The following is a 72089-nucleotide window of genomic DNA, read 5'->3' as shown; positions in this document are numbered from 1 at the left end:
TCGTACATTAGAGCCCTACTATCATATCTTATTTGAGATGACCTAAGACCCTTCATAATGCTACTCTACCTAGACTTTTGACATTAAATCACGTGGCTCCTACCCTTGACCCACCAATAACGACTCAGCACGTGACACCTCAAGAGATGACTTGTTTATAAAGCTAAAAGGATAAGAGCCTAATATAAGAAACTTAAACCTCCTCTACCATCACTTCACTCCAAACTCCACCAATTATTGTTTTTAAATACATACTATCTATGTAATGAAAGTTATATTAGTAAATGCAATATATGTATTTTTTAAAATAAATTAAAAAAAACTTAATCAACGTTTAATTTCCAAAAAATTATATTCTGTTTTTTAATGTTCTAATATTTTTTTATATTAATGTGTATTTTTTTTCAAAGTTATATTAATAAATTAGTTTTTTTATATGTATTAATTAAACTATATTAAATATTTTTTTAAATTTTTTGTAAGATTTAAAAAATAATATGTTTACTATATATAAATTATATTTTATATTGAATCATGTATTGAATAATATGATATATGTTTATTAAAAATAAAGAAAAATATCTTTTTTAACAAAAATATCGATTAAGAAAATTTGTACACATAAATTAATATTTCATTTAAGTAAATTAGTTGTTTCATAAAGGAAAAAAAGTTAATTAATATTTCCTTGACATAAATTAATACTTGTATGTTATAAAACATTAATTGATAAGGAGAAAAGGATTTACTTTTTTTTTATTTGGTAGAATCATGGTATTCTATATGTCCATTTTATGTTCCATAGAGATTAATCTTTTTTGGATTTGTGGATGCACATAAAGTTCAAAATTTCAACTTCAATAATTGATTGATTTCATAAATTTAATTTTGAAAATAAAATTAAAGATTTTATAATTAACAATCATCCCAAAATACATTTGATTACTAGTTTTAAAGAAAAATTTTAAAGTATTACATTTTACTGAAATAATTGCAAGAATTTTGTGGTTAAAATGATAAATTCAAGAAGTATTGAAAATGAATACTGAATGCATATGTAAAAATAAATAAATTTTAATTTGAAACCATAAATATAATATATTTTTATTATGAATATTGGCCTAAAATCGTAATAGGAAAAAAATATTTTTTAAAATTATGAAACAAAATAACAAAAGAAAAAATATCTTTTAAAAAAATTATTAAGTTTTCGGCTTCAGTAATCACATTTGCATACCTTAATCCTTACTTGAAAAAATATATAATATAATCAAAAAAGTCAAATTGTCTCATAATTTTAGGTATAATCAAAAAAGGCTCCCAGTTGACAATGGTTATACGGTCACTAGTTGAAGTATAACATGGGCCCCCAGTTGGCACTGGTTATACGGTCATGGGTTCAAGTTTCATGATACTGGAAGAGGATACTTTATAAACCTCATACATAAGTTTGAGACTATAATCATAAGGAAAAACTAAGGGGCTTTCTAGTATAATCAAATTATTCTTTTTTCCACCTCCACCAAAAGTAGTATCCTTAACCTCATAGTCTAAAACCTATGATAGAGTTGGGGGCAAGAGAACTACCAGGGGGTGATTAAAACGATGGAGAAAAGCTGAAACTCGAGTCGTGCTAGCGGTTGTAGTTATTAATGAGTTCTTTAATCACAACAATCATTGCTAAGGTGCAAAAGTTGAGTTCTAAAAGCTAAAGGTATTAAATAGATATAGAACTTTAATGTAAGAGTCCTTGTGTGGTAATTATACCATTAATAAAGTTAGTGGAATTATATGGCTTGGTATTAGTGAAATTTTTAATGTTTTAAAATGTTATAAAGGTAATTTGGTAATTGATGATAAAAATAATAAAACAAAACCACCATATTTCTTTGTTCATCTTAAACCAAAAATTTAGCTTAAGATAGCCATGGGAAAAGCTTTAACATTCGATCATCTCTCCTAGCTTGCATGGTAAGATTTTTCGTCCCATTTTTAATGATTTCTATCTTTCCGGGATCGCTGTAGCTTAATTTAGCTAGTTTTGGGACTAATTTGTGAAACTATTAAACTATTAGGGTTTTACCATTGTTGAATATACATGATTTTTGAAGTTTGATGATAGAAAATGAATGGTTGTTGTTAGATAAACAACTTTTGTTAAGGGAGTTTTGATTAAATATTCAATTAAGGGTTAAATTGAAAAATATGATAAATTCATGGTATAATTTGTAAATTTATGAAATATGTGGGCTATTCTAAGCTTGTATAACAATCGTCTAGGCTTGGGTAGGGGTAAAATTGCATGAATTTCATTTTCCGAGCCTAGGGACTAAATTGTAAAGAAATTAAAAGTATAAGGGCAAAATGGTAATTTTTCCAAAAATTTGTTTTGGATTAAATTGAATGAATTATATGTTAATTTGAGTTAAATTTACTCGTAAAGATCCAGTTAGACCTCGTACGAAGTTTGATCGGGGCAAGGAGAAAGTCTCAGGTTAATTGCCTTCATATGTACGTATACTTGTCAAGGTAAGTTTGCATGATTAAATTGTGTTTATATGTTTTATATTGAATTATTTATGAATTGTGAATTTTTATGAATATACATGGTTGCATATCCAAGGAAGTTCGACAAATACTGAGTCTCGTTTCAACCATAGGAATCCGTAGGATACAAATGACATGTCATTAGGGTTACCGATTTGGCTAAGGTCCTGCATGTGTTACGGATACTCTATAGCTCGTGAGAGCATACCGATTTATAGCTCGTAAGAGCAAACCAATTTATAGCTTGTGAGAGCATATCGATTTACAACTCGAATGAACATATCGATTCACAGCTTGTATGAGCATACATGTACATGAATTGACAGATTATAGTTATATGAGCTTGCACACTATGTGTGAGCTATCCCAAGTATCCAACGGTATTCTAAACAGTTAAATGGGTAATGTTCTATTACGAAATGATATGAGTTCGATTCGAACTATTATAGGTATACACATGAAATACATAGAAATGATGTTACATGATATATAGATATATGAAATGGATAATACATGTATATGGAACTTGATTAATTGTTGAGCTCATCCATGATTATTAGTCCATATATGTATTTACATGGCTAATATGGTTGGTGAATATATGCTTAGGCATTTGGCCAAAATGTGTTGGGATATGCCTTATACTTACTTACTACTTAATTAAATAGTAAGTTAAATTCTAAGTTATATGAACTTTCTAAGCTTAAATGCTTATTATGTGTTATTTTCTGTGGTTTTTACAGAATCAAAAGCTCATTCGGGTTGGAAGCTTGTTAGAGCTATATCACACTATCCACCGGCTCTTTTGGTACTTTTGGATATTCAATTTTGGTTATAATGGCATGTATAGGTATTTTGGCTAATATTGGCCTATATGTTTAGTTGTTGAAATGGACATTTGTTTGGCTTGTGTTTTGGTACTTTGATGATGGTATGAGTTGGGTTTTGGCATGCAAATATTAGATTTAATATGGTTGAATGATGAAAGTTGAAATTATAGATGAATATACATATTTTATATGGTCTGTGACTTGTTGAGAATTGGTACTTTGTTTGAATAGCTTATATGACTATTGATGCAAATTATAGAATGACATTTTGGTACCAAATGGTTGTGATTTGGTAAGTAAATTATTTGGTATGTATTGGTGCAAACATGCAAGTTAGTTGAGTAATTGGCCATATTTAATACATAATTATACAAGTTTTTATATTGTCATTTGAGGTGCCTAAGGGCATATTGGTTGTATGTGATCATACCATTTATATAGGGCTAGAATATGTATGGATTTGGTGCTTTATTATGGCTTGTGTATATGTCCATTTGTGGTTGTAGGTACATGTCAATATGGGTGAGAAAAATGGCTTGTAAAATGGTCTACTTTTGTCTACACGGGCATGTGTCTCAGTCGTGTGTGACAAATGGTCAGGTGACACGACCGTGTGTCCCTTGTAGCTTTCAAAGGGTTTCAAGTCAGGCTGTTACATGGCCTAGCACATGGCCTAGCACACGGGCGTGTGGGGTTACTTCGAAGGGTAAACAGGCTGGCACACGGGCGTGTGGCTTGGCCGTGTGGCCCAAGTCAGTGAGTTATACTGGTATAGACACAGGGTGGGACACGGCCGTGTGTCCCCATTTCGAATGCCTACACGGCTTAGCCACACGGCCGTGTGACCCTTGTAGTATTGAAAATTTTTACTATTTTTTTAAAAATTCTTTGAGTTTCCAATTTAGTCCTGACTTGTTTCTAATGCATATTTTGGGCCTTGAAGGCTCGGATATGGGATATTATGAATGATTTCAATGGATTTTTTATATGAATATTGATATGCTTTGAAATGTTTGAAATTTTTGGTCGTGTGATTTGTAAACTTCGGTAATGCTCCGTAACCCTATTCTGGTGACAAATACGGGTTATGGGTGTTACATTATGAAATAGGTAATATTTAGGTGATAAATGTGGGATGAGATTATATAATAAATATGTAAACTCCATTGCTTAAAAGATATGTAATAAGTCAATAATGGGTTATCTTGAAATTCTTAGTCATGAAATGCTAAGTTAACCAAATACTATGTGATATAGAGATATTAATTGTCATGGAAGTGTTAATAAGTATGTTTTGATATGTAGGAATTATATTATTAAAGTAAAAATGTGAATAATTTTCATTTTGGCCATGAATGAGACTTATTGGTCAATTCCTACTTTTAGTCAATAGAGTCGAAATTATTTTAAGACATGAGATTTATTATACTAAAGATAAAGAATAAATGAAAATATGACTTCCCTCTAAATAAAAGTGAAAATATGTACGTAAATGTAAAACACCTATGATGCCTACATTTGAAAAATGAACATGCTCGTAGTGTGTTTGGAGCTCTATCAGAGGTTTTACACTTATGTGTGCCTTATATTGCCTTCGAGCTTTGCACTTATGTGCATCTTGGTTGTGTGTAGTTTATGCTCCCAAAAGCTCATTGGTGTGGTGAAGGAGTCTCGTGTATCTGAGTCGATTTTACTATGGATGAAAATGTTTTAAAATGTTGATAATAAACTTTAAATGTGAATATAGATGTTTTAAAGCAAAACCAAGTGTTGTGTACTAAAGGACTTATAACTAAATGAGATGAAAAAGAAAGTAAATGAATAGGTAAGCTAAAATAGAAGTTAATATGATAATGTGCTTTTAAAATGTGTGGCCTAGTGTGTTGGATCTGGTGACCTAAGTGTACACATTTGTAATTTTTTTCAAATAAATTGGTTAATAAAATTATTTATAAATTACATTAATACCCTTTGTATATTGTCCTCACGCAGTTTTTGTATGTAAAGTAAAATAGAAGCAAATATTAGCTCACTAGTTGTCTAATGTTTAACTAATACTAAGCGGTATTACGTGGTCGAATCGTAATATGCAAAGATAACTTATATTAGTAGACAAACCTAAATATGTTCTTAGTGTAATTGAATATGAACAAATCGATCAAAAGACTAATATGTTGTCTCTCAAGTCCAATTGGGGAGATGCCTTGTCTTTGACATTGGTGCGAATGACTCCCAAAAGATACAAACATAGATGTGACTAATTGGACTGATAGTGAATCGAACTGGACCCAAGAAGAATAGATCCTAAATTCGTTTATGAATTTATTCACTTGTAACGTTCATAGTGTGGCATACCTTAATCCTGAATGGGTGATAGATTATGTAATGTATGACTCGTATACTTTGAGGTAAGTAAAAGTGTGAGTTCAAATAGATAAGGAACCAAAATTTGGTGTGTTGGGTATACGACTTCTACAGTATGCCACGGCTTGTTCGTCTTTTTTGTAACACCTCTCACCCAACCCGATCGTCGGATCCGAGTTACGAGATGTTATACAGATTGCCAGAGCAACTACTGTCATTTTCACAATAAAGCCATCTTCTCACATCATCACTCATGCAATCAATAACAATACAACATTGAATACTACGAACATTCTTTCTTGGGTCTTATATGGGCATATAAATTCTTTAAAGTCAAGCCCGAGACCGAACAGGGACCTTTTTGCAACATTTATAAAATTTCAGATTAAGTATATCATAAATAAATCATTCAAAACATTCCAACATGCATTACCACACTCACGTTATGGTATACAATTAAAACCAAGCCTTAATCAAGCTTAAAAAAACTCTTTGATTGACCCGAGCACGAAATAGGACCAAATTACAATGTAACATGTATCGATACCCCATATTAGTACAGTACCATTTTGAGCTTTGATGTTTTAGAAAATTTTGATTAAAAATGAAGGTATTGATACCAAACATAAAGTATCGATACCCTTGTCAAGGTATTAATACCTTATCTTTGTATCGATACCATTTTTAAGTTCGATATTTGAAAATTAAAGAAAAACTATTGATGTACCGATACCCTTGTCAAGGTATCGATACTTCTGTGCCAAAAGTGTCAAAAACTTGCATTTTGGTACCTTTTTCATGCCAATCTAACTCTTTACCCAAATGGTGCATAAATGCACATACGAACCTGGACAAAACCAACCAAAACACATACCAAAACATCCATTCTATCATTTCTAAAATCAACCAACCCAAAAATGCCATAATTTGGCACCAATTCAACCTACTTCACATTCCTTTAAGCCATGTCATATTAATGTTTATCCATTCAATTTCATCACATTAACAATAACATTTCACTTTCAAGTTTGCTACTCATATACCATATTCATAGTTTACACACATATACACATATGAACCAAAATGTTTCCTAAATCAACCATTGATCAAGTCCAAAGCAAATATCATTCAAAATAAACACAAAAATTAACACCTATGTACATGCCATATAACCAAGATTAAAACAATTAAAAGTTTACTGAGTCGATGGTAGGATAGTGTGAACTTCAAGGTGATCCGATCAACACGTTCCGCAAGTTGACAACTACAAGGAAAAGAAACAGCATTATAAACTTATTGAATGCTTATTAAGTTCATATGAAATTTACTTAACTTACCTTGATAGTTCAACAATTTAAGCTATTAAAACATATTGGAAATAAGCATGACAATCCATTGGCATCCTATTGCTTTCATATATACATCAACAAGTACATTCAAGGTTAGATCATTTACATGATAAAAACTTATAACATGATTCCATACTTCTTTAACATTTATCATATAACATATTTTATCCTATTATGAACCATTTGCATACACATATAATTTCATCCAAACATAATTCATTTAATCTACTTGTCGTTTTAACTTCTGTATTTGCCTGGAGAACTATAGCAAATTGAACTTAGATACACGGGATTAATTTGCTCCAACGAGCTAACATATTCGGGCTACTAACACTAGCTTTAAACCAGGGTTACTTTCACGAGCTTAGTTCGATGTTGTTAAACCTAGATTCAAAGAATCCACAACATACGCTAGATCTGAAGCCATTGTATTAATCCTTGATCAAACAAACACCATTTTTCATTCTTATCGATTGAACCATTTTCTTTTTCTGTTTGAACGCTAATGGCATGTTATTCGTATCCTAATCGTTTACTAAGTTCACACAGGAACTGTTACCATTTCCACATCATTTCAAAATTTGTAACATCGTCATATACACATCATTCAATCATATAACAATTCGCATCCATTTAATACATTATATCTATTTAAAATAACTATATTTTTGTACTTTACGATTTAGTCCTATAGATGCCAACATTATCAAATTACAATTAACCTAAATTAATAGATATTATAATATAGTTCAAACATAACATAGATAACATAGTAAGTTTCATATGAACTTACCTAGCAAAAAGAAAAAAAATGAAACATTGAGGACTAATCCGTAATTTTGTCTTTTCCTCGATTATCCTTTGGTTGATTCAAATATCGATCAACTATACAATAATTCATTTCAATTACCTTATAACAGCCTATTATAAGCATATGTTGGTTCAATTTAACTTTCCAAATGTTCTTTAAAGTTTTTCATTTTATTCAGTTTAGTCCCTAAAACTGAAATTTTCATAACTTTCAAATTTGAGCCTCGGTTTCAAAATTGATCTCAATCATGTCCTTCTAAGGCTCTCTATTTTCCATAATTATATAAAATTCATACTAATTTTGAAATTTTTACATTTTAGTCCCTATGTTCAAAAACAAGTAATTAAACTTTACAAACTAGTCCTTTTTTCATTTTCAAGCTTAGAATCTAACAAACTAACATAAATTCATCAAGTATTCAACAGTGGAAACTTTTGAAAATTTTAAATTTTTTGAAAAATATCACACGGGCTAGCTAAATCGAGCTTTCATGATCACAAAAACATAAAATTTACGAGAAACGAACTTAAAATTACTCACCATGCAAGGATGAAAAGATTGAAGCTCAAGCTTTCTTCCTTCTCTAAGGTTCAGCCAAAAATATGAATGGGAAAATAAAAATGGCTTTCTTTTCTTTAAATTTTATGTTATAACCTATAATAATAATATAATTATAATAACATTATTTACAAATAAAACAACGCCTAATCGTCCACTACTTCTAAAGTGGAATGATTACCATTTTAAACCTTAGTTTAATTACTATATTAGTCCTTTAGCAATTAAAAATCTATAGCGGTTAACTTTTACCACTTTTACAATTTAGTTTTTATACCTTAGTTAACTATTCAAATGAAAAAATTTAATGGACCAAACTTTAATAATATTTATGATCTCAAATATCGAAAATGAGGTTCCAAAACTATCGTTTTTGACACCATTGAAAAAATAGGTTGTTACATTTGTGATAAATGAATTGATTAATATTTGATAGTAGTTGACTTTTCGTGAAGGAAGATGTAATGGTTACCATTAGATAAAATAGGATCATATTGGGAGAATGGATTTATCCCAAAAAGATTAAGGATACCTGATAAGGGTAACACACTTATGACAAGGTCATTGGACGAGAACTGATAGAGTGACTTTTGTAATGGTATATCATTAGGGAGAGATCAGTCATGATACTGTAGTGGATTGACTTCATGACTAAATGAGTTTATAACTAATAGGAGAAAAGTTGTAACTTAATTATAAATAATTTGGTATGTTGGTTAGATTTGTGTATCTGTTCGAGCCCGAGTTAGGTTATAGGGATAAAAAATGTAAAGCTTATAATGGTTTATCAATTGAACTGATATTTTGAAATAATGTTTAAGAAAATAGTTATAATATATGAATTTCAGTAGTATACAAGAGATTATGCAAACTAGATATTCAATTTTAGAGGACTGATATGGGAATGTGATGAATTAATTAATTCGACTCAAATAATTATATGAATTTGATATTGAATTGATTAAATGGAATTGAAATGTTGATTATAAGTGAATTGGAATGTTATATGTTTGAGCTACTATATGAGACGATATTTGTTGAACTCACCTTGTTGATATGTGGTTGTCAATAGTCATAATATTACTCATAGTGATAACTATGTATATGATCCTCAAACTTGAGATCATCATTGTCCCAACATCGTGAGTCGTATATTTTGATACAGTCAAATGTCTACCGTAACAGGTTGTACTATAAAGACTGATGTTGGATTTACCACAATCCATGTAGTGGGATATGGTTGATCAAGATAGGATTTATCCTTCTTACATAATGGGAGCAATATCTTAGGTCTCTTGATGGAGTGAGACTAGAAATGCATGGTCATGCTCGAATAAGTTGATTTGAGATATCACACTTATTTGTTTATTGTAGTCTACTCAGAAAATTAAGAAATATGATATTGGACTATACAAGTGTGACTATTCCATGACTTGTGTCCAATCTAGATATTAAGGATAAAATGATATAATACATGAAAAGATTATCATAGAAAGGTTATGTCAAATCACGACTTCTTGTAACTTGGGTAGCAATGATGCATTGCTAAATGCCACTCTTTGCTTATAATGTTAGAAACGTTCTAGCATTACTACCAACATTACAAGAGCTTATAGGGTCGCACCCTATAGTTGAAGTGAATAGAATCCAAATGCATTTGGTATTGTATTTAGCTATCACATGAATTAAATTGATTATTGAATTAATTTAATTTGATAGTTAAGTATTAAACACATTATATGTACAAACTTCTTGTACACAAATTGACAACATAGATAAAATTAATATCTAAATTTGATTCATACAAAATATTAATTATATATATTTTAAGGAAATTATTAATATAAACAGTTATAATAATAATTTTGATCAAAATATAAAAGGATATGGAAAGCGATATTGTTTTGGAAAGAATATAATCTTTTTTCTGACTTTCCATTTGTTTCTCTAATAATAAGAGAATAATCCTATTTTTATTTTTCGAGATATGATGAAAGAAAATAAAAAGGAAAATGAATCCCTTAGTGTGTAAGGGTTACCAAGAAAACACAAAAAAGGGTCTAACAACCGTTCTTGAAAATTCTCTCTGAAAAGTTGAAGAGAATTTTGTTATTTGTTCTTTGACTAAGTGGATTACGTAGAGGCCAAGATGTTTTCATTGTGGCTTGGAATCGATATCGAATCAACAGCATCCATTCATCATTTTTTAGTTAAGAAGGTATATCTTCAACCTTATTTCAACCCGTTTCGCTCCTCGTACATAGATCCATGGCTAAGGATCACCGAAATTATTTTTCTGCTGCGCCACGAGACGTATTGGCGATCCCAACATGTATATCATATCTATTTTTTGACATGCTTGTGTTTGCATTTATTATGCTTTGGATTTAAATGTTGAATGATTATAGTTGCTCCGAAAACGAATGTAGCATCCTGTGAATCAGACTCGATGATTGGGTTGGGTGAAGGGTGTTACAATTCTTGAAATTATATTAAATTTAATACTTAAATTGTAACCAAAATGAGTTCATAAAATTATACCAAAAAGATGAACTTGAATTACTTAACTTCTTGCATTTTTTTTCAAATAAGAAATATTTGCATTTGTTTGATGAAAATATATGAATTAATATTCACTTCATAAACCCTAGTTTCTGAAAAGTGTAAAAAAAACCTAAAACTATCAACAAACAATATTATTTGTACACATAATTATCTAGTTGAATTATTAAAATTGAATAGCAAAAAGAAATCATTCTTCATCTAGTTGGTGCATTAAATTTTCATTTATAGCCTAAGCATATCCAGGGTTAACCTTTACATCTACAAAGTTGGGACCTTCATCAAGTTCAAAAGGTATGAGAGTCGATGCAACTTTTGTTGGAATGCATTGACCTCGAACTCAACTATGTTTCCTAGCTTCAACAAATTCATTAATGACTCCACCTCTGCCACAATGAGGTTGTAGATTTCTCCTTTCTTTGACTTAGCCTCTTGTGACAAGTTGGCCTTGCCCTTGCACTTACACTTTCTCTTTCAAAAATGCAGAATTAGATGTTAAATTCAATTTATAAAAGTCTATCTTGGTGAATAAAGATATGGTTTATATTTTCCCCAAACCATTTCACATAAATCATGAATGATACAAAATTAACATCCTTGATCAATGCAACTTGTGGTCTATGTTGAAGATGATTTGTCCAATGTGCAATGTGCCTGACATGTCTAATGACCTAACTAGTAACGCTATATCTTCTAGCATTATTGTGACTTTTCCACATGGAACTAAAATATATGAGTCTTGAGTTTTTATCATTCAATCAAAGTAGAGATAAATGCTAACATGGAAGTAACGTTCTCAATTTGACTAGCGTATTGACTTGTTTTAAATGAAAAATGATTCTATCGTTTGATAAATTTATTCTCGTATTACTACAATATTGAGCCATTAGAAAATACTTAAATATTACTAAAATTCTAAATAACATGTCCTTCTTTTTAATGTCAATAAAAGTCAGTCATTATGATCTTATTGAAAATTCAAAATTTGAAAATCTTAAATATATAAGACAATATAATCGTGAATTGAAGCTTGGTATTGTTAGCTTATTGGAGCCGAGAATTAGTGGTGTCAAAGTAGATGCAGTAATTGCTAAGTTCGATTTTCAATACTCTCATTAGGTTGAAGCGGTGGGATTCTCTGGTGGCATCTGGAACGGTTGGAAAGACACCATCAGGGTCAAGGTTATTCGTAATCATCTTTAATTTATCTTAACTCATGTTTTTAGTTGTGGTCAGCATGCAGATGTGCTAATAGCCTTCGTTTATGGTAACCCGAATAAGACAAAGCGAAAATCCCTTTAGGAGAGTTTGAAATTAGTAGTCCCTGATGAGGCGATTCATTGGATGGTTATAGGGGATTTTAATGCTATTTTGCTAGAGAGTGAGAAATGTGGCGGACTTACCAAAGGTAAACGGTGCCCTCATTTTGGTTTTTTTATTCTTTTGCTTTGCATGATTTGGGTGTCAAGGGTCCGAGCTTTACCTAGCAAAGGGGTAGGATTTTTGAAAAACTTGATCGGGATATTGATAATGAGGAATAGGTTAACTCATTTCCTAACTGTTTGATTTCTCATCTTCCAAGGATCAAGTCTGATCATAGGCCCATTTTAGTTTCTATTAGACTAGAGATACCTATCCCTAAGGGGTTCCCTTTTCGCATCTTAGCAGGTTGGATTGATCATCGAGGATTTTTAAATTTTATCAAAGAAAAATAGTCTTTCAATGGTAACATGACAGAGGCTCTTTTGCATTTTACTTCTAATATCAAGATATGGAACAAAATGATCATATAGGTTTAAGAAAACAACAACTCCTTAAGCGATTAGTAGATATTTAGAGAGCTTTGGAAAGATCCTACACTGATCGGCTTGCGGGTATTGAGTTACAAATTAGAGATAAATTGGAGTCAGTTTTGTATTATGAAGAGATGTTGTGGAAGCAAAAGTCTAGATGTGAATGGCTTAATCTTGGAGACCGTAATACTAAATTTTTTCAGAAGCGTACGCTTAGAAGGAGGAAGCTCAATCCTATTTCAGCTTTACGCATTCAAGATGGTGATTGGTGCTTTGACCTAGATACCCTCCAAAATGAGGCAATGGTTTATTTTTTAAAAGACCTTTATGGTGAGGATTCAAACCCTCTATTAATTTACCGTTTAGTTCCTTTCTGAGATTGGATGCTGGAGATACTAAATTTTTAGGGAAGATGGTTTCAAATGAAGAAATTAAAAATGCAATGTTTGACATGGTTCCGATAAAGGCTCTTGGTAGCGATGAGTTTCATGTAATCTTTTTTCAAAAACAGTGGAATGTGGTCAGAAAAGATGTTTGTGTCTGAGTCAAAAAGATTATTGATGGTGGCCTCATCGATCCAGACTTGAATAATACTCTCATCACCCTTACCTCTAAAGTCTCTAATCCTGAGACTTTTTCACAGTTTCGACCCGTAAGTCTTTGTTCTGTACTCTATAAATTGGTGATGAAAGTTATAGCTAACTGCTTCAGGGTTGTTTTTCCTAGAATAGTTGTTGAAGAACAAACAGGGTTTATAGCTAGAATGAATATTACTGGTAACATCCTTATAGCTCAAGAAGTTATTCATTCTATGAGAGGTAGGATGAACATGAAGCCTTGGATGATGATCAAAATCGACCTTGAAAAAGCTTATGACAGGGTAATGTGGGAGTTAATTGAAGCATCTATTCAGGCAGCTGGCACTCCAAAATATTTGAGGAGGATTATTATGTCTGCTATATCAAATTCTACCATGCAGCTTTTATGGAATGGTTCTCCTACTCAAAAGTTTAAGCTAGCAAGGGGGATACGTCAATGTTGCCCCCTATCTCCTTACTTGTTTGTTCTCTACATGAAGTGGCTTGGACACGATATTCGCTCCAAGATATTTAGTAATCGGTGGCATCCAATCAGAATTTCCAGCTCAGGTCCTAACTTGTATCATCTTTCTTTTTTTTGCTGATGATTTAGTTATTTTTAGCAGGATTGATATGGAGCACGCCAAAATCATCAAATAAGTGTTAGATCACTTTTGTGCTTATTCGAGCCATAAAGTTAACGCTCATAAGACAAATGTTTGTTTCTCCCATTGTGTTGATAAGGACCTTAGAGAATGGATTAACAATTAGATGGGGTTTCAAAAGGTCAATGACCTTGAGAACTATTTGGGGGTCCTTTTATTCCATGGAAGAGTCACTAATGGTACCCTTAGATTTGTGGTGGAAAAGATACGTAACAAACTTTCTAGTTGGGATACTAGACAATTGTCTCTTATTGGTAGAGCTACTTTAGCTCAATCTATTTTGCTCTCTATACCTAACTACTTCATGCAGATTATGATGATCCCAAAGGGATCTGCGAGGAGATTAAGAGTTCGGTTAGATAATTCATTTGGGGTTCTTCCAATGGGAATATGAAGTTGGCTCTTGTTAACTGGGAATCAGTTTGCCAACCACGTTCTAATTGAGGTCTCAGGTTGAGAAGATTAGAATACCAAAATGTTTCCTTCCTTATGAAGTTGGGGTTTAATCTAGTTTCAAATCACAATGCCTTATGGGTTAAGGTTCTTTGGTCCAAGTATGGTTTGGAAGATAACTTGCCTAATAGCATCATGAAAAATAATTGATCTTTGCTATGGAAAGGTTTGTCGAGGATATGGCCCTTTTTCAGAGACAATTTAATATAGTCAGTGGGTAATGGGAAGTTTGTTTGTTACTGGTTGGATCCTTGGATACCACAGATTAGACCATTAATCAATCTGATACCTTCGCACCGGAATTTGGAAATGGATTATCGAATTGAAAACATGGTTACTTTGGAAGGTAATTGGAATCTAGATCTTTTTCGTTTATGGGTCACTGAGTCTATTATCAGATGTATTGTGGGCATTCCTCCACCACACCCTGCTGATGGACCAAATAGGATTTCATGGGTGCCAAATCCTATAGGAGACTTTTCGGTGAAGAGTGCTTATTAGTCACTGAAGGATGATTACTGGAATCCCAAAAATCCGATGTGGCATATTCCTTGGAATTCAAAGGCCCTCATAGAGTATGGCTTTTTCTTTGGCTCACCTTCAAACAACGTATTCTCACAAATTTGGAGCGTGTTCGGCGAGGCATTGGCCATGAAACATTATGCCCGATTTGTGGTCATGCTGAACAAAGCATTCTGCATGTTCTTAGAGACTGTTCGGTGGGAAAAGAAGTCTGGAAATAGGTTATTCCTTCGAATCATGTTAATGGGTTTTTTAATTCCAACATCTTAGATTGGTTAATTTCTATTCTTCAATCTACTAAGCGGTTTGATTCCTTAAAAGTTAGCTGGGCAAGTTTGTTTGGTCTTATAGTGTGGAGGATTTGGAAGAATAAAAACCTTTATGTTTTCCAAGGACTAACGTGGAAAGTGATTGAGATTATTAAAGTCTCTATCACATGGGAAAAACAATTTTGGATGACACACAATAAAACTCTGAACCAATATCGCGCTATTGCTCAAAGAACTCTTCTTTAGTTAATTGGCTTTATTTGCATACTAATAGAGCTTTGAATTTGAGTACAACTTTCGCATCTGCAGGGGGAGTGATATGGAATCAACAAGGGGATAGGATTTTGGGCTTTAACCATTTTTTGGGAATGTGTTCGGTTCTTGATGCTGAGCTATGGGGCATTTTTGATAGGCTGAACCTTCTACACAATCAAGGTTTGAATAGTATTTTAATTCACACTGATAGCCTTGAGGTAGCCCATGCTTTGCAAAGGAGTGTTACAACTAGTTTGAGCTCAGCAATGCTTAGGCGGATCCAACAGAAGCTTCAAAGCTTAAAGCATTGGGAGATCATAAATGTTCCCAAGAAAGCCAATTTAGCCGCAGGTCGAATAGCCAAGATGGCATCTGCAAAGATGGAAGGAATTATTGTTTTGACACCTACTCCTATAGATCTTCTAGTTTTTCTTGAAAGTGACAAAGCTAATCTGCTTTGGATTATAATAATGTAGTTTAATCTTTTTAAGTTTTGTTTTTCCAAAAAAAAAAAGAATGGTGAAATCAATCAAAATTTATATTTTCTTTTGAGTAATCGGTTAAAAGAATATCATATAAAAATATTAAAATTTTATAAAGAACTCCATGACTATGCATTGAGTTACATTTCACTATTATCCACTGTAGTTACAAAATTAAATTAAATTATTAATTTTAACATTTTACATAAAAATCATTATTTTTGAACAATTTTAATAGGTTCTTATCTATCAATTTTTTTAACAAAATGCTTAAAACTATCCATAAAAGATCATTTCAGCATACTTAAACCGATATCTTTTTATATTAACAATAATATTAATACTAACCAAATTAAAATTCGATATTAAAACTCACAAATATTGAGATATTTAAGAAAGTAATTTCTACATAGAGTTCTTTAATATTATAGTAAACAATACAAAATATACAATTTTCAAATACAAAAACAGATAAACATAAACTAGAATTAATTAAGAAAAATAAGGTTGCCGGAAACGAATGAAAAGCGGCTCGCTGCTCTTCAACAGTCTCCTTAGTGACTGAAGCCCCCAGGTTCGACGTTTCTTTTTAATCTTCCATTTCTTTTGTGTGTGTTTTTTTTTAATTTATATATAAAAGAATGTTTTGATGCTTATTTATTTCAATTCATTCTTGAACATCCAAAGGCAAATTCCCCGATTAACGAACAAGACTAGTTATCAAAATGGAGCAAACCACATTTTTCACACTTGGGCAACGCGTCCACTCATCCACCGATCCCCGCCGCGTGGGCACTGTCAAGTTCGTTGGCAACGTGGAAGGGTACTCTGGCATTTGGGTCGGGGTCGACTGGGACAATGAAGGAGATGGCAAACATGATGGCTCCATCAATGGAGTCCGATACTTCCAAGGTCGATCCCAAAACTCCGCCTCATTCCTGAGACCTCAGAACCTCAGCCCCGGCATTTCACTCCTTCAAGCTCTTAAGCTCAGATATCAATCCCACTCCACCGAACAAGATGAGGGTAAGGGTTTATACTGCTCTTTGATTTGAGATTTCCATAGGAAACAACAGCCAAACAAAATATATTTGGGATTTTACTTTTTCCTTGTAACTGTGGTTAAATTTTCCATCTTCTTTTAGTTTTATTCAATCATGATTGCATTTTTTCCTAGTAATACGTAAAACTGAATGAAAGGAAATTTTGCTTTTGCAGATGAAATGTATGTGCTTTCAGCCAGCAACAAGCGTGTATCAGTTCAACTATTGGGTAAAGACAAGATCCAAGATAAGCTAAGTCGATTTGAAGAGCTGACAAGTGCATCAATATCGTATTTGGGTGTCAGCACTCCTGGAGATCCGGCTGAAATTAGTGCTTCTGTGCCAAGTGAATTGCTCTTTCCTATTTATCTATAAAAAATCTAGTACATAGACCTTCGAAGTTCTTACTTGAGTGCTCAGAGAATTATTTAACGTTTTAGATATATTTATATTTGTATAATCCTGATAGGGAAATCGTGAAATTTGAATTTTATTGCTTCATTCCCTTGGAAGTTCCTAAAATATGACAATCACTGATTGGAAAATGTTATATGATATTGTTTTGCAATGCATGTCTGAATGATAGAAAAAGAAATCAAGCTTATGTTTTCTAATTTATTTCTTTTCACTTTTGAATTTTAGTTCTTGTAGTAAACTTTTTCTTCATCGTAAGATAATGTTGAATTTACTTTTGGCATAGAGTAAAAGTGATAAAAAAAGGTTAGGTTTGTAATTGTTCCGTAAGCTTAGATAAGTTACTTGCACCATACAGAGAAAATTGTACAAGCATACGTATGATGATTGAACCTGCACTTCATGTGAAAGTAGTTTTATGATCTTTTCTCTGCTAGCTTAAGCATGTTAGAAAGGCTGGTTTAAAGATGCATTGCTTAGCTTTGTTACATTCTTTATCTTATTTCTTCACTTTTTAAGGCACCTTAAACCAATTGATGTGATCTTTTTCTTTTTGGAGTTTTGGCATATATTTGTTGCATTTTTCTGAATATGTAGCTGGTACAACTGTACTTATTGCTTTTTTTTTCTTCCTACTTGTTATGTTCTTGTTGCAGATTTAAAGGAGCTTGACTTGATGGGAAATTTGATTATGGATTGGAAGGTACATGTCCTAGTTGGTGCTACTTTCGATAAAGTTGTTCTTTGATTGAACATTTGATTTAGCATTTTCATGCTTTCTGTATTCATGTCATCCTCTACTATTTGCATCAAGAGCACTCTTTCTAGATACGTTCTGGCTTATACTTATTGTATGAGTTGTTTTAGGATTTTAACTGCTCTTTCTGGATGTGCTAATTCATGGTTCATTTTAGAGAAACTTTCATTTAGGAATGTAGCTGGAGTTGCTAATTTTAGTTTCATTGGGGGAAATGAATTAATTGAGATAATTGTTGGCTGTAAATAGATTGGATTTAAGCAACATTTTCTGAATTTACCATACATTGCTTATTTTATATGTTTTGGAGTTCCAATTTTAGTGATTAGAGTATGTCTTATATGCAATAAATTATCCTTTTTTGCCTATCCTTTCGTATTGATAAAATTAGCATCCTTTCCACTAGGGATGGAAAAAACCTAATGCACCCATGGATTTCACACCGATCTGCTTTGAATGGGGAGGTTATTAAAAAAAAAAAAAGTGGAAGTGGGTGGTGCAGTGTGCAATGATTTTGATAAATGCTTGCTTGGCTTCACCTTACCCATCCTTTTAAAGTTACAATTTACTCCTTAAGGTATTCTAGGTATCCTTTTTATACACTTATATGTATTACTAAAATCATATATATACATGAACATGTATAATTTATGTATATGTATATATCTACGAAAGAAATATATATACTGAAATTATATTCATGAGTAAATTATATATATGTTTTACAATATTTAATTAAAAATTATTAAGAAAAAAAGTGGAGCGGCGTGGAGCTTTGTGGAGTGAATATGGATGTAACTGCCATCCATGGAGGTGGATGCTTTCAACATCCATGCCAGAGTTGGGTGGATGTGGATAAAGGAAATCCCCATCCTTGCTCTATTACCAGCCCACTTTCCACTTGATGTGATGTATTCTAGGCTTTTTATTTGCTTTTGCCGATTGTTATTATTCATGGTATACGTTTGCTTTATGCTTGCATTTGTGCTCCAAGGTGCAAACAAATATTAAAGGAATAATGCAAAGTTACTAGTGACATGTAAGATTCTCATAGAAGTCTTTTTATAGATGTTTAATTGCTTGTAGGTTTTTAGTTTAACTTAATGCTTGTGAATGTTCGTACATCTAACAGTTATGTACCTATATGGGTCATATATGTCATTTATATCAATTAATGAGAATAGTATTTTCTTTTGGGAGATCAGCATTTGAGTTTTTCCATAGATGTAATAGTTGTCTATTATGTATGCAATTTTTCTGCTTTAACCTTTAAGAGACTGGTTATATGTTAATGATGAAATTCACTTGCTTGTGATTCTAGAACTGCTGTACTAGTCAATTACTGCTTGGCACTGCATGACCACGCTGTGTTGCTTACACCTGTTTGAATCAATCTTTTAATGCAGGACGTTGGCACCATATGTGAACAGTTACCGCATCTTGTAGCACTCAATCTGTCTAATAATTTAATGACACAGAACATGACAGGGTTGCCCCTTCTAAAAGCCATCCGTGTTTTAGTTTTGAACAGTACGGGCATAAACTGGTCGCAGGTGGGCCATTCTTGACTCATTGAACATCTTGCAATTTATGTGAAGAGGTGTGCTTTATAACAGTTGTGAGTTGTTGTTGGAACTGATTTAATCATGGAAGTGGTATTATGTGCAATTAAGATTTGCATGAGGATGAGGAAATTTAGAGAGAGAAAGCAAAGAATTTATAGCTGCAAGTTTCCATTAAATGAAGATACTTCGTATCTTTTTGTCATGGCAGGTTGAAATCCTTGAACATTCATTACCAGTGATTGAGGAGTTACACCTGATGGGGAATAACATAAGCAGCATAAAGGTATCACTTTTTTTTACTTTTGCGAAACTTCAATCAAATTATGTGTTGAAAATACTATCACTCAAGCTTTCTCCCACAAAATGAAAGTAATAAGGGAGCAAAATCCTTCGTTGATCAGCACATTAGTTGTAATTACGGGACTGGATAGATGATTTGAATTCCTAATTTCTTGAACAGCATGTGTCAGTCTTTCTACTTTTCATGAACTGATCTAGGGTTTATACACAAACTTTTATTTTGACTGTATATAAGTTCTCAGATTAAGTATGCTCTTGCTCTTGTCAATGTCCTTATCTCTCCTGAAATTTCTTCTGTTCTCATAGTACAGAAAGTGTAACTTTAGTTAGCGGAGAATAAGAATGGAAAACAAATCTCACTTGGCATCTATCAAATCTGAGTTAAGATACCTTAAAATATTTTCATGCTCGGTCAAATTTCGATTTTTTTTTAACCTTGTACCAAATAAAGGGTAAAGGAGCCTGCCTTTTATTTCTTCATCATTTGTGGGATTCGATGCTTTTGTAGTTACCATTGACATAAAGGATTTCATACAACATTTCAACTAGGAATCATTAGAGGTCTTGGAATAGTGTTTTTTTTTTCTTTTGGGGGGGGGGTTGGTTGCTATGTTTACAGAATCAGAGTTCTAGATCATGCAAATCATAGTAAAAAGAGGGGTTGGATTGGCAGCTTGATCTGTTGTATGGTCAATTTTGTTCATGTATAAATTTGGACAAGTGAAGGAATGATGTCAATAAAATGATGAAATGAAGAAATTTACACTTCAAAGTGGATGCCTTAGTAAGCAAATAACTTGATTCCCTCATAAAGCCTTGTGTTCTCTAACCTACTAGTGCCTTGTATGAATTTAAAAGATTACAGTTTTGTGCGTGAAAATAAATAGGCATAATGGTCAACTTCAAAACCCTAATAAAGAATTGAGCTAATTCTATCCTTGAGAGGATTTGAGCTTCGGAATCAAGCAAGTCTCATGTCCATTAATCATTAAAGAAATGGCCCTCATAATAAAATGGAACATGCATTACATTGCATTTATAGCTTGTCTAGCTATATTTTCCTTCCATCGTCATGCGTAGGTCTAAGAGTTCTTTCATCATGCCTTAATTACTTTGACAAAGATTTAAATAGGAAAGTAATTATATGTTAATAAAAGCTTTGAATGAATAGATAGCAGCTCTCCAACAAAATAATCTCCCTATCCTTTGTATGTACTTATCTGTGAGATTCTGTGAAAGTTTTCAAGAGTATTCAATAAAACTGTTCTAATTTTATTAAGCAAAGAACTGAATATAAATAGAAAAAAAAGACTCACAATATAATTGGGAAAGTAATTCCCTTATTCTAGTAAACTACTAAAAGATAAAAAAAATGTTTCTAAAGAATCTCAATTGATAATCTAGGATTTATCTACATAAATAACTTTAAAAAATATCCCAAAATATATGGGGCTTCAGCACGTATTTCAATATCCTCCCTCAAGTTGGTGCATATATATCAATCATGCTCAACTTGCTTACAAGAAAATCAAAACTTGTCTTAGAAGGCCCTTTGCTGAGTACGTCAGCAATTTGTTGTTTTGAAGGAACAAACGGCATGCATTCTTGACCTTCTTCAATTTTCTTCTTGATAAAATGTCTATCAATCTCAACATGTTTAGTTTTGTCATGTTGGACTGGATTGTGAGCAATAATGGCAGCTTTGCTATCACAGTACAACTTCATTGGTGAAGTTATTGGTTTCCTCAGCTCTTTCATAAATTTTTTTAACCACATCATTTCACAAATTCCTTGAGCCATTGATCTAAACTCAGCCTCTGCACTACTTCTTGCTGTAACACTACTTGCTATAACACTTTGTTTTTTGCTTCGCCAAGTCACAAGATTTCCCAAACAAATGTACAGTACATTGATGTAGATCTTCTATCTATTACTGAGCTTGCCCAGTTTGCATATGCATAAGCTTTAATTCCTCTTTGTTCAAATTTCTTGAAAAATAAGTCCTTGTTAAGTGAACTCTTCAAATATCTCAGGATTCGAAACACTGCTTCTTCATGTTTCTCCATCGGGGAGTGCATAAATTAACTCACTAAGCTTATTGCAAAAGTTATGTCTGGCCTTGGATGTGATAAGTGGATTAGCTTACCAACTAATCTCTGGTATTGCCCTTTATCAACTGATCTTCCTTCTTTATTTTCGAATTTTACATTTGAACCAATTGCTGTGTCAGTTGAGCGACAACCACTCATCTCAGTCTCTTTTAAAAGATCAATCACATATTTTTTCCAAGAGACCATAAGACCCTTCTTTGATCAAGCAACTTTCTTTCCAATGAAGTATTTTAAAGGACCCAAGTCTTTGATCTCGAACTCCAATGCTAGATGCTCCTTGAGACGCCTTATTTCATCCACATTATCTCCTGTAAAAATGATATCATCGACTTAAACTATAATAACTGTTATTCTACCTCTTTGTGAATGTTAGTAAAACATTGTTTGATTAGCTTCTCCTTGTGAGTAACCTTGTTTTTTAACAACCTAAGTGAACCGTTCGAACCAAGCTCTAGGAAACTGCTTTAGGCAATTCAAAGATTTCTTGAGCTTACATACTTGAGTTCTAAAGTTTTCTTCAAAACCTGGAGGAGGATTTATGTAAATTTTTTCTTCAAGTTTTCCATTTAGGAAAGCATTTTTCACATCTAGCTGCTGTAAAGATCAATCAAGATTAACAACAATGAATAAAAGAACTCTAATGTTATTTAACTTAGCTACTGGAGCAAATGTCTCAAGATAGCCTATCTCGTATGTTTGAGTGTACCCTTTAGCTACCAGCTGAGTTTTGTATCTGTCTAAAGATCCATCCGGTCTAAATTTGATTGTGAACACTCATTTACAGCCCACTGTTTTTTTTCTTACAGGTAATTCTATTGTTTCTCATGTACTTGTTTTTTCAAGAGCACGCATCTCTAAAGTAGTCTTCTTCCATTCAGGAACCTTGAAAGTATCTTTCACATTTTTAGGTATTTTTACAGTATCGAGACGAAACAAAGGTTGAGAATGTCGAAGGCAAGGCTTTATAAGACACAAATTTAGATATGGGATATTTAACGACATTTCTAACAACTTTTCTTTTAGCAATTGAAATATCTAAATCAGAAAATTCATTGGTTAGATTATGAGTTTACTTAGATTTTTGACAAGATTTTGCGGGTTGGATTCATGGTGATGAATATGGTGGATTCTATTTTCTTGATTTCGGTTTCTTCTTTAGTAACCCAGCAACTCCTTTGTTTGTTTTCATGATTAGACTCTACACATTCATATTCTTTTTTAATAACAATCAACGTTCTTGCTTTACAAGGCTTGACACTGAAAAATATAGAAGAATCAATACCTAATTGGGCAAAGGAGTAAGAAGGACTATTGGATGAGTTAGGAATAGAAGAATTCATCCGAAATTGTGGTTATGGAAAAAACTTGAGTAGATGCTCTAGTTTTTCCTTAATGAATGGAGACCGTTTCTGAGAACTTTGTTGCTCATGATTTTCATTACTCGATATGAAAGCTTTAATACCCCTAGATTGTGAACCACGACCATTGTCACTCTTCTTTCTCCCATTCGTCGGTTTTTCATGGAGCTTCCAACACGTTTCTCAAGTGTGCCAATATTTTTTGCAATGGTCTCACCAAGGTTTCTTTCTTCTTTCATTGTCATCATCATTTTTAACAGCCATAAGAGCAAAGTTATCATCGTTAGCTTTAAATCTTGGCCTTAACATTACTTTTCTCCTAATCTCCTCTCTTCTAACCTCAGAAAAATCTCACCAGAGTGTTGGAAGCAGTTTTTTCTCTAAAATTCGAGATCTCACGTCATCAAATTCTCTATTTAAACCAACCAAAAACAAATAAGCTCGCTCATTCTCTTCTTTTCTCATAACTTTTACACTATCTCCAAGATAGTCCCATTCATCATTATAATAATGATCTAGTTATTGTCAAAAAGACATCATCTTGTTATAATAAAAAGTAACCTCCTTTTCTCCTTGCCTAGTCTTCCAGAGTTTTATTTCTAACTCAAAGATTTGTGAAGCGTTTTCTAAATCAGAATAAAGTTAGGTTTAGATGGGCAGTGCATTTAGCTGCGGTTAGTGTAAAAATAGCGATGGCGGTGAGATTAGATTTTTGTAGTGATATTGTAGCGTGAGATAAAAAGTAAGTTAAACGCACCACACCGCACCGCCCATCTAAACCCACCCTAAGTGTCTTTCATATCGTCCCAAATATCTTTAATAGTCGGGAGAAAAAAAAAAGATTTTCCTATAGATGTTTCCATGGAATTAATAAGCCATGCAATTATCATAAAATTTTCTGACATTCATGTGTTCATCCTTGGATCTCCCACCTGTGGTTGCTTGACTTCTCCAGTTAAATGACCTAGCTTGGCGCGTCCATCAATTGCTAACTTCACGAACTGCGACCATTCGAAGTAATTCTTGTCATTCAGCTTGTGAGATGTCAGCTGAAAAGAGAGGTGAGATGCCTCTATCCCTTGAGTCATTGCACTCTTGGTAGTTGTTCTGACGATAGAATGTTCTACCTCCATTTGGTTGTTGGATCTCTTATCTCCAGTGAAGGTTGTTTTAACCATGGTGTTATTGAAAATTTAACCTAGCTTTGATACCATAAAAGTTTTCAAGAGATTATTCAATAAAACTGTTCTAGTTTTATTAAGCAAAGAACTGAATATAAATAATAATAAAAAGACTCAATTGATTTTTCTAGTATTTATCTACTTAAATAACTTCCAACATGTATTTCAACATTCTGTACGTTTATGTGGACTCTCTTAGCTGCTATTAAATTGTTTGGGGACTTGTAAATTGGTGTTAGACAAAAATAGAAGATATGCCCTTATTAATTTTCCCATCTAAGCCCTTATATTTTTATTACAATCAAATTAGACCTTCAACATTTGTTTATAACCAATTTGAGTAATTATTTTAATGAGAAATGCTTTTTGTTTAACACACTTAACATTCTCTGTGGCACAAACAATGTGGAATGAAATTTTGTATGTGATGCCAAGGGTGTGATAGAAATTTTACTCTATGGCATTAATGGAAAAGAGAGTAAATGATACATGCACACACATGTATATTAGTGCCATATGCAAAATTTGTTCATGACAACACTACCCCACAACATTTTCATCATAGCTGGCATAGACAGTTAATGGTGCAATCCACATGGCACTTTTCATCCAAACAAGGACCTTAATTGAGTGTAAATAACAATAAGGTTCAATTGATTGCAATAGGGTACAGGCTTAGATGATACCTTTGATTAATTGCTTTTTTTTCTTTTTTTTTGGGGTGGGGTGGTGGTGGTGGTGGTGGTTGTTGGTATTTTAGCTTTTGTTTTAGTTACATAGGAAGTTGGTGTCCTAAAAAAGAGTCCTACCTTGTAAGGATGTCCTGAAGCTAGGATTTCTACTTTAAAATTTCAATTGGTTCTTTCTTTTACTCTTCTGTACTTATGTTCTTCATTTCTCAAAGGAAGCTTAATGATGTTAATATGCCTTTTTGAGCATATAAAGTGGAACATTCTAGTGGATGGAAAATTATAAAAATGAGTTTGAAGACCTCAATTTGAAGGCTTTATTATTATTATTATTTTATTCACCACCGTATGGCTGACCGGTGATTACTAGCGATTCCGGCTTCTTGCAGGCGAGTTGCAGATAAGTTGTCAGCCAGTTTGCCAGCCATTCTGTAATATGACTGGACCAAAATCTCTCTAGTTTTGCTTTGTATCTTTAGTTTAATTAGGCCTTTTTTTGACTTTGGATTTTCTTTTCTCTGTTTTCTTTGTCTGAAGAGGATTAATTATTTATTCCCTTCTCTTTTCTTTTCTTTTGCATTACTGGTTAATTAAAGATATGGTAGGTAGTTCCAAATTTGGATTTAGTTGGTTAATAGATCTAAGAAGAATTCTGTCACCTTTTACTGGACTGTCACGACTAGATTTGATCTCGTCAGCAGAAATCCATATAAAAAACAGGACTTTTTAAGTTCCTAACTGAAGCATTGGGTTGAAAGAATGCTGGGTTAAATGGGTAGTAGTGTCAGCAAAAATGATTTCAAAGACTATTATACACAAATTCTGTGGGCTGCATGGAAAACTGTGGCAAACTAGTTGAACTAGCGTGAACAACCAGTGGTGAAATTGAAGAAATACTATACAGCTTTCAAAGAAGAATTTTCTTTTATATCTAATTATTTCAAACACTAAGTGTTACTAATTCTCTGATTCATGTCTTTGTTTTTTATTTTTATTTTTGTTGTCAGCCAACATCTTCCTCCACCGTTCAGGGATTTGATTTTTTGCGGCTTCTGAATTTGGAAGATAATTGCTTAGCTGAATGGGATGAAATCTTGAAACTTTCTCAACTGAAAAGGTCAGAATGAAATTATTGCTTCTTTCCAGGAACGTGTCCCCATATTTTCTAGTCACTGAATTCTCGTGATAACTCATTAACTCTCAGTAATTCTCTGTCAGTTTGGAGCAGCTTTATTTAAACAAGAACAAGTTGACCTGCATCTTTTACCCAGATAAGATACAAGAAGTTCTCAGTAATCATGAGTCATGTGAGGAAAGCTACTTTCCGTTTCAAAATCTACGATGCCTTCTTCTTGGTAATCTGTTAACTCCTTATTTTACATGTTATTTGGGCTGTTTCCCTCGTTAATCTATTGTCTAATTGTTTTATGCTTCAGGAAGTAATGAAATTAACGATTTGGCTTCAATTGACTCATTGAACACTTTCCCAAAACTGATTGTAAGTTTTCTTCATCTGAAGGATCTTGTCTATGTGCTTGGTAGTAGCTCCGGAGTGTAGAAAATGCTGCTACTTATGTAGTTAATTCTGTGGGGGTAAAATCAAATATTTATGGTTAACGGTGACATTATGCTTTTGTGAACATAACTACCTACTAGTGTCATGGGTTGCGCGTTTTCTAAGTCCGTGACACTAGATTGGGATATTTCCTGTTATCCTTTTCCATGAATTCACATCAATCAGGCTGCCCAAACATGTATTGTGAGATGCTTTTGTGAATTTTTAATTTTGGTGTTTATCTACCTGATCAAGTAAGTTTTATAATTATCATATCCACTAAACTAGCCCTTGAGTGGAGGGGACTAAGCTAACAAGGCTAAATTAGCAAGATCTTGATGATAGTTGACTCCGGTATGCACTAGATTCTTTCAGTTGGACTGAACTTTTTGTGGTACCCTTTTTCTCTCTTTCCCTTGGCTACATCTGAAATGTTTAACTTCTTTTCTTCTTTTTTAATTATGCTAAGGACATCAGGCTTTCTGATAATCCGATAGCTGATCCTGCAAGAGGTGGTCTCCCAAGATTTGTTTTAATTGCACGATTAGCAAAAGTTGAAATGCTAAATGGAAGTGAGGTAAACTCTAGACGCTGCACAAAAAGCCCCCCTTGTTTTCGTTCTGTTATGAGGTTCTAATGAATCTGATGTAACCCAAAAATCTTTCAGATAAGTGCTCGTGAAAGAAAGGAGTCAGAAATCCGGTATTTGTTTCTTTGAGAAATATGATTACTCTGTTCTTTTCTGAAATGAAATCGTGCTTTGGCTTTTGTTTCATTCTCTTTTCTTCTTCTCACTTATTCTTGATATTTTTTACATTATTTATTTCTGTTTTATATTTTTGCCTCAAACCTTTTATTTTTAGGGAGATAAGGCATAAAGGTTGGTGATTCATGTTCCCACTTGCCAAAGTTAGCAGTCCGTACTAACAAAGTTCCTAGGCAGATATATCTTGAGAAACTATTAATATTGGTATATGTCTTTTAATTTCTGGTGTCACACTTTATCTGAAGCATTTAAGTCACTTGTCTGTCATGCCAGGGAAGTTATTTTAGTAAATCTTGTTAGTTTCTAATTGCTGTTTGTCTTCTATCATACTGTAATTTAAATAAATGATAGCTGGGTGATGATAACTTATCATGATGTCTAGTGACCTTTATTTGAAATAATTACATGAAAATGATTAACACCTCAAGTACTGAGGGCTTAGATTTAAAACCCTCTTTTAGCCTCTATTGCTACCACTCAGATGAAAATCAGTGATCCTCTTCCACAATGGTATCTTTGTTATACCAAGAGAGAAATTAACATTCATATTGAGCTGTAAATACTCAATGTTTCTTGCAGATATGTGCGCTTAGTAATGTCAAAGTTGCTTGATAATCCAGAAGAGATTAACCGCCTTCATCCCCGGTAAATTTACTCCTATAAACTATGTGCATGACTGAAATTTTTACTGCTATTTCTGTACTTAAACTTCAATCCCAGGTTTGTTGAGTTGAAGAACTTTTATGGGATTGAGGATGAAAGGCCATTAGTGGGAGCAGCAGGCCCTCAGAAGATGGCCTCCGGACTATTGTGTATGAATCTTAGATATTTCCTTTTTTTTCATCAACTTCTCTTTATAAACTCAGTTTTCTACTGTGTATATAACATGCAGCTATCACTTTGAAATGTGTGGCCTCATCAGTCGGTGAGAAGCTTCCGTTGACAAAGAAATTGCCAGCCACTACCACAGTTAATATTCTTGACCATTTCCACCAACCATATTTAGTTGGACATGCGTATGAAGATTCACTCACAATTAGTTCTCTTTATTTTAGGTTGGAAAACTGAAGGCTCTTTGTGAAAACTTTTTTAAACTAAAGTCGTTGAAGCTGAAATTGTTTCTTCAAGAAGAGGTTTATCTTCTATCAAATTCATGATTATGTGTTTTATGTTTTATTCTTCCTTATCCTAATTTGTTTTCTTTTCTAGTTGTAGCAATTATGTATGTGAACCTTGATAGTGATGGCTCACTTTTATTGGCTTTGGAGTATCATTTGTGAATATTGTTTAAATTTGCAGGGTTCTCCTTTGCCAATGTTGCTTGATGATGAAATGGCAACATTAATGGACATGGGGATTGGGAATGAATCTACCATTATCGTGGATGAAGAGAGTTGACCAGCAATCTGATTGAGGTATCCAAGAAAACTTGTGTGTGCCTTCCTGTTTCTACATGGCATAACATCTTCCGTTTTCAGATGTTTGGAACTGTACTTCTAAAATCAAATGATCTTTAGTAGGATGATACCTGCTGAGGCTGAGATGAGTTTGTGCTTTTGGAGTTTCCAGAAGAAAGAAACACATAATGAGGGTTTGAGTAGTTGTTGAAATGGCTGTCAAAAGAGAGCATCAGAGTTTGTGTTATATAGGGTAAACTAAGGAATAGATATTGGGCTGCTTGTGTGAAATTCTGGCATTGGCATCAACATCTGCGTACCATCTTAACGCCCAGTACTTTTGATCAACGTACAAATTTTCGATGTCCGGTTATATCTTTACTAGATTCAGTGTTTGATTTGTTATAACATCAATAGTAGATAAAAGACTAATCGCTTTTATTTATCACAGATTACATTTAATCATTTATATTTGAAATGTTATGTTTTAGTCACTTGTGTTAACGTGTTGTAATATTTTAATCAATGAGTCATTAATGGTGTAACTGTAAACTGATGTGGTAGGTTAAATCATTTCGAACAAAAATTTTAAGTTAAAACTATATAATTGATCCTCATTCTTTTTATTGAGTAATTTAGTTTTATTTCTTTTATGTTTGAATTTTTCTTTTCTTTTTTTATTTTGCTTCTTCCTCTAACTTCCTCCATTTTTTCATCTTTTTTAATGTGCTTTTTCTATGTTTTTTATTAGTTAAAACTAAAGGGGAAGAACAGAAAAATAAAGAAAAAATATTAAATTATTCAAAAAAAAGTATAGAGATAAGTTTTAACAAATAGAAAATAAAAAAAATTATGTTAAAAAAGAAGAGAAAGGAGGAAAACAAATAGAGAAAATGAAAAATAAAGAAGTTAAAAGGAAAAAAAAGTTAAATTGTTCAAAATAAAAAAAATGGGAATATTGTTGCACTGTTAATGGTAATTAACGGCTCAATATTAAAATGTTACAAAACAATAACGCAAATGACTAAAATATAATATTTTAAACATAAATAATTAAAATGTAATTTGAGGTAAATAAAAATAATTATTTTAATAATTTAACCGTAAAATTAAACTAAAATAGGTATATGTATTTTGGTTTAAATTATAAAATTTTTAGTATCTTTCTTAAAACATTAGATATACGTCCAACAGGTCAACCCTCATGGGGTGATTTGATATTTTGATATTTGCAATTATGGGGTAAATTGACGTCCGTTGTGGTGCAAGCATGAAATAACCGAAACGTAAATATATAAATAATTCAAACGACTGTAAACGTTTCAATAGTAGAATAACATATATTAAATTTTAATAAAACAAACATGAAGGAACCAACATCGTTAGTAACAAAGTTAGGTAGCATTTGGTTGGCAATCTTTGTCGAACAAAACTAGAAAAGAAAAGAGAAACTAGTTGCAGTAGCGCCAAAAGTAAACAATAGCTAGAAGGCCTCAAAAACAAAATAAAGAAACACTACCTACAGAATGTCGGGTACGGTCCTGACTACATTAACCAACACAAGACATACAGGAAGACAGCCATGTCAACGCGGTGCAGCATACATCTGGGTGGAATCATACTGCGGATATCCAGGTTGGGGGGATACTGTTTTTCCATACCCAGCAGGTGCACTACCTGGCGCTGCAGCATAACTACCAGATTGAGGAACAGGCTGATCATAGGTAGGCTGAGCTGCTGTTGTTTGAGCATAAGTTGCTTGGCCACTGGCTGGGGGCGCACCATATGTTGCTGCAGGCGCACCACCATAACCAGAATCCTGCGCCCCTTGATACCCATAACCTGCATTGTTAGGAGCCTGTGTCTGTTCAGAGTAGCCTTGTTGCGATGGTGGGTATTGACCATACCCAGCAGCGCTACTTGCTTGTGCATATGCAGTTGGTTGACTGTAACCAGGAACAGGCTGGCTACCTTGCTGCGGATAAGCCTGGCCACCCACAGCTGAAGGCTGACTGTACCCATCACTAGGTGGTGCAGAGCCATATGGAGGATAGCTTTGTTGCGTTGGCCCACTTGATGCATATGCATACTGCTGCTGTGGAGGCACATTTGAACCATATGACTGAGCAGTTGGACCTTGATATGGTACTTCTCCAGGTTGATTGGCTGGAGGTCCATATGTTTGGGGTCCTTGTGACTGCATGCCATAAGATGGTGGCTTGCCATATTGCTGCTGAGGGGCATACCCAGGTTGAGGACCTGGCTGTGCATATCCTGGCTGAGCAGATCCATGCCCTCCATAAGGATGCTGAACTGGGGTATGATTTTCATACTTCTCTTCATATCCATGTCCGTAGCCATGCTGGGGAGCAGCTTGCGAATAGGGTGGTGGATGCGCATAATCTGCTGGACCACGAGGCTGTCCATAATTATAACTCGACTGAGATGGAGGCAGCCCCATAGCTGGAGCAGGTGAGGGACCCGGTCCATGACCAGGAATTGAAGTCAAATGTTGGTTAGAGACCCCCCCTTGCCTGCTGTAGTAATCATAACCTCCACTCTGAGGAGGTCCCTGCATGCTATGAGGCCTCTGCTCCCAACTAGAACCAAAGTTGCTCCTTGGAGCCATTTGGTGAGAAGGGTACCCACCATACGGAGGTTGATAATGAGAGTTGTGAGATGGATATGGTCCTCGTTGCTGATAATCATATGATGTCTGAGGAGGATGCCCCCGGGGACCCCACTGAGGTGGACCACTGTTTCCCCGAGGTCGATAGCCTTGCTGATTGAAACCACCAGAAAGAGGTGATGGCCTGACAGTCTATCCATTAAACAAAATAATAAGTTAGATGAGAAGGAATTTCATTCACCAATTTCGAGGGGGAAAATCGAAAGTAGAAAGTAAGCCTCAAAATCGTGCTTAACCATGTTAAACCAAAGAAAACAGGTTGCTAGAATGCTAGGAAACCTCTTGGTTAAAAATAAAAGCATATGCCAAAAACAGCATTTATGATGAAACCAATGATAATTTGAACTAAAATGAGAAATAAGCAAGATGAGAGGTAATTCTGTTGAACCATATCCTTATTCAAACTTTTTACGAATCAAGGAGATAAAAGAAAAAAATATCATCACTTATTTGACATACTAAATTTCTAGGCAGACAAATCTCACCAACCTGTATTGCCCTCCAAAACATGGCACCAAAAGAAAATCAGAGCTACCAATAAACAGAATCTAAAGTGAAGAGATTAAATGCTAGTTAATAATTATAGACAGGAATATGGGATTTCATGAGCTAACCAAGATTAAACTGAACCTCATATCTTTCAAGCATCTTGAACTACAACAAGGATATGCCAAGACTTTCACATAAGATCATGTCATCCAAGCGATGTAGCATGACATAAACGTAACATCATGTCAATTCTTCTTCTGACCTTATGACTTACAACTACAGTACATCATCACTATACACATTAGAGGACAAGTATCATATTTTCAGCATAGCACAAACAACATTCAAGATGGTACTGATCCAATATACATTGCAGACATGATCACTTCACCAGGTGTACTTCTTCCAACACATCTCATGCATAGAACATGAAGGCCGCTCATGCAGTCTCACTACATTATTATTTTTAATTTTCAAGTCTCAAAGCAATCTTACCAACTATTAACATCTTGCAATGTGAGTTTAATGCCAGATACCTCTCTTCAGTGGATGAAAGGAAATAGTGGTTGTCTATTGCTACACCAAGAAAGCAATGCTGACCCCAGGGAAAAGGTACCCAAAATCTGCAGATTTTAAAGCCAACGAATTCGAAATCGGCACCTTCAACATAAATAAAGCATGGCAACCGGCATCTTGGATTGAATATATTATCCTCCTAATAGCATTCAAGTGATGTTGGCATGGATCATTCACACTCTTGTTCAAGGAAAAAAACTCACTCCCAGAAAGAAAATCCTCAGTCGGATTACAATGTGTCATAGAAGAAAATGAAGTTAACTACAACTGATTGTTTGCTTTGGCAAATCCATTGGAGATAGATTTGTACCCACTCAATTATATACTATATGAGACGTGCTGCTTGATGTTTGCTAAAAGAGAATTGTCTATACACCAGTATAGAAGTTCATAAACTCCACAAGCAAAGTTAGAGGGTTGCCATGTGTCTTACTAGGATATATTTAAGAAAGTTAATTAATGCCTATAATAATTAAATATATACATGACAACATTCTAGCCCTACTTCTGGAGTTTAAAAGCTTCACTAGCAGTATATGTAGTCCTCAGCTAAAATCCTATCTCATAAAGGGCATATTTTATTTGTGAAGAGAAGGAAAAGGATCACACACATCCAACTATATATGCATATGTTCTTAAAACAATATCATTTAATCAGAATGTCAATGATCCTATCAACTGTATCAACTGTATATTTTTAAGTTACAAGCACAACCAAGCCTCTAGATAACAATCTAAGCAATTCCACTAATTCACGTCTACTAAATCTACAAGGAAAGCATGCAAGAAAAATCCCAGCCTACACAACAGCAATATTTTGCTCGTGACATGTTCTTAAACAGCCTCTTAGATGCTTCTAAGCCATCAGCACAGAAATATAATTAAAATTGGATGCTCCAAAATAAAACTCAACAAATGATCAGATTGGGAGATCAAAGATCACCTAAACTTAGGTCAATTCCCACTCCAGTAACCCTGCCTGCCAAACCTACCAGGCAAGCATGCCAAAAAAAAAAAAATCCTGGAACTACACAAGCAATAGTATTTTGACAGTGACATGTTCCTAGCTAGCCTCAGACGTATCCTGAATGCTTTTATGCCATCAGCAAAAAGATGTAATTATAATTGGATGCACCAAAACAGAACTCAACAAATGAGAGGATTCAGAGATCAAAGATAACATAAACTTAGTTCATTGATAGCAATTAAACAGAGTCAATCTAGATACTTTAGCTCTAGTAACAAAATATTAAAAATAGATAAACTCACAGGATGCAATTAAAATACCATTAGAAAATTACTTATGCAGAAAATGATGCAAGGTAAAAAAGCAAACCTGATTCATAACATCTTTTATCATTTCTCTGGCAATCTCAATTTGCTTCTTATCCCCAGTTACCCTCACTGTCCTTTCTTTTGATCCATCCCCTTCTGGGAGATGTTGAGGTATCAACTAAAAAGATAGTAAATTGTCAGTACTTACAGGACCAGTTTTGCAAGAACTCCAACCCTGAAAAAGACAAATAAACATCAACTACCTGAATTCGAGCCCCTGACCTCGTCTGCAGTCCTTTTATAGTTTCCCCACCTCTACCAATGATTAAACCAACCTGAAACAGGTAAGGTAACATACACCAGTAGGAATAAGACTAATGCATCTTTGAGCAAGAATTATGATGCCTGAACACAAAAAATGATTAACCTTCTCATTTGGAACTTGTATCTCAATTTGATCGGCAGCACCAGCAGCCTGTGTGGTAGCAAGGCCCCTAGCTACTAGGGAAGGAGAACCCCCAGCATCAGCCTGAACCAAATACAAACATTAAGTTAATGCAACAAATGAAGGATATTAATTTTGACAGTAGAGGGGGAAGGGGAGGGACAGGGTAAATAATGAAAGCATGGAGCTAGATATTGATTAACAAATTTCAGAAACAGCATACAACCTCTGCTATGACAGCATTTATAAGCTTCTCAGCCTTGATTATGCTACTCAAAGTCCCGATAATTTCTACAGGTCTTGTAGGAGCATCCCGATCAGCATCTGCATCCCTCATGATTTGAATTTTTGCCCCAGAGTTGTATTGCAGGTACCTTATAGTATCTCCTGCCTTGCCAATGAGAACGCCAACCTATACAAGCATGCAAGAAATAAAAATCACAGAACAAGATGTTCCACAATTATGAAGAGGGAGTAAGGCATTGCTTGGATTACAAGATATTTTTGGAATGTGTGTACACTAAAAAAGGTAGACGTCACCAAAGATAGAACAATAAATGCAGATAAAACATTAAAGGTAGTTTAGCCGCATAATGAGGAGATTGTTATTATTAAAAAAATGTAATTTAATAGATGACATCCACCTTAAGAGAGAAGAAGACCTACCATTATTGGGAAAAAAAATTTAAAAAAGGATTGTCTGTTTGACATGGGATCAAACAGATTATAGTGCAAAAAGGGATTGTTGAAATGTTTGTTGAAGTAACTACGAAAAAATCAACTTCAGTTTACACCCAGTTCAAACAATTCACAATGAGACAGCTTAAAAATTTGGCTAGCATACCTTCGCATTAGGAACCTCCATTTTGCGAGTAATAGTTGTACCATCATCAACCTCCTGCTGAGGCAAGTCATCAGAAGGTTGCTTATTATCCTCTTTAGCAGGTTCTTGACCGTTATCTGCCTCAAAACTCTCAACTTTACCTAACTCAGCATCAGCAGTTTCAGGATTATCTGCAGACTGCCCATCTGTTTCCTCTGCAGTTCCTTCATATTGCTCAGGTTTTACAGTTTCTTCAGCCTCCTTTGCAGGAGAATCACCATTCTCTGCTTGCTTGTTAAGCTCATTTTGCTGCAAACCCTCCTCCTCCTCCTTGTCAGGTTCATGCGATTTCTCAGCTTCAAATCCATTCTCACTGGCTGTTATTTTAAGCATAAAGACCATGGAATTAGAATAGTTAGATATGCAAAGCAATAAAAATATGAACCAGCCATAAACCATGTTTTGTTTTGATATCACTGTTGCTATTGCTTTTTGCTTTCTGCACAAAATTGGAAAGAAAAAAAAAACAAGGTGTTCACTCATAGGCTCCATCAAAATTGGCTCTTGATTTTAGCAATTTTTAAACATGTAAAAATAAATGACAGAAAAAGAAAAATTAGTAAAGTAACAACCAAACGGAGCCTTGATCTTCTCACTTCGTATTCACCTAGCACATAAAACTCACAATTAACCCTAGAGCTACTATCATTTAACCCCTCAAATCATTTCCTTAAATAGTACATAAACCCAGAAAAAGGGAACATGTTCATTACCCAAGCCATCGGTTTTATCGTCGTCGAGCCTAGGGCGTTTGGCCTCGGACAAATCAGATGGTGCAGCATCGTTATCTTGGGCATCAGGGTCTAAAGCAGAGTCGCGAGGCATGTTGTCCGCATGGGGGTCGTGGGGCTCGACATCCTCGAGTTTTCGCTTAAGATCGGAAGGGACGGGGCTGGGTGCAGGGGCTACGGCCTCTTCCTCAGCCATCAAAATGTACGGAAAAGGAGAAGTAATCTAGGGTTTGGAGAAGAGAGCAGAAATAGCGAAGCAATGGAAGTGTTGGATGAGGATGCTAGTATGTAAGAGATAAAATATCGTGTTTGTATGTAATGTACTACATTAGGGTTTAAGGCCAATTTATAGCTGCAAAATATCACATTTCACATTTCGCAATTTCCTTTCTTTCTTTGGCCCACTCTTCAGCCTACTTTCTATTTTCTTGAAAAAAAAAATCTTTAGGTGTGAGAAAATATTTTTGTTTTTCTTTATTTCCCAAAATTGGATTTTTATATTTAAAATTAAATGATTTTTGTTTTTATTTATCTGTTTTTTAAATTTTAAAAAACAAACTATTTTTAAAAAAGAAGAAGTTTTCTTTAGTAATACCTCGACACCTAAAGATGTCAAGTTCTAAGTTTGCAACATTGCCTCTAAAATTTCTACGTGACATTAGAATCAGGGTTAATTATTGTTATAATTTCAATATTTGGGTGTCAAATTCAAAGAATAAATTTGAAAAGTAATCGTTAAAAATTTAAATTTATTTTTTTAATTGCTAGGGATGAATGTTGTATCCTAAATCTGACACTTAGTGGTGTCAACGTGAGTACTAATTTTAAAAAACGAATAAAGTAATTTAAATAAATAATAATAGAAAATAAATAAAAATCAACACCTGTCAATTTTCACTAATATTTTTGTGAATCCCTAATTTAAGAAGCTATAAATAGGCAAATAAATTTGTTAATTTTTCGCAATAAACAAAAACAAATTATGATGTTTGTTATTTACCATATATCCTACATAATGGTTGCCAACTTTTTAAGATTCGAAGGACATGTAGCCCAAGGTGTAGTTACATTAGAGTATTCTCGTATTACTTAGCTTCGCAATAATATGAGTATAGGTCCACTTAACGAGAGAATCTTGCTCCAATTAAGAGGCATTGATTTCTATCACACAAGTCAAATTGGGAGAGTTACTTACATTTTGTCATTCTTATCCATTCTGATTAAACGATGGAGATCGAAGACTCATATGCTTCATCTCTTATACAACTAGGCGATAATAAAACTGGAAGATGTAGCATTGCTGATAAGGCTTCTAGAAGACGAGCATCTTGTGATGAGAAGCTTTGAATTTAATTTACAAGATGACCTTTATGCAAAGTTCAAAACTGATACAAACCTTCCGGTGGATTTCAAATGGCACCAAGTGAAGTTAGATTAGTTGAAGAGGTGATTTAGGAATCTCCTCAAGAATTCAATACCCATTTAGATCGATTACCATGCTCGAGCATACATTTTTCACCTAACCGGAGGTGTGTTGATGATAGAAAATTCTAGCAACTTAGTTCATACCTTGTACTTCCCATTTTTATCTAACTTTTAAATTGTTGGTACACATAGTTGGGACCTTGTCATTTTGCCTATATAGAGCGTTGTGCAAGAGGTGTAAAGTGGGGAGCGAGGAAGTGAATGGATGCCTTGTGATTTTACAATTGTGGAAGTAGTATCGACTTTTGCTCATAGACTTCTACCCTTTAAACCTATTAGTTTCCCACTAGCCAGAAGGTACAAGTAGAACCCTAAACCATGAAATCAATATTTATAGCATAAATGTCTTATATTTGTAATAACATTATGTAATTTAATAGACAGTCTAAGCAACGTGACTGTACGACATACAGGAAGGCCGATTTGGTATTTATACAATAAGTAATTGATAGGAAATCAAATGATTTGGTATCGGTATAGTACTGTACATGTGAATTAAGTGTTTATGTTATGTTTGTGATATCATAAAAAAGATTTTGATATGTGAATGTGAAAGTTGATTAGTGACTATATGTGCTAAAGTAAAAACTATAAGTTATAAATTTAATTTAAATAATTTTATGTTTTGGAAATAAATTAAAAGTTTAAGTATGTTAGTGAAAGAAACTGTATGAATAAATGTTTTTATTAAAAAATAATTAAATTGTAAATATATAAAAATGGTAAGATTGAATTCAATTGAGTGCTTACTAAGTTATTCACGTAGCTTAACACGCTTATTTTTAAAATACGCAGATAAAAGATAAAAGTTAAAAATGAATAAAGGATTGTAACTTCAATTTGGATCACATCACTCAACAATCTCCAAGGACAAGTTTTGGTATAAAAATTTTGGACTTTAGAATGGCATGTACTTAAGTTTAAATATTGTATTTGTATGTGTGTCCTAGTGGAAATACTTGATAATTTTTTTAATATTATGTTAGCTTAGTGACTTGGTTAATTTAGTAACTTAGTGACTAAATATAACACCTATTGCTTGGGTTATCAATTTAACTTAGGTGAGGGGTGTTACATTTTCAAACTTTATGCTCATTTCCTTAGGTTATATATTAGGTAGGTTGCACCATGTAGATGATTTCTTCAAGATAGCCATTTAGAAACACTGTCTTGACATCCATTTTCCAGATCTCATAATCGAGAGCTATAGCAATGGATAAAAAAAGCGAATCGACTTGACCATCGCTACTGGAGAGAAGGTTTCCTCGTAATCAATACCTTTTCTTTGTGTAGCCTTTTGCCACAAGTATGACCTTATAGGTTTCAACCTTTCCTTCCACATTTCTCTTTCTTATAGACCCACTTTGTTAGGAAATGTGCTTATCTTATAGTAAACATTAAACTATTTTCTATGTATTTGAGCGATGGATAAATGAATAAAGTTAATTTCACATTTTACTATTATATCTTTTGTGTTTGTTTTTCATGTTCTGCATACATAGCGAAATTGTGACAAGCAAATATTAGTTCATTGATTGTCTAAGTTCGAACTGATGATAAGTGGCATTGTAAGAATGTTTACATTGCGAGAAAGACAACTTACTTTAGTAGATAATCTAAACGAGTCTATAATCCTGTAAAAGAATCAAAGTGAGCATTTGATTCAAATAATTAAAAGGATTATTATGTCTTCTACAATTTCAATTGGGGAGATGGCCAGTCTTAGCTATCGGAGCAACTAAATCCACGGGTAGAGACATAGATGTACTCATTAGAAGAATGATACATTGAACTGGACCCAAGTTGAATTAATTTTGAATACGTTTGTGACGTTCATTAGAGACATAGATGTAATCATTAGAAGAATGATACTTGTGACGTTCATGGTGTGACTTACCTAAATCTTGGGTTAGTCACTGATCATGCGTATGTAATTCATGTGCTTTGATATAAGTAGAGGCTTATGCTCTAAAGATGATTGAGCCGATAGTCAGTATGTTGGGTACATCACTTGTGTATGACATGTGCCACACCCCTAAATTAGTTATAGAAGTTTTGAGGGTAAATTAAGAATTTTGGCTTGGAATGGGTTAAAAATTTTTGAATTGTGGTAACCTGAAATTATTTTCGTCTGTGGCTTTTTGAAAATTAAATCAAAATTTGAAAATAATGCTGAAAAGATATTCAATGTTAAAATAAGGACTGCTTTGTAAAAGGGTTCAATTTAGGGGTAGTTAAAAAGCAATTTTACCGAAGTTTTACAAATACCATATTTTCCTTCCTATGTTTATTAAACCCACGTTAGTCTCTTCTCTATATTTTTGTTTTGTCATCCATTGCATTCCAAAGCTCCTCTCATTAATTTTTGATTCCCAAATTAATTCATTAGATTTTCATCATTCCCCAAGCCATAAATCTCCATAGTATTCAAGAAAAACATCTAAGAACACTGTATATTTCTCCATTGTTGAATTTTTGGGTTTTTTGGATTTCAATCAAACGTTTGGTTTTTCATCAACTAAGTTAACGATTCAATTCCTTATTATTTTTTGGTGTTATTTGATCCTTTAAATTGAGTTTTTAGCAGTTAAATCACATGTTTTAAATAAAAGCCGAAAATTGGGTCATTAATGGTGGATTTCGAGATTTTGGGTTAAAACGTTGTTTCAAAAGTATTTTTCAATTATTTTTGACATGATTAGAAGGTTTCTAAACTTGCTTTAAATTTTCATTGAAGATTTTCAACGTTTTAATGAATTTTCGTGAAAATTGCCATAAACATGTCAAAAATTTTGATACCATGAATTGTGTAGTTATAAGTAGTTTAAAGGTTGGAAATCAGTTTTAGGTGAATAAATAGATGAAGAGAATCAGTTTTAGGCAAAAATATTAAGTATAGTTTGAGATAATTGAAATGCAAGTTTGCTATGTCGAAAGTTCGGTTATAAGAGAATCTAGCTTAGGCTTGTGTTTTTGTTTGATTTAGGAGAGTTTTTGGCTGAATGTTGATTGTGCTTGTTGTGTGATTTACTTGTTGAAGCTTCAGAGTCATTCAAGACATTTTATGAGTAAGTAGAAAGGCAAGGAAAAGCTAGTTTGAGCTTTCAGTGTCTAGGCGAAAACATGAATGGTGAGTGTTTGGAATCTCTACTTGTAGACACGATTCATAGTGTTAATTGGGAGCTTAGGAATAACCTAAACCCCTATCCGAAGTTCTGAGTGTAAGCTTTCTATTTCTTTTGCCTTATTTTGACAAATTATGTGATTATGTGAATAATTGTGGATTGATTATTATGATACGATATTGTGATATGAGACATTTGTGATGACTATTGTGAATTGTGTTGTGCTGTGGGCATGATTAACATGCCAAATGACAGTGATAATGATATGCTAATAATGCAAATATGTAGCAAAAGTGAGCGAAATTTCAGTAAGTATATATGTGTTGAATTGTGGAATGTGATATTATTATGACTGGTAGTATGTGAGCATACTTGTATGTGATATATGATGTACTAGTTTTAATGTATACATATGTGGTCGAATATGTGATGGCTCAATGAGAATTATTGTGGCACTTAAAGTGCAATTAAATGTGAATTCGATAAGCATGCATTGTGTACAAGTTGTGTTGTGCATTAAATCAGTAATTAAAAATGTGTAATTGTGGATATTTTGGCCTTGTGATATCCTGAAACCGTTGGATAGAGTTGGCATGCCATAGGATTATGAGTACTCACCTATATGTATTGTGTTTTTGGGCATTAAGGCCTTGGGACAATTTGGAGAGATAAGGGAATGTAAGCTCCATTCAACGAGACATGTTTGGTGTGTTGGAGAGTGTTATCTTTATGCTTCACTTTTTTGGATATGTTCGAATCTATGAGTCAATTGGTGTGCTGGAGATTCGTGTATCCAATTTGTGGTGATAGAGCCCACTTTAATGTTTCATAGCCTCAAATGCCAAATTATCATTTAAATGTGATCTTATATGCTGAGATAATACGATGTGAGATGGATGCATAAACATGTAAATAATATGCTAAATGAGTCGATTTAAGTCTCATGATTAGTATGTTCTCATAGTAAATTGCGTACGTAATCGTGGTTTGGGTTGTTTTCATTTTAACTTGTGAATGCATGCGAATATATAAGCTAAACTTGTGAGTTATTAAAGCATGTATACATTTTTTAGTCTTGATGAATTATTGTAAAATGAACTATGTGTATATAAGTTGAGTGTAGTTGTACGTCAGAGTATATGCTAGTTTTATGATTTAATGAAGCGTGAATATGTTATTGTGATTTGGCTAGAATATAATGTGTTATAGCATGCTCTTGTTTAAATTTTGATGTTGTGTATACGTTGTGGTTACTCCGACATTCACTAAGCTTGTTTAAGCTCATCCACTCCTTTTAAAACCATTGCAGATATTTAGCGTTCGCGGTGTGACTGGTGCAGGGATACCAAGAAAGTGATCCAAGTTAGGTTTTAGTATTTGCGTCGGTGGTATTAATATTATTCTTTGAACTGTGGGGATAAGATAATGTGGTTAGACTTTGATCGATTATTATTGTGGTCCTCATGATATTTTATGGGTTTAGTTTTCTAGCACTTTCAATAGATGTTATAGTTTTTTCATCGATATTGTTTTGGTTTGAATATTTGCTATGTTGAAGTGCCATGAACTGTATGTATGGTCAATGGATGTTGAATAATGTGGTAGAATTGTTGCATGTACTTTGCCATAATGTTTTGATTACTTTCATAGCTTATTTGTTCTTAGGATTTATGGATATTATTCTTGTTATATTGTTCGCTTACTCGGACATGTTTTCGATGATTGAACCATTATTGTGGTCGTTTTGGTGATTACTTGATAAGGTAAAAGTTGCATGTTGAGTAATATTATTTTGAACGGATTATATGTCTTAAATTGTTGAATTGTTGTGGTCTGGAGTAGAGGTATCGATATTCAGGTTTTAAAAACGACACCTCCATAATTTTTCAATGTGCAAGAAGTCAGTATTATAATTTGGTATCGATACCTTACCATGGGTATCAATACTCGGGGTAAAATAATCGATACTTTAATAAAGGTACTAGTAAATTTTGGGGTTTGATTTTTAGATGAGAAACAAATTACTGTTTTGGTATCGATTTTCCAATCGATATCGATACCATATAAGAGAAATATCGATACCTTTGTTTCAGTATCGATACCTTCATAACTTGTGTTGGAATTTTGGTAAGTGTCTCTAGTGCATGTTTAATTGATATTATAAGTTTGTTTGAAGTATGTTTGGCATGTTTTAATGATGATTAATATATGATTGACTTAAAAAATTTGTAAGAATGCTAATAAAGAAGATAATTGTCTATTAATGTGACATCTTATAATGTGTGTGATACGTTACAGTGGTGTGACATCCTAATATTTGGGCTCGACGATCGGGCCTAGTATAGGGTGTTACATCATGGCTTTACTAGCAGCAATGAAATTCATAGCTCGATTAAAGAGTTAACAATATCCTTTCATTGGCATTGTATGGATTGATAAATATGGAATGTGGCCATTGGTTTCGTATTTTCGAACGAGCAATTTATCATAGTCATTAGTTGACAATGATCATATTAATCATTAGGAAGACACAATGATGACAATAAGATAAAATAAGATTGTATTGAGTGCATGGATTTAACTCAAAGGGATCAAGGATGTCATATGAGAGTAACACACACATGACGAGGTCATTGGATAAAGCAGTTGGATGAATTGTTTTCGTAAAGAGTATACAATAAGGAGTTTTCAATTGTGTTGCTTCTTGTAGGCTGACTCCATGATTAAGTAAATTGCGAATTATCGAAATGATACTTCTGGACATAATTGTAATTACTTGAGCCTAATTGTATATGTCTGATTGGTCCCTCCGCTAACTCAACAAAAGCTCAATTAATCTACGTTTGAATCAGAAGAAAATTCTAGGAATTCAAAAATAATTTAAGTAAGTTGATTTATTCGATGTGGAATTAAATTAGGTGGTTGTGTGAATTGTTCAATTAGAGAATTTGATTAAAGAATTTTCTTGGAAATTTAATTTGGAAAATCTCAGTGATTTTTGGAAAAATTAATTTTGATCAAGTAAAATTAAAATAAAATAAATATGATATTTTTGGAAATTAATTTTCAAGTCATACAATTAGCCCAATTGGACTCAAGATCGAAAATTGAACCCGATAACCAATACCCAAGACCGAAATGCAAAAATTGGTTGAACTAGACCTTGTGTATGAAACTAGGTTGACGATCCAACCAGTGGCTAGATTGGACTGGTCGAGCCATCACTGGCCCAGACTGAACCAGTTGTAGACGAATCGGTCAGGCCCATTCAGGCAAAGCGGCGATGGTTTGGGGTGCTAAGGGGAGTTGTGCAGGCACTGGCAGTGCTGAGCACGATAACTACAACGATGGTATCCAATGGCTGACAGATGGTCAGTGGCGGTGGTTTTTCGGTGGTAGAGTGGTGGACAAATTAGACTCCTAGTAGGACTCTACTGGGTAACTTGATTTCGAATTAAATTTTCCAAAGATAATATTTTTTTAATGAATTTAATATTTATCTAGATATTAATATGAGATATTAAATGAAATTAAATATTTTTCTAGATAATATTTTATTAATTTAATATTAATTTGATTGATTCTAATCCTAGTTGAACTCTCTCTAAACTCTCCATATATAAAGAGAGCTTGGGTCATTATTCTCATACACTTGAATTCAAGAAAAGTTGTAGAGAGAAAATTCTCTGATAAAATTATTTTAGAAAATTTCTAGAGATGTTCTTGTTGTTTACAACTTGACCCAAAAGTTTAGAGAAATTATGAAATTACCCACCGATAGTTTTGTGAAAATTTTTCTGATTCGAAGTGAGTCCAAACTCAAAACACATGAGCTTGAGGATAACAGAGAAGACTAATAGGTCGAAGCGTTCATCCTAGACAAGTCATAAAGATGCGATTTTGATTATGTGGAAAAAAAATTTAAAACTCTGGTTTTCTCTTAAAGTTATTTTTCGTTACATTTTTCAAACTCAATTTTCCAACAATTGATATCAGAGTCAAGTTGTGTTTTATCTATAAGTATAAACTAATAATCAAAATTGATTTCTCTTCTTTTTGAATGATTTGATTACACAGAAAGTGGCGTTCTTTAAATCTTATGCATGTTTTGAGTTATATATGGGAATTGATGCAATATTATATATTTGTTATATATTTTTTATTTTTTTCATAGTTGTGGTTGTTAGGAAATAAACTGTAGACTATCATCTCCACGTAGGACTTTTTTTTTAATTCATAGAATTCTTGTGAGTTGAAAACAAACATATGACTTAAATATAATTTTTCCAAAAGGAGTCCATGATGAGGAGAATATGGAGCGATAACGGTTGAAGACTCGAGGAATGCCTTGTGGTGAAAAACTATGTAATTTTGTTTTTCATTTATTTTCTAGAAATAGAACCACGAAGATCTTACCTGACAATTTTTATTTTAATTACCCATCTCTTTATATATATGTTTTATAATTTTTTATAATATTTATATTATGTTATATTATAATTGTGATATATATGTATGAGATGATCCACAGTTGATTGATTAAAAAAGAAGAAGTGTGGTAATGTAAAAATACATGTGTTGTATTGTTCCATTCACTTCTTTAAGTTATTTGATTATTGTGAGATTTGTGGTAATGAGAAGGTGCATATATGTAGGATTGACTCTATCAAGAAAAGACTTGGTTTTTAAGCGGTTAAATAAGACTTACCTCCCTTTCCTAGGACCCTACCTGGTGCACGGTTCACATTCACTTCTTTGGATTTTCCTTTAAAAGAAAAATTGCGAAGAATTAAAATTGATTGTTTTTATGACTGATTGATTCTTATGAATGAATGTGAATATTATAAAATTTTCATATCATGCCATGAATATATTGGAAGCGTGTCATATAGATTACGTAAGAACGCCACTACGACTATTGTATGATCATTCTTGAATTATGGGATAAAAAATCTTGCATTTAAAAAAATATTGAGTGGGAGAAGGTCATTGAACAAGACTTACGACATCCATTGATGGTCCCTAAGTGATACCATGATAAAGTTTCGAGCCGGTTTCTACCCTGGTCGTACCCTAAGGTAAATTTTATCATGTAGGTTTACCGGATGGATCTCCTTTTGAGAACAACTAGTCATGCATGACTTTCAGTAAGATTGTCACAAGATGACTCACAAATGAAAACATGTTCATGATAGGTGTTTAGTTTGTAACACCCCTATACTCGACCCGATTATTAAGTGTTGGATCTACTGCATTGAGTGTAGTATATTCGTTTGTAAACTAGTAATTTTTTTTGAACAGATTGGTTAATAAAACAAGTTCATTGATTATATTAATATACTTTGTAGAATTGTCCTCACATGGTTTTTACACGCAAATTAAAATGGAAGCAAATGTTTCTCATTGGTTGTCTAAATGTTTAACTAATACTAAGCGGTATTATGTGGTCGAATCATAGTACAGAAAGACAACTTGTATTAGTAGATGAACCTAAACATGTCCTTAGTCTAACCAGAAATGAGTAAATCGATTAAAAGATTAATATCTCATTTATCAAGTCCAATTGGGGAGATGCCTTGTCTTGAGCATTGGAGCAGATGACTCCAAAAAGATAGAGACATTGATGTGACTGACTGGACTGACTATTAATTAGACATAACCCAAATAGAATAGATCCTAAATCCGTTTATGGATTTATTCACTTGTGACGTTAATAGTGTGACATACCTAAATCTTGAGTGGATGGCGAACTATGTATGTATGACTCCTACACTTTGGTTTAAGTAAAAAGCTAAATTCAAATAGATAAGAAATCGAAAGCTGGTGTGTTGGGTATACGAATTTTGTAGTATGTAGCGTCACTCACAATAGTGGGATTCGTAGCCCAAAACATGGGTAAATGATATTCGCTCATTGGCATTACATGGTTAATGAAAAATAATCGTGACTGTGAGTAGTCTGTCTTTATGATGGATGATTTTATCACTATTTGATAGTGATTGACTTTTTATGAAGAAAGATGTAACGGTTACAATGAGATAAAATATCATATTAAGAGAACGGATATTATCCCAAAGAGATCAAGGATATCCTATGAGGGTAACACACTTATGACAAGGTCATTGGACGAGTAATGAGTAATTGCTTTCGTAATGGTATGTCATTGGGGAGAGCTTAGTCATGATACTATAGTGGAATAACTTCGTGACTAAATGAGTTTATAATTAATAGGCGAAAAGACAAAACTTAATTATAAATCATTTGAGCCTCAACTACATATGTCTAATTAGCCCCCATTAGCTCGTTGAAACCAGAAATGAATTGCGTGTTTGAATAGAAATGAACGGAATGAATAGGAAAAGAGAAATGGGAAGCATTAAAAAACTATTATGGTTTTCTCCGAAATGGAGAAATGGAATCATTTGGAAATGAATGTAGGTTTTCAAAAATGAAAATAATCTATTTGCAATCTTATATGGATTACATAAAAAATGATCGGAAGAATGAGTTTATGTTTTTGGACTATTTTGAAGCCTAAAAATGAAAATAAACCATTCGGTTATAGTGAACTTGTTGAGTTTTGAAATATTGACCATATTTTCTCAAAATTTTACCAGAGGCAAAATCGTCAAAATTTTACCAAGGATAAAATTATCAAAATTTTGCTGGGGGTAAAATAGGGATGAAATTTTTTTATATATAAATATTAAATTTTATTTTTGGAAATAGAAAAATTGAGTCAGGTTGGATTACATTACACAGTACTTAGTCAAAAAGGCCCAAGAAGTACTCGTAATTGGACCCGATGTGAGAGAGACCCAAAACCCCTTATGGACATAAAGGGGGCACCAACCCTAGTAGGAATACTAGGGTGTGTCGTCCACCCTAGTCCTATTCTAAGTAGAATGTTGTTTTTCTATTTGAAATAAACTATTACAACTGAACAAGGGTTCTACCTTCTCTTCCAATAAATAGATTGTATCAGTAGAGCTATTAACACAACTTTGAGAGATTGTTATTCTACCGAAAAATAGAGAGAATTTATTCTCAACTATTACATATATTTTTCTGGAATAACTATTCTACTGGTTTCTATTAAGAAGAGAGAATTTTTGTTTTCACCCTTAACGGAGAGAACTTTTTTTAGTTCTGTGTTTCGATTCAAGTGATTCGAGCCTACACTCGAAGTAATTCGTGGTACCAGAATAACAGAGAAGATCATTTGGTTGAAAGTAAGGAATGAACGTCCGCTAAGCTAAAAACACAAGTACGAATTTGGTCGATTTTCAAAATTTTAATTTTTCACTGTGCAAGATAACCGTTTTCAAACCGAGATTTTTCCAACAATTGGTATCAAAGTGCCAGATTGTGCTTTGTTTATGGTGTAAACTGGAGTCTTTGATGAGGAGAAGATGGAGCGATGGCGGATGAAGACACAAAGAATGCCTTGTGACAAAAAACTATGTAAAATTTTTTTGGGTTTTCATTTATTTTGTAGAAATAGAATCATGAAAACCTTGGTCCATCTCTTTATGTATCTATTTATTAATTATTTATGATATAATTGTGATATATATGCATGAGATGATCCACAGTTGATCTATTAAAGATAAGAATTGTGGTAATGGGAAAAATACATGTATTTCATTATTCCATTAACTTCTTTAGGTTATTTAATTATTGTGAGAAGTGTGGTAATAAGAAAGTGCATGTTTAGGATTGGATCTGGTAAGGAAATGCTTGGTTTTTAATTGGTCAAATACAACTCTCCTCCCTTTCCTGGGAACTTACCTGGTGCACAGTTCACATTCACTTCTTCGTTTTTTCCTTAAAAGAAAAATCGTGGAGAATCAAAATTGTTTGATTGATACTTGTGAATAATTGAATGTGAGTATATAAAATTGTCATAGCATGTCATGCATATATGAGATCAGCATACCATATATTATAGGAAAGAATGCCACATGTACTTGTCATGCATATATTGATCATACATGATTGAAACCAGAAATTATAAAAATATTGCATGTTATTTAAAATATTAAGTTGGAAAAGGTCCCTAAACAAGAACTACGACCTCAATCAGTGGTCTCTTGGGATGACATGGCAAGTGCACTACCCCACTGTAAGATTTCAATATGGATTTCATTGAAGAGATTTCCTGAAAGTAAGAAGAATTCTCTTGTGATCAAATGATAATTGAACTGACCCTTGTAGTAGGCATTATCATGCGATAGGTCAAGAAATTCTATCTTTAAAAGAGGACAACTAGTCAAAGCATGCTACTGAGTTAGATTTTCCCACGATAACTCATTTGTGGTTCATGATGCGATAGGTGTTGAGTTGATGGTTATACACTCAAGATCTTCTAGTTAAGTAACTCCTCACGGAGCTCTACTTAAGTGAAAATGATGGTCAAATGTTACATGATTATTAGTATGTGTGAATGCCTAAGGAATTAGGTTTATGTACTAATTGGATGGAAATCCATGTTTTTACTGGTTGATCATGATCACCCATACGTTGGCTTGATTTAATAGGTATGGGAATTATCATTGCAACGACTTACAAATGTTTTCAAGGTTTAATGTAAGACGCATGCATCATCTTAATGCATATCGTAATGTTGCAAAACATTTTCAAACATTTGCTCAATACAAAGAGATTAATATATGAATGTTTTTATTTTTAGTTTTAAAATGACACTAACTCTCTTATTGAACATACTTACTGAAAACAAACTAAACGGAAACTACTATAAGGAATGGAAAACGAACCTGATAATTGTCCTGAGCTATGAGAAACTTAAAATAGTTCTTGATGCTAAGTATCCTCTGGCTACTCAAGTTGAGGCTAGAAAACACTGGTAAGAGTCTGTTTAGATAGCTTGCTGTTATATGCTGGAAAGTGTGACTATCACCCTGTATAAGCAACTGGAGAGCTGTAAGACTGCTAAGGCGATTCTAGACAAGCTAGAAGGCATGTTCAAAGGCCAAGCTACCTTGGCTCGACAGTCTGCTATAACTAGCTTAATGAATGCCAAGAAAAAGCTCGACACTCTAGTCAAAGACTGTATGATCACTCTTACGGGCTACTTTGCTGAGGCCGTGAACAATGAGACCAATATAGACCAAAACACCCAAGTAGACATGGTGTTCAAAAGCTTATCCAAGGATTTTGTTGGTTTTTGGGCCTTATATAACCTTGGCAACAAAAACCTGATGCTTACACAACTTATGAAGGATTTACAATCCTATAAGTTGATATTGAACGGCGGTCAGTCGGTCTGAAGAGTAGAAGTGAATATAGTCACCACTTCTTCCTCAAAAGGGAAGGAAAAGCACACTAAGAAAGACAAAACTAAGGTCTCTAACCCACTACAAGTGGAAAGGAAGAGAACTAAAAATCCAAAAGACTTATCTAAGTCTAAATGCTTCTTCTGCAGTAAGAAAGGGCATTTCAAGGCAAACTGTAAATAGTGGAAAGAATACCTAGTTACCAAAAGCAAAGGGATGAAACTCTTAATGATATATGCTTGTTTAGTGGAAGACTCAATAGAGAACTAAGTCAATGATTCAGGAGCTAGTAATCAGGTTTTTGTTTTTCTGTAAGGGCTTGAGGAGACGATCTTGAGGATAAGAGATTATCATTATGGACTGGGAACGAGACAAGTGTGGCAGCTGAAGTAGTAGGAGATGTACACCTTTATTTTGATAATTTTAGGAAGATTATTTTAAAAGATGTTTTCTATGTACCAAGTTTCAAAAGAAACTTAATTTTCATTTCATGTTTATATAAATACGGCTTGACATTGACTTTTAATAATGGAATTGCAATATTTAAAATTCACAATCTAATCTGTAACGGATGGATATCAAATAATCTCCATTTTATGAAACCAAATATATACACATTGTTTGAGACTGAAATATTAGATAAAAGACTTAAAACTTCTCACTATAATGAGGCGTACCTTTGGCATTTGAGACTTGGTCATGTTACCGAGAAAGAATCACTAGACTTGTGAAAGATGACATCTTAAATTCGGTTAAAAAAGTTGATCTTCCACAATGTGAATATTGCTTGGAAGGTAAGATGACTAAGCGATCTTTTAATGCAAAAGGAACGAGGGCTGGAAAACCCTTAGAACTTGTGCACACTAATGTATGTAGCCCCATGAGCGTTAGTGCAAGAGGTGGTTAGGAGTATTACGTAACCTTTATTGATGACTATTCCAGATATGAGTATGTATACCTGATGCACTGCAAAAGTGAAACCTTTGATAAATTCAAAGAGCTTCGTATGAAAGTGGAGAAACAACTAGGTTTACTTGTAAAGGTACTTTGATCTGATTGAGGTGGGGAATATTTATCTAATGAATTCTTAGGGTACTCATAGAGAATAGGATTCTATCCTAGTTAACCATATCGAGCGCTCTAAAATAGAATGGTGTGGCAGATAGAAGAAGTCAAATGTTGTTAGACATGGTATGTTCCATGTTAAGTTATTCGAAGCTGTCAATCTCTTTTTGGGGATACATTGTACAAACAAACTTGCTATATTCTAAATAATGTACCAACTAAGGTAGCATCGAAAACCCCATAAGAATTGTGGCATGGTAGGAAGCTGAATCTTTAGGATTTGGGGATGCCTGACCCACGTATTGGATAAAAGTGTAAGAAAGTTGGAATCACAGACAACATTGTGCATGTTTGTAGGATATCCAAAGGGAACAAATAGTGGTTTTTTTTATAACTCGAAAGAGCAAACTGTTATGGCGTGATAATTTTTATTGTATGCAAAATCTGCCAAAAGCAAGTAATTCTCCCAATTCATCTCGAAGTCGACCACACAACTTTTGAGCATATCCTCTAATGCTTAGATTAGCCTTTTTGATTGTCCATCAGTTTGAGGAGTGAAGGCAGTGTTGAATCGAAGCATGGTTCCAAGAGAAGTCTGCATCTGCTTCCAGAACCATACTGTGAATCTGGGATCATGATTCGATACAATAAATGAGGGAATTCAATGTAGGTGAACTATTTTCGAAATATACAGCTCTACCAGCTTTTCTAGTGAGTAGTTTGTACACCTTGCTACAAAGTATGTTGACTTTATTAACCTATCAACGATCATCCATACATAATTCTTCTTTGATGTACTGAAGGGAAACCCCAAAAATAAGTCTATCGTGATCCTATTCCACTTCCGTTCTAGAATTTAAAGCAAACACAATTTAGTAGAGGTAAGCTGATGTTCAGCCTTGACCCTTTGATAGTTTAAACACTTCAACACAAATTCAAATATTTTCCTTTTCATCCCTGACCACTAAAATAGGTTCTTCAAATCTCGATACATATTCACACTCCCTAGGTGAAGTGAAAAAGGTCCTTGGTGTGTTTCTTTTATGATCACCTGCCTCAAGTTTTCTTCGTCGGGAACATAAAGCCTTTCTTTAAAGCGTAGTTGTCATTCATTTCCTAGGCTGAAATTTCTTACATTACCAGACTTTATACGTCCCTTAATCTCCTCACACCACGCATCCTTAGCTTGGGACTCCAGTACTTGAGAAAGAAAAAAAAGTCGTGCCCTTAACTCGATGAGAAGTGACCCATCATCCACCACACATACTCTTGCTCTCATAGAAGCCAGAGTTGAAGCTGTTTTCCTACTTAATGCATCAACCACCATATTTTCTTTTCTCAGATAGTACTCAATGGTCAAGTCATAATCCTTTAACAACTCTATTCACCATCGTTGTCGTAGGTTCAAATCCTTTTAAGTGAATAGATACTTCAAAATTTTATGGTCTGAAAATACATAGGCTCTAGTTGAGGCGTTTGGGCTAGGCTTAGCTGCATTCCTCCTCGAAGCTCCCTACATTGACCTAGACTTTTCCATTGTCCTAGAGTTTTCCACTATCTTAGTCTTCACTTTAGGCTGTGACTCTCTAGCTACCTAAACAAATTGTTCAATGTTTCCACCTCCTCTCACGGGGCAATCCCTCTTATAGTGGTCTTAGGCTCCATAGTTATAACAACCCCGATAACTTTCTAACAAGTTTTTGTATGGTTCTTCCCGTAACTATTACAAACGAGAATCTTTGTTCTTTTGGATAACCTTATTCCTCTCTTGAATGGCTAACTATTACAAACAAGTTGAAGTTGAAGGTGTTGCAACATACCCCTAAAGATGGCTACAGAAGAGCATACTAGTTGCTATGTTACGACACAGGTCCTGGTGTGTTGCAACATCAAATCTGGGACAAAAACTAAACACGAAGCAGGGGTGTTTTGATCCACACAATCGAACTTAAATGTCGAGAACGTCAACTAACCTAGGGTTAAGGATAAAGGCCACCTGTTGGCTATAAATAGGCTTATTTGGCACATCTTAAAGACAACTTTTCATTAACCTTGTTTCTTTCTTTAAGATTTAGTTTCGTTTTCTTTCTTAGGTTTCTAGAGTTTAGTTTATTTGGTTGTTTTTTTTAAAGATCAGGATTGTGGAATCATTCAACTCTGTGGATTTACGCTTAATACCAATACAATCAAGCTCTTTCATTTACTCTATCTTGTCGATTTAATTAACATGTTTTATCTTTACATTGATTATATATTGTTTATGAATGCTATGAATGCTATTTTGTAGGGTTACTTAATAGATCAACTATTTTGGAAAGGGAGAGCGTGAAACAAACCCATGGCCTGACAACCTTGAGAAGTTATCAAGGTGGGAATTAACTCAAAATTGGTATTGCCCATCTGTGAACACCTTAACCCCAAACTAGTCTGGACTATGAGGTTGGAAGATAAGTAGTTTTTGCTGACTCATTATGTTAGTGGAAGATTAAAAGATCCTATTAGGATAGTGACTAGTTGATTGACGAGGAACCCGAGACGACAGTTGATGGAGATTACCGAAGTGAGCTAATCACCCAGAATCAAATTTGATTTATTCTTCCTTTTGAATCTTTTGAATCTTATTTTTCTATGTTGTTTTATTTTTATTATTATAAAAACCCCGAAAATCCTTTATTTTATAATCTTCGTATTATGATTGAAAGGAAAGTACTAATTAGATATTTTAGTGTTTAGGTTAGAATTGATCTAGCGCTCACCTCCTTTGGGTACGATCCTCAGAGTACTTACCCAATCCATTGTAAAACTATATTACAACTAGACCCGTATAATTGTGCATACCGCCTCATAAATCTTTATTTTAGTGCAGCATTCACACCCTGGATGTTAGTACGTCCGGAGGCAATCAATAATCTAAACAAGTCTACAATCCCATAAAAGAATGAAAGTGAGCATTTGACTCAAATACTTAAAAGGATTATTATGGCGTCTACAATTCCAATCGGGGAGATGACTAGTCTTGACAATCGGAGCAACTGACCCCACGGTTAGAGATATAGATGTACTCATTAGAATAATGATACATTGGACTAGACCCAAGTTGAATTAATTTTCTGTCTTTGAAAAATTCTACGACTTTGGGAATAATTTAATTGAGTCGATTCATTTGATGTGGAATTAAATAATTTTCTTAAAAAATTCATTTGAAAAATCATAGCGATTTTTGAGAAAAATAATTTTGATTAAATAAAATTAAATTAATTATGTAATAGCCCATTTTCAGTGGCATCCAAAATCCCGGTTCGAGACCACAACTCTGATTAATATGTTATTTTATTATATTATTTAATTAGTATCTGTATGGTCGTGGTATTGTCATATAAAAATTTAGCTACGTTAATTTTATTGTTTGATTATTTTAATTAGGTAAAAGGACTAAAACTTTAAAGTTTCAAAAGTTTAACGTTATTAGTTAATTATATTAAAGGAGTATAAAATCATGAATTGAGGGCTTTAAGTGGGAATTTGACCCTAGTTATTAAGAGTGGACGGCTTGAGGGTTAATTTTACTGAAATTTGAGTTATTTTTAAAAGGCAAAATGGTAATTAATAAATAAAACATAAAATTAAGTAAAAGAAAGCCATCATCATCTTCATTTTGGCTTGAGGTGAACCGAAACCTCCATTAAAAATTAGGAGAGCATTCGGTTGGGCTTAGTTCTATTGCACGTGAGCCTTTTTCAACCTGATTTTTCATGATTTTTATGTTTTTGATATGGTTATAGCTTAATTTAGTTAATCCAAGGACTAAATTGTAAAACTGTCCAAGATTTAGAAGTTTGCCATTGTTGATATTGAATGATTTTGATGTTAATTAGTTTAGTATTAAGCTTGTTGTTGAGTTTTGATTAGTTTGAGATGTAATTTTTGGTTAGTTTAAAGTTTAAGGACTCATATGTTAAAATATAAAAGTTAGCATGAAATTCTTGGGAAAACTATAATAATTACGGACTGTATAAGGACCCTAGAAAACTCGGTTAAGCTTGGAATTGGTTTAATAGTGATAAATTTGAAGTTTTGGTTTTAGGGACTACATAATATAAAAGATAAAAATTTGGGGTAAATGTATAAAATATTATTAATGAGTTACTTACATGATTTAAAGTGTTTTAATATGTTAAATTGGGTTAATTGAATTGAATTATTATATCTAGATCAAGAAACGAGTAGATTAGTGGATAATCGTGGGAAAGGAAAGGTTGTTGAATAGTCATCGTCAAATACCGATAGCCACTGCATAGGTAAGTCCGTATTATGTTATTTATGTTTACAATAAGTTGTTTATTACTTATTTACTTGAGTTACAATAATTGTTATTAGTTTAGCTATTGAATAATTAACATGATGGAAGGTTAATATCGAAATTGTGATGTATCAATGGAACGACGAAAATGTGCAAGTGTACACAATCGCAACAAGTAATAAAGTGACAAGTAAATGTCGAGTTATCGTACCCACAGGGACTGTAAAAAAGAATATTTATGAAATTAATGTTAAAACACTTTGGTGATGGAAAATATTTTGGTTTAAAGATGATTCAAAACTAAGGGTTAAAAACTAAGTAAAGAAATTAAAAATAAAAAGGTTCTCATGCCCGATTTCAACAAAAGGTTCTCATGCCCGATTTCAACAAAAGGTTCTCATGCCCGATTTCAACAAAAGGTTCTCATGCCCGATTTCAACTAAGGTTTAATCAAGATGATATAATTGTGTTGGATTAATTTCATTCCTTTAACTTAGAACTATTAAACTTATGTTATACTGCTACAAACAAATTCACGGCAACTCGGTAATTTGCTAACTACTGCTCATACATACTTATTAAATTAATCAATCTCTTGAACATCTTTTAATGTCAATCCAAGCGATTAATCAATCTTCACAAGCATATAAAAGATCAAGTGAGGTAACAGAGTATTTCTACCTTCAAACAGTTTAATCACAATAATCTTGAAAGTTATGCAAGGCATATGTATCGCCAAATACAATGCTAAATTAACTTCAGCTACCTTAGAAGAATAAATATGCACTGATTAAGTATTGTGTCGACTAATTACAATTTCAATACGATTTAATAATTAATTTGTTAGTTATCTAACAATTAATATTGCAAGAATAACTTAGGCATGATTTTACTTAATCAAGCATCTTACTGGGGCCTATAACAGCACAAACACAATTTCAATAATTCAAGCAGACAAATATAATCACCCAACACGGATTAAATTCAAGCTATATTGATTAAAATAACCATTTCAATAGCATAAATATTCATAAACATGTTTGTCAAAACAACAACGAAATTGAAAGAGATAGGGAACAATAAGCAAATCCAGTGTTTCTCCGTGGTGTGACTGATTTCTCCGTTCTTCGTTCTCCATTTTCCTCAGCTATCAAGGTAGCTTATAAACACTTTAATTACTGCTCAAAAATGGCTGATGATGACCTCTTTCCGAAGAGAATAAATCGGCACTTGAACAAAAGGGAAAATGAGAAGGAAAAGTTGAGAGAAATTGAGAGAGGAGAAGAGAGAATGAGAGTGTGAGAGATGAGTTGAATGACCAGAAAGGGGTTGCTTTTATAGCTGATTGTGGCTGTTAAAAATAGAAAATTCCATTAGCCAAAGAGGCCCCCCTTGGCTGGCCACACACATGGCAAAGTTCAGAGATTCAACTTTGTTAAAAATAGCCTGGGGCAAATCCATAAAGCCACATTTTTTGGAGGGGTTTGAATGCAAGGTTGAAAGTTCTTCAAGAGCTTCTTTGCAAGCTTATTTAGTCAACTAAAATTCTGATTTGGGTCAGCATATGGACGGTTCTCGGTAGCCCAATTGGTGGCTAGTTCGGTTCACTAGATTCAATTCAACCAATGCGGTTCAACTGGACCATTTTTTTCCATAATTAATTAATAATATTTTATTTATCCCAAATTAAATGAGAATAAATTAAAATTAAATATATTATGAATTAACACACATTTTTGGACCATTTTAGGCTGGAAATAAATTTTCCTCGATGATTCAAATTGCTTCACAGTTTTATTCTTCGAGCATTGTCTTCAGAGCCAATTTCCGCCCTTTGTGCGAATCTGTCGAAAATAGTCAAAATTAATCAAACTTAACATAAAATTAATTAAAATTCATCATGTTAATATTTTTAACATAATTTAATTATTTTATAATAATTAATTATTTTTCGACAAGAATTTAACCGAAATAGGATGATTTTAAGTTAAAAAGGGCATGTAAAAACACATAAATTTTCTTGTTTCCACACCCCCAAACTTAATTCATTGCTCGTCCCGAGTAATGCACAGATTTGAAAAGAATTTTCTTGGAAACACTTTTTGAAAAACTCCTTCAGAACAATTCTTCCCAAGATCATGAAATCAATGTACTTATGCTCAAAAACAAGAAATTTGATAATTATGCTACTCAAGTATATATATCGTTCAAATTAATCTCAACAATTACTACAATAGAAAAATTAGACTAAATGCTTCCTAATAAAGACATGCTAATCCCTACCAATTTGATTTTAATCCCTTATTCAAAATTAAACTGCAATCATTAAGCTTAACTGATGTCTTCATATGTTGAACAGAGCAATTTCTCTCCACTAATGTAGGTAACATTGGAACTTTGAATCAATAGGTCTTTAACAAGGTTGTAACGTGGCTGAGCTTAGGGGTAGGTAAAAGATAGATAATTTTAGGTTTTAAAAAAAAACCCTAGACTCAGCTTGTATTGGACCTTTCGAAATAATTACCTTCAATACATCAACTTTTCTTTCCTTTTCACATGCTCTTTAGAGCAATTTACTTCAAGTACATATGCTTTTTTTTCGAGTATTTTACTGCATGTACTACAATTTTTAGAGCATTTCATACTTCTTTGCAACTCCCCCAAACTTATTTTCAAAGAATACTCTGAATAGTACTGAGTCTTGTGCTTGAGACATTTTTAAGATAATTAAGAAAAGTGATGGCTAACTTTGTAAGGGTTCAAATAAAATTAGGCCATAAAGTCTCAAAGTTGGGTTTTAAAGGATAAAAATTTCATCATGGTTGGCTTGAAAGGCTTAAACGGTCCAAACAACAGTTGCCTAAATCATTTTCAACGTTCCATGCTTCCTAGGATTTCGCCTCAAGAAACTACTAAGTCAATTCTAAAGACTTAAACTTTCATGCATGCTTTATTAGAAATACATTTCATGTCATTATTAAGCTAACATAACAATTTATTGAAATAATCAAAATTTATTCATACTTAAATTTAGCATACTTAACAAAATTCAAATTTATTGAACAAAAATATATCATATTTATAATTAAAAAAAATTATTCTGAGTGGAAATAATTTCAATTTTCGGTCCCCCCAACTTAAAATGAAAAATGTCATCATTTTTTAAAGTGAATAGATGCTATACACCAGGTAGGATTCTAGAAAATAGGAGGTGATTCAATTTGACTGCTTTAGTACCAAGCGCTTCCTAGATCCAATCCTAGACATGTATATACCTATTGCTACACTTTAGACTTTACTACTTGTCTATATTTAGTTTTGATTCCTATCTCTTATTTTATTGTGCAGAAATAAAAAAATTCCTAATTAATCCTAATTCTAAGCTAAGTTGATAAAAATTAATAAATAAATTATAAATAATATAATTATATATTAAAGTTTATCAAATTATTAATAATATTAAAGATATTTATTCTAGATGCTTCTTGAAAATATTCACAAAGAAAGACACCTAGTTTTTTTATTTACGAAAAGAGCGACTAAATTTTAAAAATAATTCAATTAAGTCCCTAGACTTAATGAAAATTTAAAATTGAGTTGCAAATTAAAACTTGGATCAAAATTGACCCTTTTATTTGAAACTAAAAATTTATTTTTCCATTTAGGGGATAATTTCTTGGAAAATTATGTCAAAATAAATTCCCAAGAAAGATTGGAGGGGTCACAAACGGTCCAGCTTAAGTTCCAATCTCCTAGACAGAATTTATTTAAACATACTTTACCCAAAAATATACCCTAAATCATTTATTCAAAAAGAAAAAAGAAAAATTAAGTATCCAATAAAATGAACGAGATTTGATCCCGTTCAATTTTATCTCCCCAATAATGTTTCAGGTGCTGAGCATTAACTCGGAAATTACCTCCCTTACCTTGGAGTTCAACAACTCCTTATGGATAGAATTGGTGAATCGTAAATGGACCAGACAAACGTGATTTTAGCTTACCTAGAAAGAACTTCAATCTAGAATTGAACAACAACACTTGCTGACCTGCTTCAAATTCTTGAACTTGAATGTGGTTGTCATGCCATTTCTTAAGTCTTTCTTTAAGTAATTTGGCATTTTCATATGAGAACATTCGGAACTCTTCTAACTCATTGAGTTGGAACATCCGTTTCTCTTTCGCGAGCTTAGGATCCAAATTAAGATGTTGAAGAGCCCAGTAAATTTTGTGCTCTAACTCCAATGGTAGATGACAGGCTTTCCCAAAGACCAACCTATAGGGTGACATCCCTAACGGTGTCTTTTATGCTGTTCTGTAAGCCCATAAAGCATCATCTAATCTTGTGGACCAATCTCGTCGGTTCGGCCAGACTACCTTCTCAAGTATGCCTTTGATCTCCTTATTTTTCAGTTCAGCTTGCCCATTTGTCTGCAGATGGTAAGCTATTGCAACCTTGTGTTTCACTCTGTGCTTGTCTAATAACCATTTTAACCACTTGTTCACAAAGTGGGATCCTTCATCACTGATGATAGCTCTCAGGGTTCCAAACCTTGTAAACACATGCTTCTGTAGAAACTTCATCACAACCTTAGCATCGTTTGTCGGATATGTCTCAGCCGCGACCCACTTAGACACATAGTCTACTGCTACTAGTATGTACTTGTGACCGCAAGACGGAGGAAAATGACCAAGAAAGTCAATACCCCATACATCGAACAACTTTACCTCAATGATGTTTGTTCGAGGCATCTCATTTCTGTTGGTGACATTTCCAACCCTTTGACATCGATCACAGCTCTTCATGTAAGCATATGCATCCTCGAATAGTGTTGGCCAAAAGAATTCGGCTTGCAATACTTTGGCTACTGTACATGTACCTCCGAATGGTAAAAAATCTTCAGTCTTTCATCTTCTGCCACGCATCTCCTGATCATCTGATTTGCACACTTTTCAAACACACATGGCTCTTTCCAGAAATAGTACTTCACATCGTGACGAAACTTTTTCCTTTGTTGATACGTCTTATCTATTGGCATCAAACCACTAGCTAAATAGTTAGCAATATCAACAAACCAAGGGGTGTTATGGACATGATTTACCTTCAGGATATGTTCATCTGGAAACGTCTCCTGAATTGGTATAAGAGGAGAATTCTCTTTTTGTGGCTCCAATCTGGACAAGTGATCTGCTACTTGATTTTTGACTCCCTTTCGATCTTGAATTTTTAGATCGAATTCTTGAAATAGAAGTACCCATTGGATCAGGCTCGTCTTAGCATCTTTTTTCGCAAGTAAATACTTAATTGTCGAGTGGTCCGTATAGACAGTCACTTTGATACCTACCAGATAAGATCGAAACTTGTCGAAAGCAAACACAATAGCAAGTAACTCTTTTTCTGTTACTGCATAATTCAGTTGAGCTCCTGTTAGGTTTCAACTTGCGTAGTAGATGAGATGAAAAACTTTGTTCCTTCGTTGGCCTAAGACAGCTCCAATTGCGAAGTCACTTGCGTCACACATCAATTCGAATGGCAAATCTCAGTCTGGTGTGACGGTTATGGGTACCTTGACTAATCGACTCTTCAAATCATTGAAGTCTTTTAAGCATTCCTCATCAAACTTGAATATAGAGTCCTTTTTCAATAATTTTCATAAGGGTTTAGCAACTTTGGAGAAGTCCTTGATAAATCTACGATAAAAATTGGCGTGGCCCAAAAAGCTCCTCACACCCTTTACAAATGTTGGAGGTGGGAGTTTCTCAATAACGTCTACCTTTACTTTGTCTACCTTGATCCCATGTCTCATTATCCGATGCCCTAGAACAACTCCTTCTCGTACCATAAAATGACACTTTTTCTAGTTGAGTACGAGATTCGTTTCTTCACATCGCCTTGTACCTTAGTTAGATTGGCTAAGCAATCATCGTAAGTATCTCTGAATACTAAAAAATCATCCATAAAAACTTTCAAATATTTCTCAACTATGTCAGTAAAAATAGACATCATACATCTTTAAAATGTAGCAGGTGCATTACATAAACCAAATGGCATGTGTCTAAATGCAAACGTACCGTACGGGAAGGTGAATGTCGTTTTGTGTTGATCTTTCGGTGCTATTGTAATCTGATTATACCCTGAGTATCCATCGAGAAAATAGTAGAAATCCCATCCTGCGAGTCTATCCAGCATCTGTTCCAAGAACGGCAAAGGAAAGTGATTTTCCTTAGTCGCCTTGTTCAGCTTCCGGTAATCGACGTAGATTCTCCATCCCGTAACTGTTCTAGTTGGTATCAACTCGTTGTTCTCATTCTCTACGACCGTGATACCTCTTTTTTTTGGCACGCACTAGAACGGGCTTACCCATGAACTATCTGAGATGGGATAGATGATACCCGCATCTAACCACTTGATGATCTTTTTTTTACTACGTCCTTCATGATGGGGTTCAGTCGCCGTTGTCCATCGATCGTCCCTTTTTTGCCATCTTCAAGGATAATCTTGTGCATGCATACAGATGGACTAATACCACGAATATCGGCTATGGTCTATCCGATGGCCTTCTTGAATTGTTTTAAAACTAAGATACGTTTCTTTTATTGCTTAGTGGTCAATTCTGCTGAAACAATCACAACCAGAGTAGAAGCGTTACCTAAATAAATGTATTTTAAATGAGAAGGCAATACCTTGAGTTCTAATTTAGGTGGCTCCTCGATCAACGCTTTTGGTTGAGAATAGTCTCTATTTTCTAACTCCAAAGATTCAAAACAGGATTGTGGATTAAATCCCCTTTGATTAGCTTCTAGTAAAGCTAAGTATTCATCCTCCTCTTCATCATTTGGAGGATCTAATGTCAAAATTCTTTCCAGTGGGTCCTCAACACAGTTGAGTTCCTTCTCTATTATTAAATCATCTAAATCAAACACTACAAAGCAATCATCCATTGTGTCAGGAAATCACATAGACTTAAAGACGTTAAATGTTACATGATCATCCTGAACATGCATAGTGAGCTCGCCCTTCTGCACATCAATAAGGGTCCTTCCAGTTGCTAGGAACGACCTTCTTAGGATGATTGGTACTTCTTTGTCTACTTCAAAATCTAGAATTACAAATTTAGCAGGAAAGATAAACTTATCTACAGGTACCAATATGTCCTCAATTTTTCCTTTTGGATGTGTTAAGGATCGATCTGCTAGTTGAAGCGTAACTATAGTTGGTCTAACTTCTCCTATCCCTAACTTTTTAAATATTGACATAGGCATCAAGTTGATACTTGCACCTAAGTCACATAATGTCTTACCACAACATGTTGCTACAATGTTGCACGGTATGGTAAAACATCCAGGATCCTTCAATTTTTGGGGTAGTTTGTCTTGAAGATATGCACTGCATTCCTTCATCAGAGCTACCATCTCAAATTCTCCAAGTCTTCATTTCTTAGAAAAGATATCTTTCATGAACTTGACATAGTCCAGCATTTGCTCAACTGCTTCAACCAACGGGATGTTGATGTGAAGTTGCTTGAGTAACTCAAGGAACTTCATGAATTGAATCTCCTGCTTCTGTTTCTGGAGTCTTTGAGGGTAGGGTGGTGGTGGTTTCATTACTGGGACTGATTCTGGTTGATTCGTCTTTGGCGGTAATTCTGCATCTAACGACATTGTTAGTTTATCAGAATTAGCTGGTCTTGAGGTCACTTTGTCGGGTTTTGCAGATTCTGGTTTTGGTGAAACTGGAATTTCATCACTTGGTTGAAATTCTTCTGAATCTTGAGCGCCAGCTGGCTCCTTTTCAACTTTGACAGTGTTGGGCTCTTCTTTTTTTCCACTCCCCAATGTCAACGCTTTACAATGTTCCTTCCCCAGATTTCTTGGATTTTCCATGTCACTAGGTAGAGCACCTTGTGGTCAGTTCCTAAGTTCAGTAGCAAGCTGGCCCACTTGATTCTCCAAATTCCTTAGAGTGGTGTCATTTTTCGCCATGTATATCTTGATTCTCCAAATTCCTAAGTTCAGTAGCAAGCTTGGGTTGGTTTTTGAACTTGTTGGGGTAAACTAGGCAGCTGAGTTGGTCTAGGTTGTGAGTAAGTGTTACTAGTTCCAGCCCCTTGGTTACTTCAGGAAAAATTCGGGCGATTTCGCTACGATGAGTTATAAAAGTTGGATTGCAGTCCTTGTCTCCCTCGGTTTTGGTTTTGGTTACCCATGTAATATACGGATTCGGGGTTCGATGGACATTCTTCAAATAAATGTCCTTCCCCACAATACACATAGGCTATATTCTCAAATTGGTTAGGTGGTTGGGCTGCAAAACTGTTAGACCCATTAGTGATAAGATTCTTAAGCATTGAGAATATTGAAGATACCTAAGATGCGAGTGAAGTGAGAGCGTCCACTTCATGTATTCCAGCAACTCATCTTCCTGACGCTGCTCGATTGGTTGGCTGTTGATAATTGTTGCTGGCAATCCTCTTAATAATTTCATAAGTCTCATTATAAGACTTAGAAAGGAGAGCACCATTAGCAGAGGCATCCACTACCATCCTCGTGTGAGCGTTGAGACCATTATAGAATGTCTCAAGTTGAATGCAATGTGGGATTCCATGATGAGGGCACTTTCGTAATAACTCTCTGTACCTTTCCCATGCCTCATACAGGGACTCATCATCCATTTGTTGGAAGGCAGTGATCTCATTCCTCAACTTGGCATTCTTGTTCGAAGGGAAATACTTCATGAGGAATCTCTCGGCTAACTCTTGCCATGTCGAAATGGAGTTTGCTCCGTTTCTTTGATTCATATTCTCAAAGTTTATCTCTCCGGTCCTTCTCTGGTTCGCTTGTCTTCTTCGCTGTCGAAAGGTTCGTTCTATTTCAGGGTCCACAGGGAGTAAGTCGATAATCTGGTTAATACTCATAAACACCTGAAATAATCACAGAAAGATTAAGTAAGTAAAGATTTAAATGGAAAAATAAATAAACCAAAATGTAAAAACAGATTCAAAAATAATGGCTTTTTTTAAAACAGTCCTCCACAACGGTGCCAAAAACTTGGAACGACAAAAATGTGCAAGTGTACAAAATCGTAACAAGTAATAAAGTGACAAGTAAATGTCAAGTTATCGTACCCACAGGGAGAATATTTATGAAATTAATGTTAAAACACTTTGGTGATGGAAAATATTTTGGTTTAAAGATGATTAAAAACTAAGGGTTAAAAACTAATGAAAAAAATTTAAAAATAAAAAGGTTCTAATGCACGATTTCAAATAAGGTTTAATCAAGATGATATAATTGTGTTATATTAATTACATTCCTTTAACTTAGAATTATTAAACTTATGTTTATACTGCTACAAACAAATTCACGGCAACTAGGTAAATTGCTAACTACTGCTCATACATACTTATTAAATTAATCAATCTCTTGAACATCTTTTAATGTCAATCCAAGCGATTAAACAATCTTCACAAGCATATAAAAGATCAAGTGAGGTAACATAGTATTTCTACCTTGAAACAGTTTAATCACAATAATCTTGCAAGTTATGCAAGGCATATGTATCGCCAAATACAATGCTAAATTAACTTCAGCTACCTTAGAACAATAAACATGCACTGATTAAGTATTGTGTCGACTAATTACAATTTCAATACGATTTAACAATTAATTCGTTAGTTATCTAACAATTAATATTGCAAGAATAACTTAGGCATGATTTTACATAATCAAGCATCTTACCGAGGCCTATAACAGCACAAACACAATTTCAATAATTCAAGCAGGCAAAATATAATCAACCCAACACGGATTAACTTCAAGATAGATTGATTAAAAATAACCATTTCAATAGCATAAATATTCATAAACATGTTTGTCAAAACAAAAATGAAATTTAAAGAGATAAGGAACAAGAAGCAAATCCGGTGTTTCTCCGTGGCGTGACTGATTTTTCCGTTCTTCGTTCTCTGTTTTCCTCGGCTATCAAGGTGGCTTATGAACACTTTAATTTCTTCTCAAAAATGGCTGATGAGGACCTCTTTCCGAAGAGAAGAAATCGGCACGTGAACAAAAGGGAAAATGGGAAGGAAAAGTTGAGAGAAAGTGAGAGAGGAGAAGAGAGAATGAGAGTGTGAGGGATGAGTTGAATGATTAGAAAGGGGTGGCTTTTATAGCTGATTGTGGCTGCTAAAAATAGAAAATTCCATCAGCCAAAGAGACCCCTCTTGGCTGGCCACACACATGGCAAAGTTGAGAGATTCAACTTTGCTAAAAATAGCCTGGGGCAAATCCATAAAGCCACATTTTTGAGGGGTTTGAATGCAAGGTTGAAAGTCCTTCAAGGGCTTCTTTGCAAGCTTATTTAGTCAACTAAAATTCTTATTTGGTTCAGCATATTGACGGTTCTTGGTAGCCCAATTGGTGGCTGGTTCGGTTCAACCAATGCGGTTCAACTAGACCCTTTTTTTTCATAATTAATTAATAACAATTTATTTATCCCAAATTAAATGGGAATAAATTAAAATTAATTATATTATGAATTAACACACATTTTTGGACCATATTAGGCTAGAAATAAATTTTCCTCGATGCTTCAAATTACTTCTCGATTTTATTCTTCGAGCATTGTCTACCAGCCAATTTTCGCCCTTTGTGCGAATTTGTCGAAAATAGTCAAAATTAATCAAAATTAACTATAAAATTAATTAAAATTCATCATGTTCATATTTTTAACATAATTTAATTATTTTATAATATTTAATTATTTTTCAACAAGAATTTAACAAAAATAGCATGATTTTAAGTTAAAAAGGGCATGTGAAAACACATAAGTTTTCCTGTTTCCAATCAATAAGTATGATAGGCCCGTGTGAACTTAGTAAATAGTCAGAATATAAATGACATGTCATTAGGAAAAAGAAGGCCTTGGGCTAGTGTATATGTATTAGGCCTTGAGCATAGCAAGCTTCTAGTCGGTCTACATTTATATCAGGTATTCTCCACCGGTGATGGATGATGTACCAATGGCTCGAGATCTTGCACAAGTTGTGGACTCTCTGAAGCTTGTGTGAGTAGCATCGGGTGTCAGTTAATGTCCTAGTGTTCACTGGAATGAGGATTTCTCTTTCGTGTATCTAAAGTTGGTTTATTAATGTTCTCCTGGCCAAGAAATTGTTTATATATTAAATCGTGATTTCATGACACGGTGAATTTGATGGTGTGAGTATTACAGGTTATGATGTCTCGACTATTTGATATAGGTGAAATATATGGAAATATGTTATATTATAATTTTTTGGTATTATTATATCTAAATTGTCAAGTATAAAATATTTAATTTCACGAACTTACTAAGCTTTGTATGAGCTTACCTCATTTTGGTTTTATTATTGTAGATCTATCGAAATCGTGACATCTATTTGGATCAGCTCAAGAGATCACACACTACCCTCTATCTTTTGGGTAGTGTTTTTGTTCATTTTGGTATGGTTAACAGTGGCATGCAATTAGGGTATCCTTATGTATATATTTTGAAACATCTAGTTAATGAATAACTTAAGGCGGAATGGTAGCTTGTAATTGTCATTTTGGTACTTGGTTAATGTGGTTGACATAATATGTTAATTAATTGCAGCTAGCATTTGGTATTTGGTGAATTTGAAATGGTTATTATATATGTTGGATAAGGATGTCATGCTTTGTAGGATGGATGTTAATGAATTAGTATGTATAAGCTAATGTGAAGTGTAAGTTTGTGGTAGTTGTTTATGGTTTAGATTAATGTTTGAATTGTGGTGTCAATGAGGGCATATTGGTTAGGTACATGGAATGATTGTTAATTGGTATGTTATGGCTTAAGTTGGCACATTTTGGATAGGTTTAATTGATGGTTATTTCATTGATTTGTGCCCAAGCATTTGAATGTGATTTTGCTTATTTTTGAAGGAAATTTTGGGCACACACGGCCTGTGACACGGGTTACCACATGGTCATGTGCCTTATACAATTGTGCAACACAGCCGTGTGATTCTTAAATTTTGGTGTAGGTTTTTCCCACACAGACTCAGTGAGTTACATGGCCTGGCAACACGACGGTGTGTCCCCCTTTTCAAATTCTACACAGTCTGGCACATGGCCTACGACACGATCGTGTAAAACTTATTTCGAATGCTACATGATTTGACACACAGTTGGCCACACGGCCGTGTGACCCTTCTTATCACTTTTCTTTCAATTTTTTTTGTAAAAGTTTCAATTAAATCCAAATTTGTTCCTGGCTTGTTTTAAATGTTTCGAATGCTCGATTTAAGTCCTGATTCTATTGAATAGCATATAAATGTTTGCATATGAATTATTTTAGTTATGTTTGATGAAATTAATGAATAATGTCAAAGTTTTATTGTTGTATTACCTTATAGTTTGGATCGATGGCCAAACCAGGTATATGGTGTTACATTTAGTGATATCAGAACTATGATTTAGTCAGTTTTAAGACTAAACATAGCATGTATTGAGTCTAAATATACATGCCACTTTATAACCTGTGATAGTGTAATGACTCTTGATCAACTTGAATTGTTTTATATTGATAAAATATGTCGTCTGGATCCAATCGAGCAGATTTCAAAGAGATAGAGAGCTTTAATCTAGACAACGATCAGGAGGCTACTCAGAATGAGCCTAAGTCATAAGAGTCTGGAGATATGGCACCAAATACCTTTCTTCGTATGGTGAATGACATGTATGATGCTTATTTGAAATTTAATTCGATAGCTCAATAACATCACCCCCTTCGTCCTTAAAACTTGACCCAACAAAATGTTAAGAGAGTTACCATTGATAAATTTAGAAAATGTGGGTGGTAAAATTTTGTGGTAATGTGGGTGACGATCTAGCCAAAGCCGAGTACTAGTTAGAGCATACTCAGAGGGTGCTCAAAAAAATGTTGTGTTCACCTGAAGACTGTTTGAGATGCATAATGTCATTGTTAAAAGATGAAGCATTTCAATAGTGGTCCATGTTAACTGCAAAGGTACAGAAAGAAAGAATTAGCTGAGATTTCTTTAAAACTGAGTTCCGAAAGAAGTATATCAGTAAACGATATTTGGAGAGAAAAAGACAGAATTTCTTGAGATGAAGCAGGGAAACAAAACAATGGCTGAGTATGAGAGGCAATTTGTCCAGCTTAGCGAGTATGCTTATATGATTTTACCTACGGAAGAAGATATGTGTGTATGATTTGAAGATGGATTAAATGACGAAATTAAGATGCTAGTAGGGGCAATGAAAATCTGTGAGTTTGTGGTTTTCTCCGGTCAATCTCAAAAGATGGAAGAAATATGTGCTAGTAAGAAACAAAATGAAGCAAAAAAGCGTGACTTTGGCAAACGTAATGGGCCTAGAACCTTTTCTGGCACCCCACAGAAGAAGATGAAAGAATCGAAGATTCTCAACACCATTAGAGTTTTTGGGTAAGGATCGTTTGAAACAGAGTAGTAAGAGATTACCGACTCCTTCAGTTGCTAGCGCAGGCAGTGTTTGAAATACCAACAGGTCTGAATGCAATCAGTATGGTCAGTACCATTTTTGAGTATGCAGATTAAACAACGGGTACTGTTTTATTTGTGGATCCCCTGACCATTTTAAGAAGGATTGTCTGGATCGAATTGATCCTAATAGATATCAGAATACAAAACCTATTGCTACTCCTACTCGAGGTAGACAACTTGGGAATAGTAGTTTAGCCGGTGCTAACAGAAGCAAAACTATAGACATGACGGTCAAGCCTGAAGCTATAGCTCCTGCTAAAACTTATGCCATCTGTGCATAAGAAAAGTCTTTAGTTCCAGGTGTTATTGTCAATACCTTTTCTACCTCTGATGTTAGTGTGTATGCATTAATTGACCCTGGGTCGATGCATTCATATATATGCACTACGTTAGTAACAAAAAAGAATTTATTAGTTGAATCAATTGATTGTATTGTTAAAGTAATGAACCCATTAGGTCATTGTGTTATAGTTGACTTGGTATGCAAACAGTGTCCACTAAAAATTCAAGGCTATAACTTTCCTGCTAATCTGATGTTATTACCTTTCAATGAATTTGATGTTATTTTGGGATTGGACTAGTTGAATGTACATGATGTTGTGGTTAATTTTTGACGGAAAAGAGTTGATTTGAGATGTCAAAAGGGTGAGGTGATTTCTGTTAAATTCGATAAATCTGATTGTGTGTCGAGCATGAATTTAGTAGTGAAGATGTAGAATTTGATCCGAAAAGGCTATAACGAAATCCTAGCTTACATTCTAGATTCCAGAGCGTTGGAGATGAAAGTTTATTGTTTGTGAATTTATCGATGTTTTTCCTGAAGAATTTTTGGGTTTGCCATCAAAACTTGAAGTCGAATTTGCTATTGAGTTAGTACCAGGGACTGCTCCAATTTCGATCGTTCGATATCGAATGGCTCCAACCAAAATTAAAGAACTAAAAGAACAGTTGCAAGAGTTAATTGATAGAGGTTTTATTCGATCAAGTATAATTCCTTGGGGTGCACCTTTTTTATTTGTGAAAAAGAAAGGCGAGACAATGTGGTTGTGTATAGATTATCGATAACTGAACAAATTTATAATCAAGAATAAGTATCTGTTACCTCGTATTGAGGATTTGTTTGATCAACTGAAAGTTGCCACTGTGTTCTCGAAGATCGATCTTAGATCAGGCTATTACCAATTGAGGGTTACAGATGTAGTACTGAAAAAAGCTTTCAGAACCTGTTACGAACACTGTGAGTTTTTGGTTAAGGAATTTGGGTTGATTAATGCCCCAGTAGCTTTTATAGATTTGATGAATCGAGTTTTTCAGTCGTATCTTGACAGGTTTGTGGTTGTTTTTATTGATGATATTTTGATTTATTCCGGAGATGAGTCCGATCAAACCCAACACTTGAAAATTGTATTATAGACCTTGCGCAAAAAATTATATGCAAAGTTTAGTAAATATGATTTTTGGCTCAAAGAAGTTGGGTTTCTCGGTCATGTAATTTCAGCTGAGGGAGTACGAGTTGATCCAAGCAAGATTTATGCTATTTTGAATTGGAAGCCTCTACGAAATGTCTCTGAAGGACACAGTTTTTTGGGTTTGACAAAATATTCTCGGCGTTTTGTAAAAAAAAATCGATAGTAGCTTTACCACTAACAAAATTGTTACAAAAAAATGTTAGTTTTGTGTGGTCTGATAAATGCCAACAAAGTTTTGACCAGTTTAAACGTATGTCGATAGACGCACTAGTTTTGTAACTCCCCAAACCCAGCTCAATCGTTATGGCCGAATTCGGAAAGCTATAGTAGCAGTCAGAATTGCCCAAAAAAACTTACATGATTTCAAATGTACTTTTTATTTTATTTTTTTCTAAACCATTTGCACAGTTCATTCAAAACTAATAAAATCGATTGTTCAACTTTATTTTCAATCTCATTTCAAAAACCACTTTTCCACGAAAATGGTCGAAATAAACTTTCGAAATTTTGAAAAAAAAATTTTAAAACTATTGGCTTATCAATTCAAAACAAATGAAATAAAGCGTTTACTTTAATTTCATAAAAATCATGTAAATTTTAGGAATCAAAATAAATAATATCTCAATTGTAAGCATTCAATCAATTATTCAAAACTATTTCGGGTTCTCATTTGGAGAACTTGGTTATTTGTCATTATTTCAGAAATAAAAACATATTAACTTCACAAATCAAATGTCTTTAGAAAACTCATTTGTAAACATTAATAATTTTGAAAACTAAGTCTAATTTTATTAAAAACTCATTTTGAATAAATGCAACGGAAAAATGTGTTATTGACAGACTCTATTTTAAAAATCGAGTTTCAAGCAAAATCTTATCAAATACTAATTTATGCATTATTTAAAACTTAATGTCATGCAAGCAATTTACGCAAATCAGAATAAAAAATCCCCAAAATAAAGTCTCATGGCACAGTCCATACTCAAACTTATTACAAACCTAAAATATCAACATATTAAAAAAATTTAATTACTTTAATTTAAACACACTTCCGAGAAACTCCTCCAAATGCCGTCATCGAATCCTAACCTCGGGGTTACCTGTGAAATCATAAAACTAAAGGGAGGTGACCTATAAAGCTTAGTGTGAGATTAACATAAACACAATCACATGCATATACATTATACAATCATAATAATCATATCAATTTCATATAACTTAATCTTTCACACTTATATTATACATGATCATGTCAATGTACATTTCGTAAAACGATGCAGATTTTATGAAAATAGTCCTACCCATCTCCACTACACACCAAAATTGAGTTCCACAGAACTCATCCATCCAACACACCAAATTGTGAACAGTGTCACCAAAATCGCAAATAAATTGCCAATATTCAATATCGTGTACAAGCCACCAAAATCATGAACATAATAGTGCCACATAATCAAAATCGTGAACAATGTCACATTAATGCAGATAAACTGCCACATACTTCTACCTTTCACATATCCCACCTCATGCATGTGATATG

General features: G+C 33.8%; 2 protein-coding genes and 1 non-coding gene across 6 annotated transcripts; 2 read left to right on the top strand and 1 right to left on the bottom strand.

The window, feature by feature from the left end:
- The first annotated feature begins 16452 nt into the window (after nucleotides 1-16452).
- Nucleotides 16453-29668, top strand: LOC107920319 (tubulin-folding cofactor E). Of its 4 annotated transcripts, none has more exons than XM_016849976.2 (17): nucleotides 16453-16612; nucleotides 16726-17064; nucleotides 17257-17427; nucleotides 18152-18198; nucleotides 19659-19805; nucleotides 20026-20100; nucleotides 26464-26573; nucleotides 26675-26811; nucleotides 26893-26954; nucleotides 27481-27588; nucleotides 27679-27713; nucleotides 28357-28422; nucleotides 28498-28589; nucleotides 28670-28746; nucleotides 28833-28910; nucleotides 29077-29192; nucleotides 29298-29668. In XM_016849976.2, the coding sequence occupies exons 2-16, from the start codon at nucleotides 16764-16766 to the stop codon at nucleotides 29173-29175; spliced, it is 1605 nt and encodes a 534-aa protein (XP_016705465.2). In that variant the 5' UTR covers nucleotides 16453-16612; nucleotides 16726-16763; the 3' UTR covers nucleotides 29176-29192; nucleotides 29298-29668. The 4 variants fall into 4 exon arrangements, with proteins under 4 accessions (XP_016705465.2, XP_016705463.2, XP_016705464.2 ...); XM_016849974.2 differs by having other exon boundaries at nucleotides 29295-29668; XM_016849975.2 differs by having other exon boundaries at nucleotides 29256-29668.
- Nucleotides 29669-30488: 820 nt separating this feature from the next.
- LOC107919846 (far upstream element-binding protein 2) lies at nucleotides 30489-36645 on the bottom strand. The gene is made up of 7 exons (XM_016849237.2): nucleotides 36245-36645; nucleotides 35493-35848; nucleotides 34875-35060; nucleotides 34631-34732; nucleotides 34467-34538; nucleotides 34265-34381; nucleotides 30489-31995 (listed from the first exon to the last, which is right to left on the bottom strand). The coding sequence occupies exons 1-7, from the start codon at nucleotides 36456-36458 to the stop codon at nucleotides 30760-30762; spliced, it is 2283 nt and encodes a 760-aa protein (XP_016704726.2). The 5' UTR covers nucleotides 36459-36645; the 3' UTR covers nucleotides 30489-30759.
- A 27486-nt stretch (nucleotides 36646-64131) lies between these two features.
- On the top strand, nucleotides 64132-64238 carry LOC121226082 (small nucleolar RNA R71). The gene has a single exon (XR_005923978.1). It is a non-coding gene; the product is annotated as a small nucleolar RNA R71 (small nucleolar RNA).
- The last annotated feature ends 7851 nt before the right edge of the window (nucleotides 64239-72089 follow it).

Source organism: Gossypium hirsutum, chromosome D13, assembly GCF_007990345.1.
Source record: "Gossypium hirsutum isolate 1008001.06 chromosome D13, Gossypium_hirsutum_v2.1, whole genome shotgun sequence".
NCBI classification, from domain to species: domain Eukaryota; kingdom Viridiplantae; phylum Streptophyta; class Magnoliopsida; order Malvales; family Malvaceae; genus Gossypium; species Gossypium hirsutum.
This window is presented reverse-complemented; position numbering and strand designations above follow the sequence as displayed.

Bases quoted from the DNA above. Each gene is read 5' to 3' on its own strand.
- LOC107920319 (XM_016849976.2), top strand. From the start codon at position 16,764: ATGGAGCAAACCACATTTTTCACACTTGGGCAACGCGTCCACTCATCC. The intron at 18,199-19,658 runs GTACATGTCCTA...CTTTTAATGCAG, and splicing joins ATTTGATTATGGATTGGAAG to GACGTTGGCACCATATGTGA. The intron at 26,812-26,892 runs GTAATCTGTTAA...TTTATGCTTCAG, and splicing joins TCTACGATGCCTTCTTCTTG to GAAGTAATGAAATTAACGAT.
- LOC107919846 (XM_016849237.2), bottom strand. From the start codon at position 36,458: ATGGCTGAGGAAGAGGCCGTAGCCCCTGCACCCAGCCCCGTCCCTTCC. The intron at 35,061-35,492 runs GTATGCTAGCCA...ATGCTTGTATAG, and splicing joins TGGAGGTTCCTAATGCGAAG to GTTGGCGTTCTCATTGGCAA. The intron at 34,539-34,630 runs GTTAATCATTTT...TACCTGTTTCAG, and splicing joins TACAAGTTCCAAATGAGAAG to GTTGGTTTAATCATTGGTAG.